General features: G+C 41.2%; 2 protein-coding genes and 3 non-coding genes across 5 annotated transcripts in view; all 5 read left to right on the forward strand.

Annotated features, from left to right (window-relative positions):
- Positions 1-1,337, forward strand: part of LOC134326407 (tripartite motif-containing protein 16-like) — an 11,746-nt gene extending 10,409 nt beyond the window's left edge. Inside the window, exons 4-6 of the mRNA XM_063008561.1 lie at positions 1-148; positions 422-481; positions 753-1,337. The exon at positions 1-148 is cut by the window's left edge and continues 12 nt beyond it. Of these exons, the coding sequence (XP_062864631.1) occupies positions 1-148; positions 422-481; positions 753-1,279 (735 nt within the window). The 3' untranslated portion in view covers positions 1,280-1,337. The remainder of the gene's footprint in view (positions 149-421; positions 482-752) is intronic.
- An 11,129-nt stretch (positions 1,338-12,466) lies between these two features.
- LOC134326262 (tripartite motif-containing protein 16-like) lies at positions 12,467-19,562 on the forward strand. Its single transcript, XM_063008431.1, has 7 exons — positions 12,467-13,045; positions 13,161-13,256; positions 15,323-15,556; positions 15,745-15,904; positions 16,108-16,136; positions 16,221-16,248; positions 19,036-19,562. Exons 1-7 carry the CDS (start codon positions 12,467-12,469, stop codon positions 19,560-19,562), a joined length of 1,653 nt encoding a protein of 550 aa, XP_062864501.1.
- A 3,778-nt stretch (positions 19,563-23,340) lies between these two features.
- Positions 23,341-23,412, forward strand: trnaq-cug (transfer RNA glutamine (anticodon CUG)). The gene has a single exon. It is a non-coding gene; the product is annotated as a tRNA-Gln (tRNA).
- A 326-nt stretch (positions 23,413-23,738) lies between these two features.
- On the forward strand, positions 23,739-23,810 carry trnaq-uug (transfer RNA glutamine (anticodon UUG)). The gene has a single exon. It is a non-coding gene; the product is annotated as a tRNA-Gln (tRNA).
- Positions 23,811-35,070: 11,260 nt separating this feature from the next.
- trnai-aau (transfer RNA isoleucine (anticodon AAU)) lies at positions 35,071-35,144 on the forward strand. The gene has a single exon. It is a non-coding gene; the product is annotated as a tRNA-Ile (tRNA).
- Positions 35,145-72,089: the final 36,945 nt, after the last annotated feature.

The following is a 72,089-nucleotide window of genomic DNA, read 5'->3' on the forward strand; positions in this document are numbered from 1 at the left end:
CTCTCGGCTCCTGCTGCATCTGCAGAATCAGCCGCCATCACAATCAGTCCTTTCCTCTCATTTGATGATGTTACAAAGTCTGTATCTCAGCTGAAAGAGAAAGTAGAAGAATTCTGGGAAGATCAGTGTGAGAAGATACCAGATGAATGTGAGTTCAAGCCCTCAGTGTTCCATTGTCTCCAAAATCAAACATCAAACAAAACAATCAAATCCACCAACATGAACATTTTACATCTAATAACTTCATTCATTTACTCATTAACCCAGTACTGGTCATGGTCACAGTGAGTCCAGGGTTAAGTGAAATACACTTACACTTGGTCAGTTACTCGGACTTAAGATCAATTTAGACAAACACTGGGAGAACATGTCAAATATTTATTTACTGTGATTAGTGATTGTACTGTTACTCTTTCTGCAGTGAAGAAAGTCCGGATTACTTCACCTCCTGAAGTTAAAATCAGAGAAGATTTTCTACAATGTAAGTTTCTCACAAGCACACAAACATACACAGTGCAGTGAAAAAGTATTTGCACCCCCAGTACACACGTGTTTTGTATAGCATTTGTGTGTGTTTGAGGAGTATTTGTGTGTATGCATAGTGTCTGTGTGTATTTGTGCAGTGTTTGTGTGTGTTTGTCTAGTGTCACACTCTCAGATGCACACACTGTACACACACACACACACACACACTGTACACACACTCTCTCTTTCTTCTTTGTTAATTGGTTTATTTTGTTTTTCCTCTCCAGATTCTTGTCAGTTCACACTGGATCCAAACACAGTAAATAAAAACCTCCGTCTGTCTGAGGAGAACAAAGTGGTGACCTGGAGTAAAACATTACAGTCGTATCCTGATCATCCAGATAGATTTGATAGTTTCCCCCAGGTTGTGTGTAGAGAGAGTGTGAGTGGACGCTGTTACTGGGAGGTTGGGTGGAGTGGGAATAATGGGGTTTATATAACAGTGTTATATAAAAGCATCAGCAGGAAGGGAGATGGTGATGAGTGTGTGTTTGGACGTAATAATCAGTCCTGGAGTTTGTGCTGTTCTCCATCCACGTGTTTCTTCTGGCACAATAAGAAAGAGACTAAAATTCCCATAATGCCGAGTTCCTCTAGAATAGGAGTGTATGTTGATTATGAAGCAGGAACTCTGTCCTTCTACAGCATCTCTGATACAATGAAGCTCCTCCACAGAGTTCAGACCACGTTCACTCAGCCCCTCTACCCGGGGTTTGCAGTTTGTTATGGATCAAAAGTGAAACTGTCAGATTGAACAAATTAAATGTAAAATTTACATGAAAGTGTAACATTAAACTGTTTGAGTGATTTTAGAATCTGTGAGGCAGTGATACAATTATGAAGATTTTCTTTTTAATAAGGAAACATTTCAAGACATTTCAAAAATATATAAAACACAATAAATACAGTGCTGTGAAAAAGTATTTACCCCCTTTCCTGATTTCTTCTTTTCTTAAATATTTGTCATCTAAATGGAATCAGATATTTAAGCTAAATTAAATAAAAGACAAACTGAATATAAAATTTTTTTTGTACATTACAAAATGGTAAATTTAAGTATATTATAGTCTATTATAAGAAAAATCTTGTTATAAAAATGATGATTTTCCTTCTGAACCACAGGTTGGTCATTTCAGCAGTAGCAAGCACTAATGACCAGTAATAACTGAGACACATTTGGTGTTCCTAGGCTGTTTAGTACATTAAGCCACATGTGGTGTTTTAGACTCTCCTGGAGAAGCTAATTCTCACCTGATTTCTCCTGAGCTGTAAAACACAAGTTTAAAAGTGAAACCAGCACATGGTCAGGAATAATACAGCAGAACTTAGATACATGTGGATGGTTTCAGAGGGGATTAGATTCTTTCACAGAAATAGTTATTTGTATTGTGGTATGTTCGTTCAGCCTTCATCAGTTTATCTCTGCTCATTCTCATTCTCTGCTCACTTATCCACCATGTTGCCTCCACGATGAGCGTGTATAGAGAGAGAGATTTGATTTTTAAAATGACATTTTTTTACAACGTGCAAATATACAAATTACTTTTTAATTACAATTTTTGTACAGGAAACAAAAATAACAGTAACATTAAAAAGTGAAGTGCAATTTATTCTCAATGAAACTGCATAATGCTTTTCTACTGCACCATGTTCTTACATTATTTAATGTCATGCATCATTTTATAAAAACGATAATGTATCAATATTTTACACTTAACCAGAGCATAAAATAAAACTACTGCATCATGTCCAGGTTGTTTTTCTATCTTGTTTTTCCTGCTGCTATAAATGCTCATTTTGGTTTGATCTAGAATAAAATTTAGTAGAATCAGTAAAATCTGTATGATGTGGTAATATGAGATCTTCTAACCATGTTGAAAAAAAAAATTATTACCTTATCATATTACTTTTTTACAATTCTCTAGTGAAGTAAAAAGTACCACAAGACGTGCAGTAAAACTGTTAGTGATTATATCATGACCAAGGTCGAATTTTAAATCTGAGAGTATGATTTACAAATCCGTGGGTACAGTTTTGCTAAATTGAGGGTACAGTTTACTAAACCATGGGTTCGAATTTTGCTCTTCACATTTTTTTGTTAGTGACCCCTGAAAGGTTTAGTACAAGAGCTCATGTTACTGTATCATATTATTTTTTTACAATTCTCCAACAGTGCCACAAGATGGCGACATCACACAGATTTTTTGGAACATGGTCACACGCTCTTATTACCATGTTATGTTACATTTTTTAAACAATTCTGTAAAAAGTGTGTGCAAATCACTTTTTAAACTTTATTCTTTGCACAAACTCTCTATCCTCTAGCCTACAAACATCAGAGACACAAATTGAAAGCTTTGTGGAAAATAGTTTATAAAATGACAGTAAAAGCTCTAAGTATGTGAACACTTTCTGTCAGTTTAGCTTTATAATGATCAGGTTTAATGTGCTTTACATGCTTATGAATCTGAACTTTAAAGAATTGTAATTCATATCGTCAACAAAGAACAAACACAAATGCATCGGACATGAAGGTTGTGCTACTTTATATAGACATTATAGACTGAAAAACGATGTTAATAACAGATCTTTAGAGTGACTCTGAGAGTGTAACAGCAAATAAACCAGATCATGAACCTGTCAAAACTCCTGAAGCACTGTCCTGATGGTAACATGTCTGTAGCTACAGACAGTAATATCATTGTAAAACACACTCAGATAGGATGAATAGGGTTAGTGTAGAATTATGTACAAAGATCTACAGAGAATAGATGAACTGGCTGGTTAGCTCAGTTGGTTAGAGTGTGGTGCTAATAACGTCGCGGGTTCGATCCCCGTACGGGCCACACCCTCTTTTGGACTTAAACTAACAAACAAGTGAACCTTCTCTAACTACCAGGTCCTATTAACGTTGTCTCTGACAAGTGTGAGATCTTTTTACTGCCCCTCTCATTCAAGTCGGAAACATGCCATTATTTCAATTTTTTACAATGTAAGTTCATACCTTCAGGTTCATGTTATTTAAGGTCTGTGTTTTGTTCATTCATATGAATGCTGTGTACTTCAGTGTCAGTGGAAGTAGTTTTATAGCTTTATAAAAACATTGTACTTACTTACTTACTATTTCCATTCTCGCAGGAGTGTGGGTTTACCTTCCACTTCAATAGTGAGGCATGTCCAGCCCTGCTACACAAACTGTCATTTTTGTCCCTGTTAAAAACTTTATTACAGGTTTAAAGTTGCATAAAACAAATGTTTAAACAAATAATATAAAACCAAAGTACAAAATAAACATTTCACTTATTTTAATTTATTTTTGTTTCTAGCATCATTAGATGGCGACGATGTCTGTACAACATTTTCTACAAACTTCACTTTAAAAGTCAGTTGAATGTGTTTTACTGTAGTAAGAATGAAAGTATAAGCTGATCTTTGTCTCATTGTGTAGCTTTGATGAAGAAAAAGCCGCTGGGTCAGTGTGTAACAGGAGGTTTGGAGTGAAGGTGGGTGTGTGTGGATAAAAGCTTCTAGCACCTGGTATTCCCAGGCGGTCTCCCATCCAAGTACTATCCAGGCCCGAGCCTGCTTAGCTTCCCAGATCAGGTGTTCTCAGGGAGGTGTGGCCGTAAACGAGAGACACTGTAACCAAGCTGCTTCTTATAGACGTCCGTCGTTCAGCCTTTCACTCCGCTGTGTGTCGTCTTTTACTTTCTCTGTTCTACACGCAGCTTTTCAAATAAAAGATCCTGAAAAAGTGACAAAACACACAGAGAACCACACACTGCTCAGCTGCTGCTGCTGATCCTCTTTCACCTGCATTTAGTACAAAAACACCACAACAAATCATCTGTATTCAACCTTTTCTCTGCAGCAGCACTGTGATTAACAAAGGAGTTTAGCTACCACTAATTTGGTCTATAGATAAACACAAAAAACAAAGACTCATGATGATAGAACAATGCAACACTGTTCAGTCCACAGCCCTCCATTCACACCTTCTCATGTACATTCTTATTTGCTAAGTGGAAATCGTCCAATGACTAGAATTTTGGAGTGTAGACCTAGAAGTGTTCAAGTAAGAGGCGATTCATTTATGAAAACTTAGCATTCATAATATGAAGAATTTATGCAAACCATAAAGACCAGGGTAAAATTCTTCCACTTGAAAGTAAAAGTTGTTCTGTGTTTATTAAAGTAGATTAAACTTGAATAATGAATAAAACAGATTCAATTCTGAGGTTGGTACATTACACCACATTATATTTAATGATAAATAATCATATTCACACCATCATGTACGTTTGATAATTGAAGTAGAACAGCTCTAGTGGATATTAGTAGAAAAGAAAACTGTAAGAGAAAAAAATAACACATAGCTTTTTCTGTACATGCAGTAGTGGAGTATCATTTTATTTTCTCCTGTGAATGCGCTGGTGTTTTTCAAGACGACTTCAGTCACAAAAATGTAACTTCTGTGTGACCGTACTGGCGTCTATTAAAAATGCTGCTTCCAGTAAAACTTCATATGCACTATAAGCAGCAATATGGGTCATCCTCTTATGTGAATGTGCTGGTGTGGTGTACTTAAAGAATATTCCTTTCACTAAAGTTCTATTCACGGAAACAGCACTTGTAGCTGTTACTGAGAAGCTTCATGCAGCCAAAGCAGCCAAACTGTCATCGGTCCTCATTCTTCTTGAACTCTCTGCAGCCTTTGACACAGTGAATCACAGCATTCTCTTGTCCACTCTCTCCAACCTTGGAGTAACAGGTTCAGCATGGCAATGGATGGCCTCCTACCTCGAAGGGCGCTCCTACCAAGTGTCATGGAGGGGATCCATAACTCCCCCATGCACTCTCTCAACCGGTGTTCTTCAGGGCTCTGTACTTGGCCCACTTTTTTTCTCAATCTACACCCGCTCTCTGGGTAAGGTCATAGCCTCCCATGGCTTCTCCTACCACTCCTATGCAGATGACACTCAGCTAGTTTTGTCATTTCCTTCTTCAGACACACAAGTCTCAGCTCGACATCTCAGCATGTTTGCGAGATATCTCACAATGGATGTCAGCTCATCATCTACAACTTAATCCCAGCAAGACAGAGATGTTGCTCATTCCCGGAGATCAGTCTCCAACCCAGGACCTAGTCATTTCTGTGGATGACTCCCAGATCAGACCATCTGATAAGGTAAGAAGTCTTGGTGTTGTCCTAGATAACCAACTGACCGTCTCTCCTCATATAGCCAACATGACAAGATCGTGCCGGTACCTCCTGTATAACATCAGGAAGATTCAACCATTTCTCTCCAGGGAAGCTACTCAGATTCTGGTCCAGTCACTTGTAATCTCATGGTTGGACTACTGCAACTCCCTCCTGGCAGGAGCTCCCATGTCCACTATTAAACCCTTGCAGCTCATTCAAAATGCAGCTGCCCCAACTGGTTTTTAATCAGCCCAAACACTGCCACATCACCCCACTGCTGCGTTCTCTTCACTGGCTTCCTGTAGCTGCACGCATTCAGTTTAAAACACTGATGCTCGCCTACAAAGCCAGAAATGGACCAGCCCCAAGCTACCTTCATGGTCTAATCAAACCCTGCTCTGTACCACGCAACCTCCGAGCCACTAATCTCGCTCGACTTGAGCCTCCACCCAGGACTAAAGGAAGACAAGCATCAAGGCTCTTCTCTGTTCTAGCACCCAAGTGGTGGAATGAACTTCCTCTGTCTGTCCGAACATCTGAGTCTCTTGCTGTCTTTAAAAAACTATTAAAAACCTTCATCACCTCTTTACTAAGCACTTAAGCTGACTTGTACTTATTTACTAACATTTTTTTCCATTTCCAAAAAAAAAAAAAAAAAAAAAACTTTGGTTCTAACAGGTTTCAGCAGATTTGTGTGCTTCGACTGTTGTTTACTAAAACTTGAGAAACGAAATGTTTACTATGGAAGCACTTCTGTAAGTCGCTGTGGATAAGAGCGTCTGCTAAATGCAGAAAATGTAAATGTATTCAGACAGTGAACTGTGATACGACCTCTCTCCTGTGTAAATGAGCTGGTGTTGTTGGAGAACCTAATATGCAATAAAATACTTCCCACACTCTTAACAGTGATGCAGTTTTTCTATGTGAATACGCTGATGCTGTTTAAGATTCTTTTCATGAGCAAAAATCTTTCCACACTCTAAGCAGTGATACGGCTTCTCTACTGTGTGAATACGCTGGTGTACTTTAATACCCCTTTTCCACCAAAAAAAACCATGGTTCTTGAAACGGTTCTGTTAAGGTTTCTCTGAACTTTGGTGTTCTGTAGAGAACCGACCCGCGTTTCAACCAGTTTTTAAGAACTAAGCAGCGTCATTAATGGTGGGCGTTACTTAACAAAAGTAAAGAGCAGTAATATCATGGTGGAGCATGTAGATTATGTGCGAGCATTTGTGCTGCTGTTACAGATGTTAATTTTTATGTAAAAAGCAGAGATCTAACAATCGGTGATAAGAAGACGTGACATGTTTGTCTCAGTTGTTGTTTTCTTTAGTTAATTAGTGTGAGAAGCGTTTTGCGCTTCGGTTTCACCGCGGCTCTCGGCACAGATAGCTGATTTGCTCAGCGCTCGGCTTGAGCGGTGAAACACTAAAGTTCCGCAACACGAACATCAATCTGTGTGAAATAAACATCAAATCCACTCTAAAATACAACATGCATGGATTTACACGTGTGGTGTTTATGCAGCTCGGGGAGTTGAAAAAGCTTCACGCTTTATTTTTCACATTAAGCGTTTTCCGTTCTCTCCGGGTCACTTTTATCACGTAACATCACACAATTCAACTTTTTAAAGGCGCTTTGAAAATATAAGCGGCAAACTGGCTCAAAATATAATCAGGTGAAGTTTAAAAGATAAAAATGCAGCATTAAGCTCCATACGAGACACCAGCGGATGCCATTGTTGTTGTCGCTATGCTGTACAACATGACACGCCCACAGGTGACGTCACGGTTCGGGCTGAAAAACCAAGTATTCTTTGGTGCCAGATTGGCCCGCTAGTTCACTGTCTGGAACCTCTTTTTTCCAGTGGAAACAGGCAGAACCGGTTCAAAGTCAAGTTCGGGAACCGGAACAGGCTCCATGCCACGTTGGTGAAAAAGGGGTAAGTGAGCTCCAGAATGAACGACGGGTTCTTAAGCGTTAAGACCTGCCTCTGCTCCCGGATCACCCGTGAGGATTGGCTGATGGAACCTACGACGCTGCCGAAGTGCTGCAATCCCATTTGCTGAAGTCCGCCAAGCCTCAGAGCGGAACAGCGATCCATTGGCGGATCCTATTTAGAGAGTAAGAGTGGAAGGGCACAGTAACACACAGCATAATAATAATAATTATAATAATTATTATTATTATTATTATTAATAACAATAATGGACAAACCAAAATATTTTTTTTATTAAAAAATACAGAAATACAATAAAACCAGAAAGCAGCTACACACATTCACAGGTCAAAGGTCTTTTGAGGAAAAAAAAAAGGCAAGACCTAAAACAATATTGAATACTATTTGAACTGTACCTTAGACTACGTGTTTCTATAATAAAAACTGCCATATCAGGAATACTTCAGAAAACCATTGTCAGTAAACATACTGTAGTTCATCGCTGCATCAAGCAGAAAGGCCCACATTTACAGTTCCAATCAACTGGAACTTTAACAAACTTGCCTTGACAAGGATCCAAGATTGTTTTGCCCTCACACACAATGCAGTAGATGGTAATTCTGAAAAAACCTTCAAGGATCACGGTTGGAGGGTTACAAAGAAATGCATCATTTTAATGGACTTTGCTGGATGTAACTGACTGCATGCTGGGAGTTTTTTGTAAATTGTGGTAAATATATGTCCTTATTCTAAATTTGATTACTGCAACATGTTCCCAAAAAGTTGGGACTTGGGAATGTCTTATAACTAGGGCTGGACGATATGGCTAAAATTTATATCACGATATAACTCCTAATTTCGGTCGATACGATATAATTCCGATATCGATATGAATAATACAAATGTCAGAAAAACTGCCACCAAAATTGGATGGTGGTACCTGCAAACCTCTTTTCTGGTTTCTGGCAAGAAATACAAGCGGAATACACCACTGAATTAGTCCTTCCTCTCTTATCAGCTATTTCATCTGCTTCTTTTTCAACTGTGGACAGTGGCCGGAGCCAGACAATTTTCATAGGGGTGGCCAGACTGAGACCACTGCTCACACAGGGGTGGCACAGAAACTGTCTGATACCTTTTTTTTATGTGGCAAGTTGCTGTGGATCTAGTAGTGTTTTGGTCACTCACTCATTTACCTATACAGGCAGTAAGTGTCATGTAGAATTACATCAAGCCTAGCATAATAAGCTTTTTATTTTTTTTCATTTTCCCTGACAAGTAAAAAACTAAAATATAGCCTATAACCTTCACATTACGAGGAAGAATTTCAAAGATATTCCTTTGCAATACTTTATCATTTGACTGCAAACTTGTGTGTACTGGTGAGACTCATCTGAACCCCAGAACATGCTAGCGTGAATGCATGGAAAACAAATTTTAATTTTCCTTTCAACAATATAATACAGACTGACCAACACTATTAAGCCAAATCAGCATTGAAAATTGACTTTACTTTTAATAGCCTTCCACAATGCTGGAGCTTCTTAAAACTGAATATTTTCTTTTAAATGGAAGTGAAAAAAAAAAGCCCAATTTAGAGGAAAACCACCCAATCTGGCAACACTCAGGGCTCTAGACTAACTTTTTGCACTGGTTGCACTGGTGTGCCTAACTTTTTTTCTTAGGTGCACCAGCACAAAAGTTAGGTGCACCCAAATTTTCAACCGCATCACAATTAACACCTGTTTTACAGGTTCTCTTTTTTTAATACTGACTTTGATTGATATTGATTAACTAACAATCTGGTCAACATAAAGTTCTTTATTTGAAGCACAATTCTACACGAAAGGTAACTTACTGAAAAAGTGTTGGTGTTTAAAGTGCTTCACTGAGCAAAAATTTTAAAAAGTAAATCTAAATTAAAAGTGCAAGTGTTTTAAGGGCTTCAAACTGAACATCTCATTTAATGATAAGAATATTATATATGGTTAATGCAGTAACGAGACGCATATTATTGACATAGGCTACATGACATGACATTATTACATTTTGAGTCAGTTTGCTGCTGATATTTTTAAAGTGCCTTAAAAAAAGATGAATTGTGTGATATGACGTGGTAAAAGTGACCCGGACAGAACTAACAATGCTTAACGTGAAATATAACCAGCACACGTGAAGTAAATCCAGCTAAACACAGTTACATGTGGAGCTGTTAGACTGGGTTTGATGGTTATTTCACACAGATGTTTGTTTGTATAATGGAACTTTAATGATGTTTTATCTCTCGAGTCGAGCGCTGAGCAAATCGGTTATTTATGTCGAGAGTCGCGGTGAAAGCGTAGCGCAAAACTCTTTTCACGTCAATAAACTAAAGAAAACAACAACTGAGACAAACACGTCACGTCTTCTAATCACCGATATTTGATTGATGTTTTTACATTAAAACGAACATCTGTAACAGCAGCACAGATGCTCACACATATTCTACACACTCCGCCATGATATTTCGCTGTGTAACGCCCGCCGATGATGACGCTGGTCCCGCCCTTCACTATCTCTGATTGGTTTAGACATATAGATATGATTAGATATGGGCCTGTGTGTCTGTTGGTGCACCGGAGACTTTCAGAGTCACAGAGACTTTTTTTCCCCTCGAACGGCTGGTCGCAGATTGACTGTGGATGCTCGTTCACTCACAGCTGTTGAACTCATTTAGCCGCTAATATCCACCGTGTTGTAGTGGAGTGTAATCAGAGCAGTAACTGTGGCGCACGTCATCATGCACTTACATAAGCATATCGATCGAATTTGTTTAAAAATCATATCACCGTTATTGAAACATTTTCTATCGCGATATATATCGATATCGAATTATTGTCCAGCACTACTTATAACGTCATTTTTTAATGATTTTGGAACAGACGACACCAACTATAGTGATTGTGAACGTGGATTTTCTCCTCTATTATTAAACACCACTGGTTTAAGGGATGATCTGGTTTAGCTTATTGGTTTTGTGTGTATAAGAGATGAATATTTTATTGATGGGGTAATTACAATGTGTTTATGATTGTGAGTGTTATTACATCCTAAATTCTGATACTGTTGGCATGTCTTTGTAAAACAGTTTATGACTGAACCCTCATCCTCACATTCTGTAAGGTGCTGGGGATGTACACAGTGGGGGGTAAAGGGTTTTGTACTATTGTACAAAGGTTGGGGTTACTGTGTTTTATGATCATGGTTGATAGTTTATGTTTTTTGTTTTGTTGTTTCCTTTTTCTTACAGCATCAACAGTTCTCCTTAATATATAAATACTGAAGCAATGAGGAGTTCCAGTGGTTACTAGGAGATCCAATCATCCTTTACTACACACGGTTATTAAGACTGAACAACATTCTGCAAAACTCGACTGCCTTTCTAAACCAGCCTAAACCAAACCATCAGGAATTTGTTGTTAGGAGCTTCATAATAGCATAATATTACCTATTATTTATTATTTATACATTATTTATTAATTTATTTTGGTTTCAATACATCACATCAAACAACATACATTCAGTGTTAACAAGTAAAGAAGGACCCACCGTGACCCTGACCAGGTGCTAAAAATAAAAAAAACCTTACGCTGTTGTTCTCTCTCTCTCTCTCTCTCTCTCTCTCTCTCTCTCTCTCACTCCTTTAGTTCAGCAGAAGTGAAACTGATCTGATCCTGTTCTGTTCAAGTGTGGATCTGTTCCGTGTCTGTGTTTGTAGTTTTGTTGATAATTGAAGTTGATGAACGCAGGTGAGTTTATACATTTCCACACTTCTGTACATTACTGTGTATTGTTACTTTATGTAGTTCAGATTGTTGATTTGATTTAAACACACTTGTTTTGAACAGAACACTCACGAACTAAACCAGGAAGTCTTCGACATTCACCTGACATTCGAGTTTCTTTCGGCTCGTTCTCGGCTAATAAACATCCAAAAATGAGTGAAACTGCATTAACTGATTCTGCAGTAAACAAGGAATAATATAATATATAACAATCAAATATGTTTAAAATGTTTTTTCTGTAAATGTTTATTTTCTGTTATTTTGTAAATGTGAGGTTCATTTGCGTTGAAATGCTAAGGAAGTGCTAAGGGAGCGTCTACAAAGTGCATGAAGCCGAGGTGTAGTTATTACCCAGTGGCATGTACCATTCAATACAACTGTATACAGTCCTACAGTATGGGTACAGTCAAAATATATAGTGTCAACAATTCTAAAAACAATCATTTTAATATAATAAATGATGCAATAGTTACCTAGTGACATGTACCACACACTACACTTACATTACAGAAACAAACCCTACAGTATGGGTACAGTAATAAAGAATTAAAAGTAAAAAAATAACATTTATTTTCACATAACCAAGCATGTAGTAGTTAACTAGTCACTTGTACTAGTTACTACAACCACATTATGAAATTCATACAGCATGGGTACAGTAACGAATCATAAAATGTACTACAGTAACAGTACAGTAATTATAAAATATAGAAGATTAACAACAATTAAGAAACACAAATTTTTGTATGACGAAGGTTGTAAGTTGTTAACTAGTCGCATGCACTAGTTACTACAACCACAATACAAATTAAAAGTCCCACAGTATGGGTAAAATAGGTAATCAAACATTTTTAAACATTAACAAAATTCGAGAAACGTCAACATGAACATAACGCTCACGAACTAAACCAGGAAGTCTGAGCTGCTGTAAATAACTTGCTGTGTTTACTGGTGTTTCTGTTTACTTGTAGAAAAATGGCCGAGTCCAAAATTTCAGTAACTCGGGACGAGTTCAGCTGTTCGGTCTGTCTGGAAACACTGAAGGATCCAGTAACTGCATCATGTGGACACAGTTTCTGTATGGTGTGTATTAATAGCTGCTGGGATCAGGAGGATGATAAGGGAACATACAGCTGTCCACAGTGTAGACGAACTCTCACTCCAAGACCTGTTGTGAGTAAAAACATTATTCTGGCAAACGTTGTAGGGAACCTGAACAAGAGAGAAGACCAAGTTCCACTTCCTTCTGGACCTGAAGATGTGGATTGTGATTTCTGCACTGGGAAAAAATACAAAGCAGTAAAATCCTGTCTGGTGTGTTTTGTCTCTTTCTGTGAAACTCACCTTCAGCCTCATTATCAAATTCCTGCTTATAAGAATCACAAGCTGGTTGAAGCCTCCAGACGACTCCAGGATCAGATCTGCTCTCAGCATAATAAACTGCTAGAGGTTTACTGTCGTACTGATCAGCAGTGCATCTGCGTGCTGTGTACCATGGATGATCATAAAGGACATGATACAATATCAGCTGCAGCAGAAAGAACTGAGAAACAGGTAAAAATATTATACAGCTCTCTTTAACAAGTAACAACTCATTAGCATTTACACTGATGTTGTTTGTGGTGCTCGTACACAATACCAGTAAATCCTGAATTGTTATTCTGTGTAGAAGCAGCTGCTGGAGATCCAGAGAAAATTCCAGGAGAAAATCCAGAACAGAGAGAAGAAACTTTGTGAGCTGATAAACGCTGTGGAGTCTCACAAGGTAAGTTTTGTAAACAAAAAGCTCTCAGGATCAGTCCGACTCTCCTCCATTAAACCAATCTCTATTAAGAATGAGATATTTTATATCTCAGGTAACTTTGCAAGTGATTTTTGTTCATGAATTAAAAAAATTTGCCTGGCTATTTGGTGATTGATTCTTTACATATACATTTACCGCATTTTGCAGACGCCTTTATCCAAAGCAACTTACATTACAGTTACAGGATACAGTCTTAGCAATTAAGGGTTAAAGGCCTTGCTCAAGGGCCCAACAGCAGCAGCCTGGCTGTGGTGGGGCTTGAACCAGCGACCTTCTGGTTATTAGTCCAGTACATTACCACTAGGCTACTGCTTGCCCAAGTAGAAACTCACTAAAGTAGAAACCCATGATTGACCAGGTTCTTTTTCCTTATTACACATACTGGCATGGCTTGTTTGGGTGGATGTACAACCACACCGCTGACTGCACCACCATGCCACCCAACGGCAGAAAACTACTTTAAATATTATAAATAATTACATTAACATCAATCGATCATTTGGCGCAGTCTGATGGCTCGGAGTCGACATAATTGTGCGTCTTAAGCATTGATGAATGAGCAAAGCTGCGTACACACAGCGGGCAGAAATACGGTTTCTCTCCGGTGTGAACATGCTGGTTAACTCTGAACGCCCTCCTGTCAGCGAAACCCCCTTCCACACAGCAAGCACCAGTATGGCTTCTCCCATGTGTGAATGCGCTGGTGAGTTTTGAGGTGGTTGTTAAAGCTCTTCCCACAGTGTAAGCAGAAATACGGTTTCTCTCCGGTGTGAATGCGCTTGTGGGTCTTGAGGGTGCTCAGCTGAATAAAATTCTTCCCGCACTGCGTGCACTGGTACGGCTTCTCTCCGGTGTGAATGCACTGGTGCGTTCTGAGAGCGCTCAGCTGAATGAATCTCTTGCCGCACTGTGCGCACTGGTAAGGCTCCTCTACGGTGTGAATGCGCAGGTGTAGCTTGAGGGCGCTCTGCCGGTTAAAAGTCTTCTGACACTGTAGGCACTGGAATGGTCTCTCTCCGATGTGAATGAGCCGGTGCCTTTTAAGAGCACTCTGACAGCTGAAGCTTCCACAGTCCGGGCAGTAATCCACCTGTCTCTGCTTCTGCCTGTGAGAGACATTCATGTTGAGATTATCAGAGGACGTTTGCTGACCACTGCAGTTCCTCTCGTATTTAGTCTCTCCGAACGTCTCGTGTTCGTCACGGTGGCGGCTTTGGACGTACTTGTGCAGGTGATTTGCACAAGTAAATGGACACGTGGAGCAAAGGAAGGTGTTGATTATTTCTTCATCTTCCTCCTCTTTTAGCTGTTACAGAAATTAATAGAGTATCAGGAAACAGCAGCCAGGCCAGGACTGGGAGATGCTTTACAACAATTCTGAGGTTGTGCTAATAATTACAGGGTGATAAGATCAGATTAGGACTTTGACTGGGCCACCCAAGAAGATTATTGATTGTGGCTTTGGATCAAGATGCTTAAACAGAAATTACTGTATAAGATCTCTGGTAAAGACTTGAGAAGATCACTGACTTGAATTTCCCAGTCCTGGCCAGGCTGCTGTTTCCTGATACTCAAAAGAATTTCTGTAAAAGTATGCTACCACCAGCACATTGTACAGTATATATGGTGCTTTTAGGGTTTATTAGATTTAATCCACACATATAATTTTGAATTAAGGACATACAGAAGCAGGTGTGTTGTATCGAAGATCTGTGAGGAAATATAACATGCTGATAAATGCAGTAAAAACTAAAGTGATGATGAACACTGAAGAAGTGCTGAAGTTCAAGGTGGAAGGTAGAAGACTAGAACTCTTTCTTATATTTGGGAAGTAGAGTATCAAATACTGCATCATGTGGACATGATGATGATGGTAACATTTACAAGGGTATGAAAAATCAAGCCATTTAGCACCATCACCAAACTATGAGTGATAAGTCTTAGTCTGGCCAGTAGCTACATTTGAATGTGCAGGATGGACAAATATCAGAGTGAGAAACGTTTCCTCTTTCTGAATCTTCTAACAGTGTTCTGCACAGACAGCAATGGAGAACATTGAGAGGATCTGTACTGAACTAATTTACTCAATTAACAGAAGATGCTCTGAGCTAAAAGATCTGATCAGAGATCAAAAGACAGCAGAAGTAAGTCGAGCTGAAAAAGTCCTGAAACAGGTGGAGCAGCAGATTGTAGAGCTGAAGAGGAAAGATGCTGAACTGGAACAGCTTTCACATACAGAGGATCCCGTCCATTTCCTCCAGGTAACAGCACTAAAAATAAGTATATTATTGCTGCACCAGTCCAAGTAATAAATTACAGCGGTACCTTGTAACTTGATGTCCCCTAAACTCAAAATCTTTAAAACTTGATGCTTCATGTCTGTCGTCCATCATTTGTGATTCATCATCATCTTGTTGTTTCTCTGTGAACATTATCTGTCTGGATGTAGAATTTTCAGTCTCTCTCGGCTCCTGTTGGATCTGCAGAATCAGCCGCTATCACAATCAGTCCTTTCCTCTCATTTGATGATGTTACAAAGTCTGTATCTCAGCTGAGAGAGAAAGTAGAAGAATTCTGGAAAGATCAGTGTGAAAAGATACCAGATGAAGGTGAGTTCAAGCCCTCAGTGTTCCATTGTCTCCAAAATGCTTTGGTACTCAAACATTAAACAAAACAATCAAATCTACCAACATAAACATTTTACATCTAGCAACATCATTCATTTACTCATTAACCCAGTACTGGTCATGGTCACAGTGAGTCCAGGGTTGAATAAAATACACTCACACTTGGTCAGTTACTCAGACTTAAGGTAACTATAGACAAACACTGGGAGAACATGTCAAATATGTATTTACTGTGATTAGTGATTGTACTGTTACTCTTTCTGCAGTGAAGAAAGTCCGGATTACTTTACCTCCTGAACCTGAAATCAGAGAAGATTTTCTACAATGTAAGTTTCTCACAAGCACACAAACATACACAGTGCAGTGAAAAGGTATTTGTACCCCCCAGTTATCTGTATTTTTTACATATTTGTCACACTTCAGAGGTCATGAAGTTATAACAAGTAAAACAATCATTTAAACTGCTGTCTGTATATTTTTGATCCAGGAGATTTTAAGAGTCTCAATCATTCAGTCACAGAAACCATTGAAACACACACACACACACACACACACACACACACACTAACATACACCAACACACACAAACACACAAACATTTACACAGACACAGTTACAGAGACACACCCACTCACACGCATGCTTACACACTCTTACACACATTCACACGCATGTGCACACACACTTACACACTGAAACACAATTCAAAGAGCACAAAATTAGCATGACTGTGTGTTTGTTTTTTGTTGGATTGTGTGTTGCTGGTGTGTGTCTGTGTACTGTTTGAGAATGTGTAGTGTTTGTGGGGTGTCTCTGTAGGTACGTGTTGTGTTTAGGTGTGTTTGTGGGGTGTTTATGTATGTTTGTGCTGTGTTCATGTGTTTGAGTAGTATTTGTGTGTGTGTAGTGTATGTGTGTGTTTGTGCAGTGTGTGTGTAATGTACAGTGTATCACAAAAGTGAGTACACCCCTCACATTTCTGCAGATATTTAAGTATATCTTTTCATGGGACAACACTGACAAAATGACACTTTGACACAATGAAAAGTAGTCTGTGTGCAGCTTATATAACAGTGTAAATTTATTCTTCCCTCAAAATAACTCAATATACAGCCATTAATGTCTAAACCACCGGCAACAAAAGTGAGTACACCCCTAAGAGACTACACTCCTAAATGTCCAAATTGAGCACTGCTTGTCATTTTCCCTCCAAAATGTCATGTGATTTGTTAGTGTTACTAGGTCTCAGGTGTGCATAGGGAGCAGGTGTGTTCAATTTAGTAGTACAGCTCTCACACTCTCTCATACTGGTCACTGAAAGTTCCAACATGGCACCTCATGGCAAAGAACTCTCTGAGGATCTTAAAAGACGAATTTTTGCGCTACATGAAGATGGCCAAGGCTACAGGAAGATTGCCAACACCCTGAAACTGAGCTGCAGCACAGTGGCCAAGATCATCCAGCGTTTTAAAAGAGCAGGGTCCACTCAGAACAGACCTCGCGTTGGTCGTCCAAAGAAGCTGAGTGCACGTGCTCAGCGTCACATCCAACTGCTGTCTTTGAAAGATAGGCGCAGGAGTGCTGTCAGCATTGCTGCAGAGATTGAAAAGGTGGGGGGTCAGCCTGTCAGTGCTCAGACCATACGCCGCACACTACATCAAATTGGTCTGCATGGCTGTCACCCCAGAAGGAAGCCTCTTCTGAAGTCTCTACACAAGAAAGCCCACAAACAGTTTGCTGAAGACATGTCAACAAAGGACATGGATTACTGGAACCTTGTCCTATGGTCTGATGAGACCAAGATTAATTTGTTTGGTTCAGATGGTCTCAAGCATGTGTGGCGGCAATCAAGTGAGGAGTACAAAGATAAGTGTGTCATGCCTACAGTCAAGCATGGTGGTGGGAATGCCATGGTCTGGGGCTGCATGAGTGCAGCAGGTGTTGGGGAGTTACATTTCATTGAGGGACACATGAACTCCAATATGTACTGTGAAATACTGAAGCAGAGCATGATCCCCTCCCTCCGGAAACTGGGTCGCAGGGCAGTGTTCCAGCATGATAATGACCCCAAACACACCTCTAAGACGACCACTGCTTTATTGAAGAGGCTGAGGGTAAAGGTGATGGACTGGCCAAGCATGTCTACAGACCTAAACCCAATGGAACATCTTTGGGGCATCCTCAAGCGGAAGGTGGAGGAGCGCAAAGTCTCGAATATCCGCCAGCTCCGTGATGTCGTCATGGAGGAGTGGAAAAGCATTCCAGTGGCAACCTGTGAAGCTCTGGTAAACTCCATGCCCAGGAGAGTTAAGGCAGTTCTGGGAAATAATGGTGGCCACACAAAATATTGACACTTCAGGAACTTTCACTAAGGGGTGTACTCACTTTTGTTGCCGGTGGTTTAGACATTAATGGCTGTATATTGAGTTATTTTGAGGGAAGAATAAATTTACACTGTTATATAAGCTGCACACAGACTACTTTTCATTGTGTCAAAGTGTCATTTTGTCAGTGTTGTCCCATGAAAAGATATACTTAAATATCTGCAGAAATGTGAGGGGTGTACTCACTTTTGTGATACACTGTATGTGTGTGTTTGTGTGTATGTTTAGTGTTTGTAATGTATGTGTGATTGTGTAGAGTCTGTATGTGTAGGGTTTGTATGGGTTTGTGTGTGTTTGAGTAATACTTATGTGTATGTGTAGTGTGTGTGTATTTGTGCAATGTTTGTGTAATGTATGTGTGTGGTTGTGTAGTGTTTGTGTGTGTTTGAGTAGTACTTATGTGGTGTCTGTGTATTTCTGCAATGTTTGTGTAGTGTGTGTTTGTTGTGTTCATGTGTGTTTGAGTAGTATTTGTGCATGTGTAGTGTCTGTGTATTTGTGCAGTGTTTGTGTAAGGAATGTGTGTGTTTGTTTAGTGTCACACTCTCTCACACACACACTTAGACATACACACACCACTGTACACACACACACACAGACAATTTACACACAAACTGTACACACACACTACACACACACTACACACACACTGTATACACACAGACAATTTACACACACTGTACACTCTCTCTTCTATGTTAATTGGTTTATTTTGTGTTTCCTCTCCAGATTTTTGTCGGTTCACACTGGATCCAAACACAGTAAATAAAAACCTCTGTCTGTCTGAGGAGAACAAAGTGGTGACCCGCAGTGAAACATTACAGTCGTATCCTGATCATCCAGATAGATTTGACCAATTCCAGGTTGTGTGTAGAGAAAGTGTGAGTGGACGCTGTTACTGGGAGGTTGAGCTGAGTGGGATTAATTGTATAGCAGTGTCATATAAAAGCATTAGCAGGAAGGGAGGTGGTGATGAGTGTGTGTTTGGACGGAATGATCAGTCCTGGAGTTTGTTCTGTTTTCCATTCAGATTTTTATTCAGGCACAATAACAAAGAGACTAAAATTCCCATAATGCCGAGTTCCTCTAGAATAGGAGTGTATGTGGATTATGAAGCAGGAACTCTGTCCTTCTACAGCGTCTTTGATACAATGAAGCTCCTTCACAGAGTTCAGACCACGTTCACTCAGCTCCTCTACCCGGGGTTTAGTGTTGGTTTAGAATCAAAAGTGAAACTGTCAGATTTAACAAATTAAATGTAAGTGAAATGTGTAAAGTGAACATGTAACAATTAACTGTTTAAGTGATTTTAGAATCTGTGAGGCAGTGATACATTTATGAAGATTTTCTTTTTCAATTCATTAACCATTTATTCAGTGCTGTGAAAAAGGTATTTACCCCCTTTCCTGATTTCTTCTTTTCTTAAATATGTATTATCTAAATGAATTCAGATATTAAAACTAAATTAAACAAAAGACAAACTAAATATTATATATTTATATATATATATACAGTACAGGCCAAAAGTTTGGACACACCTTCTCATTCCTGTGGTTTTTCTTAATTTTTTTTAAATTTTCTACATTGTAGATTAATACTAAAGACATCCAAACTATGAAGGAACACATATGGAATTATGTAGTAAACAAAAAAGTGTTAAACAAACCAGAATATGTTTTATATTTTAGATTCTTCAAAGTAGCCATATTTTGCTTTAATGACAGATTTGCACACTCTTTGAAATTTTCTCAACCAGCTTTATTAGGTTTCCACTTGGAATGGTTTTCAATGAATGTTTGTGCCTTGTCTAGAGTGAATTTTTGGAATTTGTTGCTTTTTTAATGTGTTTGAGACCATCAGTTGGGTTGTGCAGAGGTAGAGTTGGTAAAATATAAAACATATTCTGGTTTGTTTAACACTTTTTGGTTCACTACATAATTCTTCATAGTTTGGATGTCTTCAGTATTAATCTACAATGTAGAAAATAAAAATAATCAAGAAAAAACATTGAAGAGAAGGTGTGTCCAAACTTTTGGCTGGTGTGTCCAAACTTTTGGCCTGTACTGTATATATTATATTATATATATATATTTAATAAAAACATAAAAGAGAAAATGTGTGTACATTACAAAATGGTAAATGTGATTCTCCTCTGTAAATCCCCTGTTCTCTTGGCTAAAGGTGGTTTATAGAGTGTTTCTCCATTCTGGTCTCTTATCTTCTCCAAGTTTGAGAAAGGTTCTCCATGGTGTGTTTACCTTGTTGTCTAAAGATCTTCGGTTTAAAACTTTTACACACACTTGATATATACTGAACAAAAATATAAACGCAACAATTTTGTTTTTGCTCCCATTTTTCATGAGATGAACTCAAAGATTTAAGACTTTGTCTATGGACACAAAAGGCCTTTTTCTCTCAAATATTGTTCACAAACTTGTCTAAATCTGTGTTAGTGAGCATTTCTCCTTTGCCGAGATAATCCATCCACCTCACAGGTGTGGCATATCAAGATGCTGATTAGACAGCAGGAATATTGCACAGGTGTGCCTTAGGCTGGCCACAATAAAAGGCCACTCTAAAATGTGCAGTTTTACTGTATTGGGGGATCTGGGGGGGTCAGAAAACCATTGTTGTGCTGTTCATCCACGACCATCACCTCATGTTGCAGCCTAAGCACCTGTGCAATAACCATGCTGTCTAATCAGCATCTTGATATGCCACACCTGTGAGGTAGATGGATTATCTCGGCAAAGGAGACTTAAGTGCTCACTAACACAGATTTAGACAAATTTGTGAACAATATTTGAGAGAAAAAGGCCTTTTGTGTACATAGACAAAGTCTTAGATCTTTGAGTTCAGCTCATGAAAAATGGGAGCAAAAACAAAAGTGTTGCGTTTATATTTTTGTTCATATCTATTAGGGCTGTCACGCGATTACAATTTTTAATCAATATTAATCGCGATTAAAGAACAAAATTAATCGCAAACTAATAACTAAGTACAATTTGAACAGTTATGCAAATTTTTTTATTGCAAGAACATGTTTACCAATAAAAACATTTATAAAATTATGACAAAATTATTAAATGTAAATTATTTTTAGAAAGCCATCCAATGCCTATATAGAGTTGTTAACAGCTACCATCTTTCAGTCAGTTTTTTAAAATTATCTGTTCACATTATCTGGTAAAAGTGAGGATCTTTTTCTGTTCATAACCCTGCCACTGAGAACAGGCGCTCATATTATGAACCATTTCTAGATGCAACACCAGTGGCATAACTAAAAACTCAAGGGCCCCAGTGCAAAAAAAATGTTGGGCCCCCTCAACAAATTGCATATGTTTTTGTCCGTAGTTTTTTTCTGCCATTGTAATTCACACTAGAACTATTTATCCTTAAAAAGGGCTGTTCTAAGAAAAAGAATGTTGTTTTCTAATGTTTCACCTGTCATGTAATGTGAATACAAATATATTGTCTGGCCCTTTAAGAATGTTAAGTGTGCTATGCTAGGGCATAGGGAGCAAGTGTGTAGGGAAGATATCAGAATTGACCGTCTCCGGCTGTGTTTATTTTGTTCTGCTTCATGCACTTTTAAGGAACTCAAATTACCACAGAGACACATATTTACATGGCACAAACAGCCCAATAAAATTAGTTTGATTAAAATCTCGATTAATTTTTTTAATCGCGATTAAAATTTTAACGAGTTAATCGCATTAATTAACGACAACCCCTAAATATACCTAAACTAACAATCTGTACTTTAAACTCAGCTAGGACATGCAGTGTTTAAGATATTTCATATACTTACATTGGTATGAGGAGATCAGTTCAGATGATTGAACAGGAAGTTGAAGCTGAATATGAAAGAGGGACAGGTATAAGTACAGAAGGTAAAATAGTTGTATTATCAAATGATATAATTACAAATTACTGTTTAAAAAGTACACAGTGGCATCAGGCCACATGTTTACCTCATGTTTGACATCTGTACTATTTGATTATTTAATTGATAGTGAAGTCACTTACCTGAGGAAAGTGAAAATTTAGATGACTTATGAAGATAGTTATGATATTGCAGTTGTAATTGTATATGTCATAATTATTTATGTGTACTGTAGGGGAAAAACAGATATTGAATACATTGAATTCATTTATTTTTAAAAAATTTCAGCAGTCAATTAACAATTACTAATCAATAAAACAATCACAGTTTAATATAATTAAAGTAAATGTGTAAAATATTCTGAACCAAATAAATAAGAGCAAAAGATACAATGTATTGATATTACTGTAATGTATGTATAGTATTTAATCTAACACATCAACTAACACACTATAACACTATCATATAAATATGCCATAGATTGCACAAGAAATGAAATCAAACCTTTCACTTGAAACTAAAAAATACTACAATTCAAAAATAAAATATGGAGACTTAGTAAGTTAATTCACTTTAACTCAGAATTAACGAAAACTCGAGATTTTCCTTTCCAGAAACCGAGATTAACTGGTCTAATTATTAATCTTTGTGCTCAATTCTTCATTAAATAACATTTCTTTTTATGGTGTAATGGTTAGCACTCTGGACTCTGAATCCAGCGATCTGAGTTCAGATCTCGGTGGAACCTGCCTTCATTTAGGTAAAAACACTGTTATCAATGCTGAGAAGACAATAGTGTTTCACATATGACTGCTCTATGCCGAATTAGAACACAAAGTGGCAAGTCATTGTTTACAGCGCCATCTACCGACCAACTGCGTCCTGAACTTAGTGCAATTTTCCGTGAGTTGAACGTTTTGTTGTGATTTTGATACTTGGGTGGCAATGTTTAACTAAAATAACTTTTATTTAGTTTTTAAAACTTCTAAATTACCTCAGTTTTTTCAACTGATTTCAATTAATTATATCAATCACGTAAGTTTAAATATAAATAACTTGAGATGTAAAAGTAAAGTCTAAAGTTGTATATTTTTGCTTTATTTACTCAGCAAATGTCGAATCATTACGTTTAGTTTTTGTGGTGTCAGGGTTCCATGGTGTAATGGTTAGCACTCTGGACTCTGAATCCAGTGATCCGAGTTCAAATCTCGGTGGGACCTTACTGCTTTTATTTGGGGCCCGGTGTGAGGTCCAAGATTGAGAAACATTAGCAGTTTCAGGATGGTAGCATTCAGCTCATGTGCAGTACAACAGAGCATCGCAATTGCTTGTGCTAGTTTAGAGTCACCTTAAATGACATGTTAATTTCCATCCATTCATCCAGCTTGAATATCATAATAGCACTAGTAGTGTTATAGTGTTCCACATGTGACTGCTCCATCCCATAATATAATCGCAAATGATTGTTTACAGCGACATCTAACAGCCAACTTGCTCTTAAATGACTAATTATTCATTTTTGGGCTTAAATAAGACCTCACTGTGTGGTTCCATGGTGTAATGGTTAGCACTCTGGCCTTTGAATCCATTGATCCGAGTTCAAATCTCGGTGGAACCTGGCTTTATTTAGGTAAAAACCCTGTTATCAATGCTGAGTAGAGAATAGTGTTCCACATGTGACTGCTCTATGCCCAATTGTAATACCAAAAGGCAAATCATTGTTTACAGCGCCATCTACCAGCCAACTGGGTCCTAAACTTAGCTTTAGAGGTTTAGAAACGTTAGCAGTATCAGGATGGTAGACGTTCAGTGCATGTGCAAGTACAACAGAGCGCTTGTGGGGTGTAGACCACGATTACTTGTGCTAGTTGTGTCGACCAGGCAGATCACCATTCAGGAAGGTATATCAGTGCCAAAATACGAGCCAGTTTGTTCAGTAAAACTTTATAAGCCAACAGCAGCAAATAAACTTTAGAGTCACCTTAGATTACATGTTAACTTCCATCTATCCATCCATAAATACCATAAACACTACGTACAAAACATGTGGAGCTATTCTTACTATAGTAAAACACACTGAATGTTATAAGGAGAAGCGGAGGACCCAAGAATGCAGAGAAATATATATATTTATTTGTTATAAACAATATATATTTTATAAAACACAAAATTGGAAAAGGATAACAAAAAACAAATCGGGAGAACCCCGATTGAAGCCGCAGGCGCCGCAGGCAACTGAAAAAGACAAAAATGAAAAATATATAAATAAACACAATACCGCGAGTCACGAACCCGGATCGCCGGCGTGCGAGGCGTTCGTGTACTCACAGAGCTATCTACTAGCTGGAGAAAAAGGGGGAAGTCTCGCGCTTAAAAGGCGCCGAGAACAAACGGTCCCAAAACACGGAGAAGAGAAACCAAAACCGAAACCGGCAAGAGTTTCGGAGTTTCTCGGACCAGCGCTGTCACCAGCTTCGCACCGCTGAGCTGGGAGGAAACCGATCTGCTAAGGGGGAAAAAATAGAGAACACAAAAAGGTTACTGCGCGGATCCGAACCGACGCTGACAGCGCCACAAACAAACGCTTAGCCCACTAGGCTAAGCTGGCACTGAAGGGTCCGCCTAATTTAGCGGATAAGATCTCTTCGCTGTACCGGCGGCTAGGCTAACGTTAGCCACCAGCTAACGGATACAGAGGAGATCTGGCAAAAAGCGAGGAACAGAACAGCAGCGCGAGGACTGCGCGGGGTCGCACCGATCTTTCCCTACCTGGAAAAGAAAACCCTATTTACCTCTGTCTTTCAACATACACACCCGACCATTCTAGTAATGCCCGGGGATACCGAACTGACCCTGAAAAAAGGGGTGCGACTGCACAGCCATGCGTGTGAAAACAAGAGAGAAGGTGCGACGCCTACAGCTATGCGAGGCTCACTTAAATAGCGCGAGTGCAGCTGCAGGTCGTTGCACTAATTAGGCAGCCTCCTATTTAAAGCTTTGCTGTTCTGTGCTCTGTAACACCTGCGACGCTGGGAGCTGGTGGTGCGTTCACCAGACGCCGCAGGTACCCTAACAGAACCCCCTCCTCTAGGGACAGCTCCTGAGGTCCCAAGATCCGCTGCCTGGTTCCGTCGGAACTCGCGGATCAGTTCCGGGTCCAGGATATGACGAGCCGGTACCCACGAACATTCCTCGGGGCCAAAACCCTCCCAATCCACCAGGTATTGGGTGCTACCCTGCACTCTCCTGCTATCCAGGAGGCGGCGCACCGTGAATGCAGGGGCACCCTGGATGATACGAGGGGCGGGAGGTTGGGGAGGGGGTATAGCTCCCTCGCACGCAAATGGGCGAAGTTGGGAGACGTGGAAGGTTGGATGCGCCTTCATCCTGGGAGGTAGCTCCAACCTATATGTCACCGGGTTTATCCGTCTTACCACCTTGAACGGGCCAATATACCTCGGCGCCAGCTTATGAGGGGTACCTTTGACGGGGAGATCCCTCGTCGACAGGAGGACTCGTTGGCCCGGCCGGAACGTAAGAGCCGGCTGCCGTCTGCGGTCAGCATTGCGCTTCATGGTGCGCTGGGAGGCCAGAAGAGCCTCTCTTGCTTTCCGCCAGGCGGCACGGCAGCGACGGATATGTTGCTGCACAGTTGGGACCGCAACCTCTTGTTCCTGATCGGGAAACAGCGGAGGCGGGTATCCAAACTGTGCCTCAAACGGTGACATACCAAGTGCGGCGTGGTGCAGGGTATTGTGGGCAAATTCAGCCCACAACAGTTTATCCGCCCAAGTGGCTGGATTCCCTGCAGTTAAGCACCGAAGCATCTTGCCTAGGTCTTGAATGACCCGCTCTGACTGCCCGTTGGACTCAGGATGGTATCCTGAGGATAAACTAGCCGTCGCCCCGAGGAGTTGACAGAAGGCTCGCCAGCACTGACTCACAAACTGCGGGCCCCGATCCGACACAATGTCGGATGGGACCCCATGTGTTCTCACCACATGTTGCAGTATCGCCTGAGCGGTAGTCATGGCAGACGGGAGCTTGGGCAGCGGAACAAAGAGGCAAGACTTGGTGAACCGGTCAACAATCACCAGTACTACCGTGAATCCCCTGGATCTTGGCAAACCTGTCACAAAATCCAGTGCCAGATGGGACCATGGTCTGGAGGGCACTGGCAATGGATGGAGTAGTCCCCGTGGACGCTCTCTAGTGCTTTTATTTGTAGCACAGACAGCGCAGGTGCGGACAAAGTCCTTCACCTGACTCTCCATCCCCGGCCACCAAAACCTTCGGCGTAGCAACACCAGGGTCTTAAAGACTCCTGGGTGAGCCGCAAATGGGGACGCATGGGCCCATTCAAACACCTGCCGGCGAACTGTTGTTGGAACAAACAGTCGGTCAGGCGGACCTCCACCTGGGTCGGGCTCCACAAACTGAGCGTCCCGGACAACCTTGAATATGCCCCATGTGACCGGGGCAGCAATCTGACTCGCAGGGATGATGGGATCAGGCTCGGTTTCAGGTCTGGTCGGCTCCCACTGCCTGGATAAGGCATCCGGCTTACCGTTTTTCGACCCTGGTCTATAAGACAGAGTGAACTGGAAACGACCAAAAAAAAGGGACCAGCGAGCCTGACGAGAATTCATCCTCTTCGCTTGCTGGATAAACGACAGATTTTTATGGTCTGTCCAGACAAGGAAGGGATGTTTCGCCCCCTCAAGCCAATGTCGCCACTCATCCAGCGCTAGCTTGATGGCCAGAAGCTCCTTGTCTCCTACCGGGTAGTTACACTCGGCAGGAGTTAAACGGTGCGAAAAGAAGGCGCAAGGGTGGAGCTTCTTTTCTGGGCCCACTCTCTGGGAAAGCACTGCCCCAACCCCGACATCAGAGGCGTCCACTTCTACAATGAAAGGTTCCTCTGGATCGGGCAACTGCAACACGGGAGCAGTGGTAAGGAGAGCTTTCAGCCTGTTAAAGGCTTGTTGGGCTTGCACCGTCCATTTAAACGGACCCTTCCCAGTAAGGACCGTTAAAGGAGCGGCGACCGTACTAAAGTTCCGTACGAAACGCCTGAAAAAGTTTGCAAAGCCCAAAAACCTTTGCACCTGGCGTACGGAACAGGGAGTTGGCCAATCCTCCACTGATTTGATTTTAGCCGGATCCATTCGGAGGGCGCCCTGAGAAACAATAAACCCCAAAAATGAAATAGTTGGGGCATGGAAAACGGACTTCTCCAGCTTGACAAACAAATGGTGGTCGAGCAGAAGCTGGAGAATCCGGCGGACATGCCTCACGTGTTCCTCGATGGACCGGCTAAAAATTAGGATATCGTCTAGATAAACGTAGACGTATCTATCAAGGGCCTCTCGCAGAGCCTCATTGATGAAGCGTTGGAAGACTGCAGGGGCATTCATTAACCCAAAGGGCATCACTAGATATTCATAGTGTCCCGTGGGCGTAATGAACGCAGTCTTCCACTCATCCCCTCGCCTGATCCGAATCAGGTTATACGCGCTGCGTAAATCAAGCTTCGAAAAAATGGAAGCTCGCTGAAGGGCTTCGAAAGCCGTGGCCATCAGCGGCAGCGGATACCGATCCTTGATCGTTATGGCGTTCAGACCCCGATAGTCAATGCAAGGGCGCAAGGTCCCGTCCTTCTTCCCAACAAAGAAGAACCCAGCCCCAGCTGGGGAGGACGAAGGACGAATGAAGCCCTGTTGGAGCGCTTCCCTAACGTACTCCTCCATGGCGGTCTTCTCGGGTCCCGACAGGGAGAAAAGACGCCCCCTAGGAGGAGATGTACCGGGGAGCAGATTTATAGCACAATCAAAGGGTCTGTGGGGGGGCAAGTCCCGCGCCCGGGACTTGCTAAAAACCTCATGAAGATCATGGTAAACAGGTGGTACCCGGGCCAGATCAGGGGCTATCGCGTCAGGCGATGGCGATGCCGGCGAGAGGCTAGCTGGCAACAAGCATGCATCCTGGCACCGCGTTCCCCAGGCAAAGATTGACCCAGTTACCCAGTCAATTTGGGGATTGTGCCTCCTAAGCCACGAGTGCCCTAGAACCACCTGGAGCTGAGGGACCTGAGTCACCAAGAAGGTGATCCGCTCCTCGTGGTTCCCCAGACGCATTGTAAGAGGAGGCGTCTGGTGGGTGATGGGACTACCGGCCACCGCTCGGTCGTCCACAGCGTGAACCGTGATGGGTACTCGTAGCGGTCGGAGCTCAATCCCCAACCTGCGCACCAGGCAGCGATCGATGAAACTTTCGACCGCGCCCGAATCAATACAAACCTTGAGCTCCACGTTCCCCGAACCCCAATGCAATGACACGGTAAGAAACAAACCATGATCAGGGATGTTGGATCGGCTCACCCTCGACTCCCTGCCTTGAGAGTGGCCTACTCGTTTAACCGAGCACGGGCCCTCAGGGCGGAGTCGGGAGATGGTGGTGTGGCCGCCCTAGCTGATCCCAATTGCATGGGTTCAGGGTCCTGGTCCCGCAACGGCGGTCGGGGTGCGCCCTGGAACCGTGGTGGATGCAACCCTCGCTCCCGAGCCCGCTGTCGGAGCCTGGTGTCAATGGTGGTTGCAAGGAGGTAAAAGGCCTTAAGCGAAGTGGGGAGCTCACGAGTGGCCAACTCGTCCTTAATTTTTTCCCCCAGCCCGCGATGGAAAATCGCAATTAATGCGCCCTCATCCCACCCACATTCAGCCGCTAGAGTGCGAAACTCTATTACAAAGTCAGCTACCGAGCGCCCCCCTTGGGACAGCTCGAGTAGCCGAGGGCCCGCCTCTCTTCCACCCATAGGGTGGAAAAAAGTGTCCTTAAGAGCCTCCGTGAAGGCGCGCTCTGAAGAACACTCGGGTGCACTCTGCTCCCAGAGGGCAGTGGCCCACTCTAGGGCTTTACCTGTGAGTAGTGAGATTATGAACGCAACTTTGGAGCGCTCAGATGGAAATCTAGAGGGTTGCAATTCGAATGTCAGGGAACATTGCAGGAGGAAACCCCGGCATTTCTTTGCCTCCCCTGAAAAACGTTCAGGGGGTGGGATGGGGGTCTCTACCCCGGCTGATGCCCCAGAATGAACAGGGGCCTGGGTCTGGCTGTTTGAACTGGCGCCCAGCGTAGGCAGCAGCTGGGCGATCTCAGACAAACGCTGAGCCAGCTCATTGAGAGCCAGCTCGTGTCTCCCTAACGTTATCCCCTGGTGACGTAGGACGTCGGATACAGGGGGGATCTCTGCTGGGTCCATGATTGGTCGCACCTTACTGTTATAAGGAGAAGCGGAGGACCCAAGAATGCAGAGAAATATATATATTTATTTGTTATAAACAATATATATTTTATAAAACACAAAATTGGAAAAGGATAACAAAAAACAAATCGGGAGAACCCCGATTGAAGCCGCAGGCGCCGAAGGCAACTGAAAAAGACAAAAATGAAAAACATATAAATAAACACAATACCGCGAGTCACGAACCCGGATCGCCGGCGTGCGAGGCGTTCGTGTACTCACAGAGCTATCTACTAGCTGGAGAAAAAGGGGGAAGTCTCGCGCTTAAAAGGCGCCGAGAACAAACGGTCCCAAAACACGGAGAAGAGAAACCAAAACCGAAACCGGCAAGAGTTTCGGAGTTTCTCGGACCAGCGCTGTCACCAGCTTCGCACCGCTGAGCTGGGAGGAAACCGATCTGCTAAGGGGGAAAAAATAGAGAACACAAAAAGGTTACTGCACGGATCCGAACCGACGCTGACAGCGCCACAAACAAACGCTTAGCCCACTAGGCTAAGCTGGCACTGAAGGGTCCGCCTAATTTAGCGGATAAGATCTCTTCGCTGTACCGGCGGCTAGGCTAACGTTAGCCACCAGCTAACGGATACAGAGGAGATCTGGCAAAAAGCGAGGAACAGAACAGCAGCGCGAGGACTGCGCGGGGTCGCACCGATCTTTCCCTACCTGGAAAAGAAAACCCTATTTACCTCTGTCTTTCAACATACACACCCGACCATTCTAGTAATGCCCGGGGATACCGAACTGACCCTGAAAAAAGGGGTGCGACTGCACAGCCATGCGTGTGAAAACAAGAGAGAAGGTGCGACGCCTACAGCTATGCGAGGCTCACTTAAATAGCGCGAGTGCAGCTGCAGGTCGTTGCACTAATTAGGCAGCCTCCTATTTAAAGCTTTGCTGTTCTGTGCTCTGTAACACCTGCGACGCTGGGAGCTGGTGGTGCGTTCACCAGACGCCGCAGGTACCCTAACACTGAACTGACTTTTAAAGTGAAGTTCAAAATGTTGTACAGAGATCGTTCCCATCTAGTGGTGCTAGATAAATTACAGCTTGTTGCTTGGGTACAGATTTGTGAAATTATTATTAAATTGTTGTTGTTGTGTTTGTTGTTATTATTATGTTGTAGCAGCATCTCTAATACAGTCAAAATTTCTCTCTCCATTACTGTTAGTAAAATATAATTTACAATATTCAGTTTCTAAATACACACACACAAACACACACACACACACACCTTATACACATGTAATACACAGACCTTATACACACATGTAATACACACACACATCAGTACACAATCACACATCATACACGTATATGAGGTGTCAATACCAGGGTGTGTCATGGTATGGATTGTGTCAGTACCAGTACCAGTGTTAACCTTATGGGGTGTGTCAGTACCAGTACGTGTCATGGTATGGGGGTGTGTCAGTACCAGGGTGTCTGTTGGTATGGGGGTGTGTCAGTACCAGGGTGTGTCATGGTATGGGGCTTTGTCAGTACCAGTATCAGGGTGTGTCATGGTATGGGGGTGTGTCAGTACCAGGGTGTGTCATGGTATGGGGGTGTGTCAGTACCAGTACCAGGGTGTGTCATGGTATAGGGGTGTGTCAGTACCAGTATCAGGGTGTGTCATGGTATGGGGGTGTGTCAGTACCAGGGTGTGTCATAGTATGGGGGTGTGTCAGTACCAGGGTGTGTGTTGGTATGGGGGTGTGTCAGTACCAGTACCAGGGTGTGTCATGGTATGGGGGTGTGTCAGTACCAGTACCAGGGTGTGTCATACTAAGGGGGTGTGTCAGTACCAGGGTGTGTCATAGTATGGGGGTGTGTCAGTACCAGGGTGTGTGTTGGTATGGGGGTGTGTCAGTACCAGTACCAGGGTGTGTCATGGTATGGGGGTGTGTCAGTACCAGTACCAGGGTGTGTCATACTAAGGGGGTGTGTCAGTACCAGGGTGTGTCATAGTATGGGGGTGTGATTCACTGGGTAGAATTAACAAACCACTCTGGACAGGTTGCCAGACACATGTAAACAAACACACTTACACCTAGGGTACCCCGTTACCTCCAGGACATGGGGAGAACATGCAAACTCCATCCGGGAATCGAACCCAGGACCCTCCAGAAGCCGTCACACAGTGGAAATTAAGTCAGTATATGTGCAGTCACATGAATCCAGTCATGCCCATATATGGTAAAGGTAAATTCACTCTGCTCCCTCGGAACGCTGTGACATCACAATGTGGACCTGTGCTCTTCAGGAGCAGCATTTTGATTTTCTCCTCATTTACATTTTCAGCATTTAGCAGACGCTCTTATCCAGAGCGACTTACAGAAGTGCTTCCATAGTGAACATTTCATTCCTTAAGTTTAGATAGACAACAGTCGAAGAACACAACTCTGCTAAGACCTGTTAGAACCAAAGTGCCTTTTTTTTTTTTTTTTTTTTTAATGGAAAAGATTGGAATAAAGTGTTAGTAAATAAGTACAAATCAGCCTAAGTGTTTAGTAAAAAGGTGTGTTTTTAATCGTTTTTTAAAGACAGCAAGAGACTCAGCTGTTCGGACAGACAGAGGAAGTTCGTTCCACCATTTGGGCGCTAGAACAGAGAACAGCCTTGATGCTTGTCCTCCTTTAGTCCTGGATGGAGGCTCAAGTCGAGCTAGACTAGAGGCTCGGAGGTTGCGTGGTACAGAGCGGGGTTTGATTAGACCCCGAAGGTAGCTTGGGGCTGGTCCATTTTTGGCTTTGTAGGCGAGCGTCAGTGTTTTAAACTGAATGCGTGCAGCTACAGGAAGCCAGTGAAGAGAACGCAGCAGTGGGGTGATGTGGCAGTGTTTAGGTTGGTTAAAGACCAGACGGGCAGCTGCATTTTGAATGAGCTGTAAGGGTTTAATAGTGGCCATGGGAGCTCCTGCCAGGAGGGAGTTGCAGTAGTCCAACCGAGAGATTACAAGTGATTGCACCAGAATCTGGGTAGCTTCTCTAGAGAGAAATGGCCGAATCTTCCTGATGTTGTACAGGAGGAATCGGCACGATCTCGTCATGTTGGCTATATAAGGAGAGAAGGTCAGCTGGTTATCCAGGACAACACCAAGACTTCTTACCTTATCAGATGGTCTAATCTGGAAGTCATCCAGAGAAATGACTAGGTCCTGGGTTGGAGACAGATCTCCAGGAATGAGCAACATACGATGGCTGCTTCTCTGAGACAGAGGTTTCTGCGTGTGCTGTGTTGCGGGGCGCCTCCCCAGGCGTCCTCCGGGGGCGACCCGGGTCACGGGGGCGGCGCGGAGGCAGAGGAAGCGCTCCTGATGGAGGGGTTTCTGTTTAAGAGGACCAGGAGTGTGTTTAAAACCTGGAACAGGTCTGTACACTGATGCTAAGTGTATATATTAAGAATTATATATATATTATATTTATACACTCAATATTATATATACTGTATATACGATGTGTTTGATCTCTCTGCAGGCGGTGGCTCATCATACAGAACAATCAGCTTCTCTACAAGAAGAGGTTTAAGGTAGGTCACATGACTTTACATGATCTAAATCAGCTCTCTCCTGGACTCTGTGAAATACCCATAATGCACTGCAGTCTCACGCCTCTCATAATTCAGGCGCATCACAGCAGAGGTCGACTTCTCTGCCGGGCTGTGTCCCAAACCGCCCCCGTTGTGTTTAAGTCTGGGACGATTTCACCGGCGTTTATATCATCGACTGTATTAATAAGAAGGTTTTATGTTCTATTCCCCCAGCGTGACTTCACGGTGCTGGCTGAAGACCTGCAGCGCTGTTCGGTCCAGAGCTGCGAGGACACCGGGCGACGCTTTTGCTTCCGGGTGGTCACGCCCACAAGGTAAGTCCAGATCTATAATCATCAGAGACAGACTGACAGACAGACAGATGATCAATAGACAGACAGACAGGTAGATAGACAGATTATTTATCTATCTGTCTATCCATCTGTCTGTCTGAATGTCTGTCTATCTATCTGTTTATCTATCTACTCAACCTGTCTTATCTGTCTGCATCCTATATAATCTGTATCTATCACCGTGTGTGTACAGGAGCTGTACGTTCCAGGCCGACTGTGAGGCAGGTAGACGGGCGTGGATCAGCGCCATTCAGAACCTGACTGAGAGAGAAGGAACAGTCGAGAGCGAGGTGAATTATCATTACCACTATACTCCAGGAGAGGAGGGGTTCAGTTATCGTCTCTGTAACACGAGTTTAATGCGTCTGAATCAGCAGGAATCAGACGGGTACGAGAATGATTCAGAATCAGATTCCTCGAGCGAGCAGACAGACTCCCAGGGACTTGATTTGATTTGATTTTATTGAACCATTTCATATTTTATAAATAGATACAATACCTCCTATAAAAAACTGAAACAGTCAGGGATAACACAAAAAGTCCATAGACTTATTTCCATTGTGGACTCCCAGGGACCACAAGTGTCTTCTGAAGCTCCAGGTAACCTTAACACCGCCACGTTCGAGCCCGACACCATTAAACTCTAGTGACTATATATTTAACCCTTTGGGTTCGTAGGTGGGATCAGTTCTGGAGAAGTCGTCTGTGATGCTCTCGAGAACAAGGGTGAGTATGCCGAACCTTTATGTAGACCCTTATTTTTGGTCCACATGACACATGCAGCATCACTGGTGATACAATGAAAAAGACAATGAATATGTGTGTGTGTGTGTGTGTGTGTGTTTTAGGCAGATGTTTGGAGCTTGGGTGTTGTCGTATATGACATGCTGTGTGGCTACCTCCCGTTCGATGGTGACAACTTTGTGGAGCTCCATGAACAAATCATTGTAAGTCTTGGAACTACAATGAAACACCATTGGCATACAAGTCTTGTTACGTTAATAAATATTTTTGCAATGTAACGTTGGTGTTATGTTTTGTAGAGAACAATTAGGTCAGAAATACTGTAAAACGTGTGTGTGCTGATGTATTCTGATATAAACTATATCCCTCCTTTTTACACTCCACCCCTGCGTTTCCCCTCACACCATATCTTGTGTTCTCATTGGCTGTTCGACAAAACACTCATTGCCAGTCAGCCAACTCAGATCCAGATATCTGACATGCTAGAAATCGCCGAGCAGCTCGGATCGAGTTGTTGAGTAGTTCACACATAGCGATTGAGAACTATGTTTATAAACGTTTCTTATAAGCATTCATATGATTCCCTCAGCACTACTCGTATCTGGTTCAGTCACTGGTTGGTGACATTAAGCTCAGTCAAGAACTTTAAGAAATACATAGTTTATATAGTTCACACATATAAGAACCCACAAAACCTCTTAGATGTGTATTAAGAAAGTCTGAACATAAGAAATGACTAGACAGCGATGTCTGAAGTAGGACTGAGATCTCGGATCATTAAAACAACATGAAACTGCTGCATTTCTGGTGCAATAACAACCACATTCAGTTTAGGAGCCGCTCATTTCTGCAGATCTTCACTGAAAGTGTGCAGAATCTTAAATGGTTTTTGTGCTGCTTGAATGGGGTTAGTGTAGAATTCTGTACAAAGATCTAAAGTAAATAGATGAAGTGGCCGGTTAGCTCAATTGGTTAGAGCGTGGTGCTAATAACGCCAAGGTCGTGGGTTCGATCCCCGTACGGGCCACACCCCCCTTAACGATTAAAGGTAGCATGGTTGAGAGTCAGGTGAGCATGTGCTGTGTATCAGGACTTTCCAACCTGAGTAATTTGATCTCTAAAGGTAATAATATCACCCTGTTCTTCTGCCATCTTCTTTGTGTATAATATAAAACCAAAGTACAAAATAAACTTTTCACTTATTTTAATTATCTCACAAATCACTTTTCAGTTTTAAAGATCAAAGGCAGCAGCCTCTTTTAGATCAGAACAGCTATTAACATTAAATATAAATAAAGAGGAAATCCTGAAGACAGCAATGTAAACATTTCATGTAAATACAAGCTGCAGTAAAGTTACATAGTTGATCCATGGTAAAAAAGAATCTCACAGTTGGATTGTTGTAACAACTCAGCACAATGGTTAAACTGCATCGTGTATTCTCTTCAATATTTACACAGTGCTGGGTTGCCAAATAACGCTTTTTCACCTGCATTCGGCCTTTTCCTTCCTGTCACCAGTGCAGGGGGGTATTCCAGAAAGCGGGTTTAACAAACTTCAAGCTTAACCCTGAACTCCGAGTTGACTTATCTCACCGTGTCATAACCGGAGTTTTCTGTTCCAGAAAAGCGGATCAGGGTTAGATTACTCAACTCTGAGTAGATTGAACCCAGCAGAAGCGCGTTCACGGTTAACTCTAAACAGGCATTCTCAATGGAGTGTCGATAAATGGATTCATCATGGATGTGAATGAAAGAAAAAGTAGTCCATAATATTTTACACCAATAGAACTGTTTATTTTAATGTTTGCATGTGCAGATCATGAAAATGTTTTAAATGTAAAAGTAATACAGCATCGTCCGTAACAAAAGATGTCGCAAATGGCAAAAAAAAAGTTAGTTAAATGTGAGTTAATGCGTGAGTTTATATTCAATAAAAAAAACTTGTTCAAACATAATTCAACATTTAGCAGAAGGATAGGGCAAAATGTTTAATATGTCAGTTTGTCACGATTTTACACGTTTTTTCCCTTTCATTTACTCAATCTAGGTGTAATCCAAGTGGAATCAGATGCACATAGCAGCAGATAAAAATAAAATACAAAAACTGTCTATGTTCATGGCATGTTTATTACATGTAAATCATTAGTTTGTAGTGCATAAACTGTGGAATATTAAGAACTGCATTGGTACAGTCTGAACACTTTTCATTGCCATCTCCCCAGTGATTGGTGGAGTGGTTTTGAGCCTCCTGCAATTGTTAGTGATCTAAATGTCCCTAGATCCTGATGAGTATAAATAATGTTCTTTAATAAAAAAATAAAAACACTGTTGAAGGATGATAGAAAAACCATCTCCTCTGCCTCAAGGTGGGATGATACTGGGAGGCCTATAGAGGTACAGGATATGTTGAACACAGAGCATGGCATTTCATTTGATCTACCATGGTAATGTGTATGACTGTCCTCTAACAGAATGTGATGGGCAGTCCCGAATCAGATGAGGGACCATCCACATCCAAAGCTCAGCTTAGAACAGTAAAAATGTCTTACCAAATATCTGAAATATTGAGAACACAAAAAGCTATGTTTGATCATAACATGCTATTTTTGTCTTTTTCTTTCAAGTTGGGTGTAAATGATCTATACAAGGTCCATCTGGAGAAACAAATTGCAAAGTGTGATCCTCAGGTGGAGCATATAAAACAGACAAGGCTAGAAATTTAGTTGCTTGAATTTAAGATGGGTGTCAGTGCGAAGGGTGTATAAATATAAATGTTCTTACTAAAGAATAAGGACAAGGAAATTAACTCGTGGCACTGTTTTATTTTCAGTGATCATGCACAGAGCCTGACCATTTGGCTTCAATATTTGTGGGTAGCATCACATAAGATCTTGATGGAGAACAGTAAGTTGCAGAATGTGTATTAAATGTTACACTGTTTTATTTAAAACATTTGTTTATTTTTTAAGATAATGGTCACTACCTGTACGTGGAGGGATATTCTGTCTGTTGTTCAGCTAATCCTTTTCATTTTCTGCTGGTGCTTTAATGGGAATGTGGGCTCCATCCATGCAGCCACTAACCCTTGGGAATCCTTAAGATGGTGCAGAGCAATTTTTTTTATTACTTTTCAGTTTTTATCTTTATTATTAAAGACAAACCTGTTATTCTGTGGCATTCATCTTTGATGTTTATTACAGACAAACAAGAGTTTCAATGCTAGGCATACTTTTTGGATGGACCAACATACAAAAAACAGAGAGCAATACATAAAGTCTGCAAAGAAGTGAGGGCTGATTCACAAAGTGTAATATTGCAAATGTGAAAAAAATAATACTTGAATAGACCCATAACAGGGCAGTTGCAACATTCATCGATATGTAGTAAAATCATTCTTTGACATAATTTTTTCAATTTTTCAATAAGACTTTCTTGTGTACAGATAGGGTTTTCATTCATTGTATATATACATATATAGGCCCTGTTTTAAGTAACAATCATGTTTGGGGTTAATTACTACATTTAATTTGAACCACAAATTATTTTAGCTTACTAAACTGTGTGTGTTGTTAGGATTTTCGGAACATAAAAAAAACTATTGTACGGCATTTCCCCACGTGGCTCTTTGTCTGGTAGGTGCATTCAAAATGGCGCCTACCGTGATCCCTTGTTAGGGACCCTCCAGATGTCTGCCGTAGGGGGGGGAGGGGCGGAGCCCTGGGCTTTTTTAGCACATTTCATTGGCTCCACCAGCAGTGAAGGAGGAGGAGCCTAGCTTAGTTTAAAAAAAACGCACGCTCAGACGCAGGGGTCCTTTTTGGCTGGCGATCATCTGGATTGCAGGAGAAAAGGAGCGCCGATCGGCTTAGCTCTGACATATATTCACAGATCATTTATTTCACTTAATAAAGTGTTTTTGAAGAGTACTTTCTGGATTCTCCGACTGCTTCTTCAAGGCCTCTCGACAAAAAGATTCGTCATAACAGATGGTAGCAGAGGATAGTTCGAAGAGGCCTGAAATAGCATCAAATTGATTCAGCTGACTGAGCTAAGACCTGGATTCAGGGAATCTTTTGTACTCACTACAAGGCGCGCCTACACAAGGTAAACAGACGTTCTCTGTATAGATTAGCTGCACTTATTATTTACCGTAGTGAGTGTGAAATTGAATCTCAGAGTCCGTAAGTGTCTGATTAAATTACTAAAGTATCATTAGATAGTTTAAAACTGTGAATATATGCTGGAGCTAAAATGTATGTTTCCTGATTGCTGAGTTTGAACCAGACCGGTCTAAATAAACTGTACAGGGCGCCATTGTGTTCAGCTGGGTCGGAGCTCGCGGACACCATTGGAGTGAAAGGCGAGCCTGTCTGTTTTGGTAGCGGGGCTCGATTAATTTGTTTGTTCTAAATTTCAACGAGCCTGTCTGTTTTGGTAGCGGGGCTCGATTAATTTGTTTGTTCTAAATTTGAACGAGCCTGTCTGTTTTGGTAGCGGGGCTCGATTAATTTGATTGTTCTACATTTTAACGAGCCTGTCTGTTTTGGTAGCGGGGCTCGATTAATTTGTTTGTTCTAAATTTTAACGAGCCTGTCTGTTTTGGTAGCGGGGCTTGAGTAATTTGATTGTTCTAAGTTTTAACGAGCCTGTCTGTTTTGGTAGCGGGGCCCGAGTAATTTGATTATTCTCAATTCTAAATTCGGTTCAAAAATAGTACATCAGGAGTTTTGTTTGTCAGTAAATCTCTGTGTATATTTGTCTGCGAACCGCGGGTGAAACCGTGTTTGTGCTTTGTGTTATTTTTGTCTGACGGCCATCTTGTCTGTGTGTTACCTTTTGTTTGTCGGCCATCTTGCCCACGTGTTGTTTTCTGCCTGTCGGCCATTTTGGCTCTGGATGCGCAGCGTATTTTCTTTTGTTCGTCTGCGCCATTTAAAAAAAAAAATTTTTTTAATTATTTTTCTCCGAATTTTCTCCCCAATTTTTCTCCCAATTTTTAGCGCTTCCAATCTGTCTTCCGCTGCTAACAGGCACACCAGACCTGCATCCAAGGAGAGCACGCCGCTGCCCCACGCCTTCTTTACACGTGTACAGCCCTCCTCTTCTCGTCCGTGCATTCTGCACGGGCGTCTCTTCTGCAAATCAGGGTCCTTACACAGCGCATGAAGACCCACCCACCCACATATAGTCCGGTCCCCCACCCTGCAGGCACTGCCAATTATGCCCGCCAGATGGCGCCCAGCCGACCGGTGGCAACACCGAGCCTCGAACCGGGAGGTTCAGAAACTCGGTGCTGGTGCGTTAGCGGAATATCCCGCTGCGCCACCTGGGCGCCCGTCGGCGCCATTTTGGCTCTGGATGCGCAGCGTGTTTTCTTTTGTTCGTCGGCGCCATTTTGGCTCTGGATGCGCAGCGTGTTTTCTTTTGTTCGTCGGCGCCATTTTGGCTCTGGATGCGCAGCGTGTTATCTTTTGTCCGCCGACCATTTTGGCTCTATGTGCGCAGCTTGCCGTATCTCTTGTCCATCGGCTATTTTGTCTTCGTATGCCTGGGGTGTGTAAGTTGTTGTAGATAATTTTATTATTTAATTTAATTTTATAATCTTAAGATAACTATGAGTTGAGACGAAGTATATGATATGGTACCTTATTAAGTGTGTTTTAAGGTGGGTGGCGTCTGGAAGAATCCATTGACTTGCAAGCCCTGGCATATTGTATCCGAACAATAGGTTTTAATTCTTAAACTAGGAAGGGGGGGCACTTAGAGTAGAATTCATCCATTTGTGAAAAGTATTATCCCTCACAACTGAAAAGAGTAAAACTTTTTCACAAGTAATTAAGGAAAATCTCCTTAATCAGGGTTGTTATAGTGAATAGGGCAGTGATAGTTCAGTGGTTAAGGTACTGGACTAGTAAGCAGAAGGTTGCCGGTTCAAGCCCCGCCACCACCAAGTTGCCACTGTTGGGTCCCTGAGCAAGGCCCTTAACCCTCAATTGCTCATCGTGTTCAGGTCATTGTGTAAGTCGCTTTGGATAAAAGCGTCTGCTAAATGCTGAAAATGTAATGTAAATGAATAAGATTAAAATTATTTGAGAGTAACACAGTGCTTGTTGATTGTGATAAGAGATTTGCTGGGTGTGTTGGTGCATGTATTGTTGAGAGATTGTTCTATTGTTTCTTTGTTCTAATGTGTGGGGGTTGTGAAGTTAGGAACACATGTCTACGTGATCCAAAAGTTTAAGGCCTCTATTGTAGTGTTGATGTTAAACTTTAGAAATACTGTATGAGCTCCCCTCTGTAGTTGATAGTGAATTGGAGGAATCCCACTGGGGACCCTGGACGACCCTCAAGGGGCGGAGCTAAAGTGACATCACGAGTGACTGACATTATCTGCGACTCCCCATTTCTGAGTAAGACCAGTTCTTCCCCAGGTGAATAACTTGGTGTGTGTTGCCTTTTAGCTTGACACTTCATCACACTAGCTTATCCAGTCCATCACACTTGTGTTTGACTTTGACGGCTCAGGTCTTTGATAGCAATATATACAGTAAACTTAACCTAAAATGGGAGATCTAACAGCAAGACAATTGCAGCAGGTAGTTATCAATAGGATCAAAGACACCACACCAGCAAAAGGTAGAGACAAGGAAGGTGAGAAATATAAAAAATTATTTCATAAATGGGTAACTAGGGGATTGTATCCAGTTTCAAGTGAGCCTGTTCCTCCAGCTGCACAGAGATTACAAATCTTGGAACACCAGCAGGGAGAAGTTGGGGCACAGCAGGAGAAATTAGATCGAGGAGGGCTACTGAAGTCTTTAGCCTACAGAAGACAGCTGACAAAGCTGCAGGACCAACTAGTTAGAACTAAGGTGGCTTTGCAACATATGAATGTTGTAATAAGCAAGGCAGATAGAGAAATGAGCAAAGGGCTTGTGACTCCAGACGTTGACGCACCTCAGCCTAAATTACCAGTCCCTGATCCATCAGTTTTGAATTCTGGTGCAGTACCCCTACCTAAGGCCCCTCCTCCATATGAAAATGTAAGTAATATGTTAAAAGTTCTCCAGCAGATGTCGCTAAGGGATGAGGAGCATTCAGATCCTACTAAGCAGGTAACTACACCTAAGGAGTTGCACCACCACAATGACCCTAACATGTGTACACATTCCACTGAACCACCCACCCAGTCTAATACAATACTCAGACATGATGTTGCTCCACCCACACATCACCGTCCGGAAGCCCAAGGGACTACTATGGTAGTGACCGGAGGGCAGTTAAATGTACACTTGGCCATGTTGGACGCAACAAATCCAAATTACAGGTTTGCCGACCCGTTGTCACCTTCTTAGGTCGTTGCATTTCTCCAAAGGGACACACATTGACTTTGAAAGCTGTACAAACTATCCGAGCCTTCCCTAAACCTAAAACAGTCAGCCAGATGTTATCTTTGTTAGGTCTGACAGGCTATAGTAGAAATAACATCCCAAATTACACAGGCCTAACCTCACCACTGAGGTCTGAAGTGACCAGATTGGGTCAACGTAACCTCACTGCTCTAATTGAGTGGAACACCAACCTGGAAGCCAGTTTTGTAGAAGTAAAACAAGCACTAGCACTCGCAGAGCATTTGCAGTCCCCTGACTACACTAAACCTTTTTATCTGGATGTCTCTGAAAAAGAGGGCATTGCAAATGCTGTTCTTTTTCAGAGAGGGGGGAGGAATGAGGAAAGACAAATTCTCCAATACCATAGCTCAAAATTGGATCCTGTAGTACAGGGACAACCACAATGCACTAAACATTTGGCAGCATTAGCCACAGCAGTGGACAAAACAGCCCACATTGTTATGTGTCATCCTTTGGTAATCAACACATCGCATGGGGTGGTAGCATTCTTGACCTCAGCTGCGTTTACACTATCTAATGCTAGGCGTTCAAAGATTAGTGACGCCCTGCTTCAGCCAAGCATCACCTTTGCACCTGCAAAAACTGTTAATATGACCAGCACACTTCCTGGTAGAGTAGACGATGAAGAGGTAGACAATTACATGGAAGCTTTAACTAAGTTTGTTATCAGTATCTCTCCCCAGAAACCGGAAGAAGGAGAGGAACGAGTACCATTGCTGTCTAAGGTGGAACCAGGACAGTGGGTCAGGATCAAGGTACACAAAAGAAAGTGGGATCAGCCGAGGTGGACTGGACCTTGGGAGGTGTCTGAAGCCACTTCACATGCAGTCAGAGTAAGAGGAAAGAAAGGTAACAACTGGTATCATCTGAGCCACTGCGTCCGTGCTGAACCTCCGACCAGAACCCTCGCAGGGACTGGACAGGATCTGCAGGCACCCATCCTTGAGGGTAATTCTTAATTCTGCTTAAGGCGGGTCAGACTAGTAAGAGAAAGGAGAAAAGTGGTAGGCAAACCAAGGTGGTGAGTATAACGCAAATTGAGATTTGGCCTTAGGTACGGGAGTGGCCCAGTAATAACCATGAGGTGGTTAACTTTCAGAGAACTGTGTCACCTGCTGGGACTTTTCGAATCGTGCGACTTTGCGAATATAACTGCTCCAGGGTCGAGATCAAAAAGATCCCTTGAGCAAAACCATAGAATCCCCACCAAGTGCTTCGAGATTGAGATAGATTACAACCGATCCACCAATGTGTTGTTTGATGTGTGCAGAGTAGTGGATTGTGGTGAAGAAAATAGGTGGAGGGGTCATCATATTTATGGCTGCGCCTCCTATCCCTCACCAGAACCCTACTGTCCCACTTGGGGATCAGTGTGCACTCATTCGAACCCAAATTATAAATTTCATTATGACCCGACGGTCCGTTCATCAAGGGGGCATGCATTAGGTTTGGACGACAAGCCCCAAGCCTATCTCGGCACAAAACTTCAGTTGCGAGGAAAGACAGTTCTCCTAACCCTACCCAAGCTGTCTAGCTATGGGTGGGGTCCCCAACTTAATTACTATTTTACCTTAGGAGTAGATGTACAAGGCAAGGACCCATTGGCCATAGTGTGTGTAAAACCAAAGACAACCATAGTTACGAACAACATAACTGGCAAGATAGAGGAATTAGGGGAAAGTAGTCAGAAGTCACAGCCGGTTGCCATAGCGACAACGGAAATAATGGCCTGGCGCGATCAGTTAGCGGTGAAAACTGGGTATGAGGAGCCTAATATGTGGTTAGAATGGGTCAGATTTACAGTAAAGAGCATAGATGTTAAAGATTGTTTTGTATGCGCAGCTGCAAAACCTAATTTGGCCACTCATCCAGTAATTTCAGGAAATTGGACATGCCTACTCTCATTGTTCAATGAGATTGAGCCAGTGGGGTGTGGGAACTTATCCATGTCCCACCCATTAACTCAGGAACCAACCCCAACTAACATCAAAGCCTATAAAGGCAATTACACCTGTTTCAGGAGCAACAAACCAGGACCGATAAACAGGGGACATTTTTCAGAAGGATGGTGTAAGGAAACCATTATCCTGGATAGTGATGGGAATTATACAGGCAGCCAGCTGAATGCACAAAAATTCAGTAGGGCAGATTTAGTATGGTTGTGTGGAGATATGAGAATCCGGCGAAGGTTGCATGGGAATTGGTCTGGGGAGTGTGCGTTGGTCTTTCTGATTATGCCTTTCAGGATTTACAAGCAGCACGGAGTGGAGGATGCTGCGGACGTCCTGACCAATCACCACAGCCATCGAAGAGACACCCGAGAGGTCAAACCTGGCGGATCCTTCGACAAGACTGTGTGGATTGATGGTATAGGGGTCCCAAGGGGGGTCCCAGATGAATTTAAGGCTAGGAACCAGATTGCTGCAGGGTTTGAAAGTGCACTCTTTTGGTGGGTAACTATCAATAAGAATGTAGACTGGATAAACTATCTCTATTACAATCAGCAGAGATTTGTTAATTTCAGTGTTCAGGCCATTGAGGGACTGAGAGACCAGCTAGACCAGACTTCACTTATGACCATACAGAATAGAATGGCATTAGACATGTTGTTAGCAGAGAAAGGTGGAGTTTGCCAGATTGTGGGTTCATCGTGTTGCACCTTCATCCCTAATAATACTGCACCCGATGGTAGTGTGACACGAGCTTTGGAAGGATTGAGGGCTTTGTCACGAGAATGGAAGGAAAATTCAGGGATAGACAATGAATGGGTCAAGTGGCTAGAAAAGATGTTTGGACCATGGAAGGGAGTTATTACGAGTTTGGTGATGTCAGTGTGTGTGGGATTGGCAATTTTAGTGGTATGTTGTTGTTGTGGTGTCCCGTGTATCAGGGTATTAATAGAGAAATTTGTAGTAGAAGTAGTGAGTAGAGGAAGTAGAGGGGGGCAGGATCCACCAGTTATCCAGATGGTGTTGGCAGACTTGTCTAAGTATCATATAGATGATGAGGTGGAGGATACCCTTGAAGGTGGGCCGGAAGACCCACTTCGAGCAGCATAAGTGCTACTAACTCTGCTTAATTAAAGGTAAAACCGACCAGACAAGAGGAGAGAGGACCAGCACTACTGATCATACACCGTGATGAAGGAAGGAGACTTGGAAGGACTGGCAGAGGCAGACTCTGTGGGGACTGGAAGACCCACTCCAAGGGACAGAAGTGCCACCAACTGGACCTGCCTACAGGGAACAAAACACAGCAGAAAGCCCGACAAAACCGACTATGTGGAAGAAGAGTCCAGTGGAGTCAACGGAACGGAACAAGAAGATGGGGAAGGATTTAGTTAGACTAGGAGAGAAAAAACATAAACATATAGTTCGCAGACACATAGACCATCTTTGAAAACACTAGTTAAGTGCAACACACATAGTTTAGCTACAAAACGCAAGGGGTTAGTTCAGGATTGTTTACGATGTATATATGATGTTTTCACATTTTGCAATGTGGGTACAGAAAAGTGGGTTTTAAGAAAAAAGGTGGTTTTAGTAAAAGACAACTAAAAGAGTTAAAATTAAGTTAGAATAGAAGGAATGTGCAAGTAGGGAAGAGAGAAGATCGTATAACGAGAAGTGAAAATGAGAAGAAGGAACAGAGAAAGTGTAGGGACAAACTTAACCAAGTTGTGTGCTAAGTAAAAGTTACAGGTTAAACCTCATCTGGACTCCTGCCCTGCCAGAAGGAGAACAACAAAGAACCAGGAACCAACAGCAGAGGGAGGAAATACAGGAGAAGCCATGAAGTCAGCACCCCAGCATTCTATCCTGAGGTGCCACAGAACCAAACTTCACCTACCCGTTACCACTCAGAGATCAAAGGGGCTGTTATCATCACAAGCAACACGTTCTGGCCTGCAGTTTTGGAAGCAGATGACAAACTCAGCAGTGGGGGCAGACAAAACGGGGAAGGTGAATGTGATTCTTCAATTGCTGGAGATGGAGTTTTGGTCCAGTTTTCGTGATTTTGATCAACAGACTATGGACTATTGCTGATATCAGGGATGAAATGACACATCTAACCAGCCTGAGGAAAAGTATCCCCAGAATAATGAAGATGATGAGTGACGTAGACTGGGGTATGACGATGATGGAGCATACAGAGATGTGGACAAAAGACTACTGGGAAGAATATTCTCTGTGTTTCATCGGATAAATGTTTGTGCCGCTGCGGAAACAGGCAAGACCGACAGGGGAGAATCCATGAGACAGTAGAAGCCATGCAGAGAAACAGGAGCTATGGGCCCCTTCTGAATATCTGCAGCTCCGTCCGGTGGAGGGCAACCTGAACGGACTTCCTGTAGAAGCTACGCACCCATTGTTTTTATTTTTCTTCTCGCTTTTGATTTCCTATTTTTAAATTGCTTTATTTTGTTTTCCTATTCTTATTTTATTTTATTTATTATTTTTTGTTTGTTTGTTTGGTTTAGGGGTAGGAGCTGTTGCGATAGGTACGGTTCCTTTAATTTGACTGGCAGCCTTTTTATTTTTAGATACCTTTTATTGTAAGAATTCAGCCCAGTGGCCATGTAAGTCAGAAGGGGTTAAATTGGGGGGTTGCTGACGGCTGTCCTTTTCTCCTGGAATCTAGAAACACCTAACCTAAAGTTAAAAGTTAATGTGAAAGCATTAAGATGCTTTCAAGGGGGAATTGTTAGGATTTTCGGAACATAAAAAAAACGTAAATTCAATGTGAGAAGTTGTACGGCATTTCCCCACGTGGCTCTTTGTCTGGTAGGTGCATTCAAAATGGCGCCTACCGTGATCCCTTGTTAGGGACCCTCCAGATGTCTGCCGTAGGGGGGGAGGGGCGGAGCCCTGGGCTTTTTTAGCACATTTCATTGGCTCCACCAGCAGTGAAGGAGGAGGAGCCTAGCTTAGTTTAAAAAAAACGCGCGCTCAGACGCAGGGGTCCTTTTTGGCTGGCGATCATCTGGATTGCAGGAGAAAAGGAGCGCCGATCGGCTTAGCTCTGACATATATTCACAGATCATTTCTTTCACTTAATAAAGTGTACTTTAAAGAGTACTTTCTGGATTCCCCGACTGCTTCTTCAGGGCCTCTCGACAAAAAGATTCGTCATAAGATTCGAGTGTTAAAGGCAGGGCCGGCGCTAGGGGGGGGCTGAGGGGGGCATTGCCCCCCCAAATTGTGTCTTTGCCCCCCCCCCAAGCACAATGCAAGCAACGGCTATTTTTAAAATTATCTCTGAACCAATCACAAAAATGCATTTTGTTTTACAGTGTGAAGATATTTCCTTGCTTATTCCTGATTGGCTCTTTGAGTCATATAAAAATCGGCAGACTGCCCCAAACAGTTCAGTTCGGCAGTATATGTTCTGTTAGTGTGAGCGAGAGGCAGGTATACTGGTAAACACTCTTCTGAGTTTAAACTGACTTCCACATGGTAATATTTGCTTAACTGTGGTTTTTCGTTGCTTTAATGTTACTTACCTCTTACATAGGTGTTGCTTAAATTATTTTATTAGCCGTTAGCGGTTAGGCTAATGAACTAATGGCAATTTAATTAAGGGGGCATATTAAAATGAAATACAATTAGATCATCTTTTTTCTCCATTTACATAATCAACATGTATTTTTTAATCATTGGGTTTTAAGTTTAAGTTCGAAAACATGCATTTTTATTTCTTTACCTCATACATCACTTTAAGCCAGTATCAATAGCTTGGCTGTCATCATTCATGCACAAATCAAGCCTTGAATATATTTCTGGCTTCAAAAACATGACTATCAACATGCCCCCTCATTAGGTTTTACTGCCCCCCCAAGCAAAGCAGTCCAAAACCAGGGCTGGTTAAAGGTATTCTATATTAATCTATAACATTCCATTCATAATGTTATAATTAATGCTACAACAAGCCTTTTTATTAATATTGTGATTAATAATGTTGCAACTGCCCCTTGTTGCAACCGTCCCCACTCTCCCCGAATTGACTGACTGATAAAAACGGAAAGGTTCGCAGAGAAATTAATCGGGAAATTACTAATCTGAGTTTAATGACTCGTTTCCGATTAATTAGCGCGTCGGGATCCACTGGATCCTGGAGGAAAGAACACGCCAGGTTTACATAAGAAAAGTGTGAGTAACCCCGGGTTAGGTTTAAGTTAACCTGCCAGCGAGCAGGTTAGCTTCAGAGCATAAGTTGCTATAGTAACTGACACAGGCTCTCTTTAATCTCGGTTTCTGGAACGGAAAACCCTGAGTTTTCCTTAATTCTGAGTTAACTTACCCGGTTTAATCACTTAACCCGCTTTCTGGAATACCCCCCAGAGCCTTACTGATCATATTTATCTGTTTATACAGGTATGTGGTTTCCCCAGTGCTTTTTGTTATTGTTTCAATCATTCATTAACTAAAATATGGTGTTTTATTTACTTTATTTACATACAGAGCTGGTTATGGTAATGTTATGGTTAGTATTAGTATATTTTATTTTATTTCCATGTATAATATGTTTGATTTACCTTTGTATAAAAGTAAGTACATGTATAATCATTAGCAACCTCAGTCTGCGGGATGCAAACTGAGAGGAGGAGGGGGCTGATGTCCTGAATGTGTACATGGGAGAGTTTTGTTTATACTTGAACTACACATTTCTGCAAGGTGTCCAGAGCCTTACTGATCATATTTATCTGTTTGTACAGAGCACCGGCCAAATAAAAGACATTAGCCAGCAGTGGTCGTGGTCGTGGTCCTTCTTTATGCACCACAGCACTCAAAGAACACAACGCAGAGTAGACATATAGTGGCAGGTGTGCAGCAAAGGACAGTGTTAAGAACATTGAACTTGAGACACCCGCTACATGTGTTTACATCACTTCATGTATCTATACGTGTCTAACATACGATTCTATTATATTAATATTTATAAGCATGCACACACACACATACACACACATGCTTCCACATTCACATGTTTTGCTGTATGTGTTATGTAGATAATATTTAGGTGATTTGATGTATTTTTATGTTGTTGAGCTTTGAATTTTATTTTTGCTTCACTGCATGTATGGTGCATCATTAAACTGTTATACATTATTTATTCTATTTTGTATTAGATGAGATGGTTTGTATCTGTACTGACCCGCGATTCATTTTTAAATGACAGCTAACGATTGTGATCCGACTCTTTTAAGTAGTTTGTATAACATATAAAATGTTGACTTCATTAAAAAGAATCGACTGCTTCAGCTTCCAACTGCTCATTGCTGAGTACTATCAACTTAGTGAATCGACTCTTTCAAGTCTATTATTGTCGTTCGACTTAAAGAACCGGAATAAAGAATCGACTCATTTGATTCATTTGAACGCGCAGACTCACTCGCTCTCCCGCTGTGAGCTTCTCAAAATGAACTGCGTCTTTCTGTACATGAGGAAGAAATCTATGGAGAGATCTCAAATAACATGAACCACACGAAGATCTGAGTGTGTAGAATAAAAGTATTAGGAAAGTATGAGGTTAAAAGCATCCGCTTTTATTTATTCTTAAAAGAAAAATACATGAACCTCAGTCATCTCACACGAAGATCTGTTCTGCTCAACAACAGCAAAGCTCTCCATCGTTTCTGTGTGGCAGCTCCATAACTGAAGGGCTGTCAGTGTACTGTAGAATCGGGTATGTGGGTATATGCCCTGACTTTGGCCATCGGCCGGTTAGCTCAGTTGGTTAGAGCGTGGTGCTAATAACGCCAAGGTTGCGGGTTTGATCCCTGTACAGGCCACACCCACTTTTGGACTTAAACTAACAAACAAGTAATCCTTCTCTAACTAGCAGGTCCTATTGACCTGGGCTTCAGACATTGTCTCTGACAAGTGTGAGATCTGTGTACTTTGGTCAGTGGAAGTAGTTTTATAGCTTTATAAAAACATTTTACTTACGTGTCCAGCCCTGCTACACAAATTGTCATTTTTGTCCCTGTTAAAAACTTTAGCTTAGTTAAAGCAAATAAAGACACATTTAAAATGTTCATCTTTCATTACAGGTTTGAAGTTGCATAAAACAAATGTTTGCACAAATAATATAAAACCAAAGTACAAAATAAACATTTCACTTGTTTTAATTATCTCTCAAATCACTTCTCAGTTTTAAAGGTCAAAGGCAGCAGCATCTTTTAGATCAGAACAGCTATTAACATTAAATATCACTAAAGAGGAAATCCTGAAGACAGCAATGTAAACCTTTCATTTAAATACAAGCTGCAGTAAAGTTACATAGTTGATCCATGATAAAAAAGAACCTCACAACTCAGCACAATGGTTAAATTGCACAACCCAACAAGTTAAAATAACCCATCATGTGTTCGGTCCAATATTTACACAGTTCTGGGTTGCCAAATAACACATTTTCACCTGCATTCAGCCTTTTCTTTCCTGTATACCAAAAACAGTCGCCAGTGCAGGTCTACAACACGTTACAAAAACACTTGGGACAGAAGAGCCATAAACACTCTCTAATTTTTATATACAGTATTATAAAATCTGTACACAAGCAACAAGCTGTAATTTATTTCTAGCACCACTAGATGGAGACGATGTCTGTATAACATTTTAAACTTCACTTAAAGTCAGTTTAATGTGTTTTACTGTAGTAAGAATGAAATTTATCAGCTTATCTTTAACCAAAACCAGACCATCAGGAATTTGTTGTTAGAAACTGGAAAAGAGGGAACAGTCTATGTTATCTAAGGCATTTATTTATTTATTTTGGATTTATTACAACATCACATCGGCAAGAAAAGTGTTTTGTAAGGTGTTACAGGCAGCAATGACGACTTTTCTGGTACATAGGAAAGAACAAATAAATATTATATAAAATTTCAACAAAAATCATCAAATAACTCAAAGGTAAGGTAAAGGTCTCCTTGCACTGCATTTATTATTAGCTAAACTGAAAACAAGCCAAATTAAAATCTTTTTCGTTTTACTGACTTTTACAGTGGAGTTTATAATCATGTGGAATTCATCATCCTCATCTAGTGGTGCAAGAGATACATTACATCTTGTTGAATAGGTACCGATTTGTGACTTTATTATTAGTAATGTATATTTTATTCTTTTTAATAGTATTTGCTTTATTTTATTAGCATTTTTCATACTGTCCCAACTTTTTCTGATTTGGGGTTGTAATAGACTTGAGAAGAAAGAAGTTTAAGGTGAAAATGATCACATTTACCATTTTCTAATGTACATAAATGTTCTCTCTTATGTTTTTAAATATTCAGTTTGATTTTATTTCACTTAGTTTTAACATCTGAACCCATTTAGATGATAAATATTTAAGAAAAGAAGAAATCAGGAAAGGGGGTAAATACTTTTTCACAGCACTGAATAAATGGTGGTTAATAAATTGAAAAAGAAAAACTTCATAAATGTATCACTGCCTCACAGATTCTAAAATCACTCAAACAGTTTAATGTTACACTTTCATGTAAATTTTACATTTAATTTGTTCAATCTGACAGTTTCACTTCTGATCCTGAATAAACCCAAAACCCCGGGTAGAGGAGCTGAGTGAACGTGGTCTGAACTCTGTGGAGGAGCTTCATTGTATCAGAGACGCTGTAGAAAGACAGAGTTCCTGCTTCATAATCCACATACACTCCTATTCTAGAGGAACTCGGCATTATGGGAATTTCAGTCTCTTTCTTATTGTGTATGAATAAAAATCCAGATGGAGAACAGAACAAACTCCAGGACTGATCATTACGTCCAAACACACACTCAACACCATGTTCCTTCCTGCTGATGCTTTTATATGACACTGCTATATCAACCCCATAATTCCCACTCCACTCAACCTCCCAGTAACAGCGTCCACTCACACTCTCTCTACACACAACCTGAGAGTGATAATCAAATCTATCTGGATGATCAGGATACGACTGTAATGTTCCACTGCAGGTCACCACTTTGTTCTCCTCAGACAGATGGAGGATTTTATTTACTGTGTTTGGATCCAGTGTGAACCGACAAACATCTGGAGAAGAAACACAAAATAAACCAATTAACATAGAAGAGAGAGAGAGAGAGTGTGCAGTGTGTGTGCAGTGTGTGTGTGTGTGTGTAGTGTGTGTGTACAGTGTGTGTGCGTGTACAGTGTGTGAACAGTGTGTGAGCAGTGTGTGAACAGTGTGTGTGTGTGTGACACTGGAAAAACAGACAAATGCTACAAACACACACAAACACACACATACACACCCTACACATACACAAACACACACATACACACAGACACTACACAAACACACACCCTACACATACACACAAACACTACACAATCACACAAACACACACATAAACACACTACACAAACACTACACAATCACACAAACACACACATAAACACACTACACAGACACTACACAATCACACAAACACACCCTACACATACACACAAACACTACACAAACACACCCTACACATACACACAGACACTACACAATCACACACATACACACCCTACACATAAACACAAACACTAAACAATCACACAAACACACACATACACACCCTACACATACACACAGACCCTACACAATCACACAAACACACACATACACACCCTACACATACACAGAGACACTACACAAACACACACATACAAACCCTACACATACACTACACAATCACACAAACACACACATACACACCCTACACATACACTACACAATCACACATACAAACGCTGCAAATACACACAAACCCTACACATACACACATACACTACACAATCACATACACACCCTACACATACACAAACACACACATACACACAGACACTACACAAACACACATACACACCCTACACATACACACAGACACTACACAAACACACACATGCACACAGACTACACAAACACACACATACACACCCTACACATACACACAGACACTACACAAACACACACATACACACCCTACACATACACACAAACACTACACAAACACACACATGCACACAGACTACACAAACACACACATACACACCCTACACATACACACAGACACTACACAAACACACACATACACACCCTACACATACACACAAACACTACACAAACACACACATACACACAGACACTACACAATTACACACACATACAGTGGGGCCAAAATGTAGTCAGCCACTGATTGTGCAAGTTCTTCTACTTAGAAAGATGAAAGAGGTCTGTAATTTTTATCATAGGTACACTTCAACTATGAGAGACAAAATGAGAAAAAAAAATCCAGGAAATCACGTTGTAGAATTTTTAAAGAATTTATTTGTAAATTATGGTGGAAAATAAGTATTTGGTCAATAACAAACAAGCAAGATTTCTGGCTCTCACAGACCTGTAACTTCTTCTTTAAGAAGCTCTTCTGTCCTCCACTCGTTACCTGTATTAATGGCACCTGTTTGACATCGCTATCTGTATAAAAGACACCTGTCCACAGCCTCAAACAGTCAACCATGGCCAAGACCAAAGAGCTGTCGAAGGACACCAGGAAGAAAATTGTAGACCTGCACCAGGCTGGGAAGAGTGAATCTACAATAGGCAAGCAGGTTGGTGTGAATAAATCAACTGTGGGAGCAATTGTAAGAAAATGGAAGACATACAAGACCATTGATAATCTCCCTCGATCCCGTGGGGTTAAAATGATCATGAGAACGGTGAGCAAAAATCCCAGAACTACACGGAGGGACCTGATGAATGACCTGCAGAGAGCTGGGACCAAAGTAACAAAGGCTACCATCAGTAACACACTACGCCGAGAGGGACTCAAATCCTGCAGTGCCAGCCAGTACATGTCCAGGCCCGTCTGAAGTTTGCCAGAGAGCATATGGATGATCCAGAAGAGGATTGGGAGAATATCATGTGGTCAGATGAAACCAAAATGGAACTTTTTGGTAAAAACTCAACTCGTCATGTTTGGGGAAGAAGAATGCTGAGTAAACACCATACCTACTGTGAAGCATGGGGGTGGAAACATCATGCTTTGGGGCTGTTTTTCTGCAAAGGGGACAGGACGACTGATCCGTGTTAAGGGAAGAATGAACGGGGCCATGTATCGTGAGATTTTAAGCCAAAACCTCCTTCCATCAGTGAAAGCATTGAAGATGAAATGTGGCTGGGTCTTCCAGCATGACAATGATCCCAAACACACCGCTCGAGCAACGAAGGAGTGGTTCCATAAAAAGCATTTCAAGGTCCTGGAGTGGCCTAGCCAGTCTCCAGACCTCAACCCCATAGAAAATTTGTGGAGTCCGTGTTGCCCAGCGACAGCCCCAAAACATCACTGCTCTAGAGGAGATCTGCATGGAGGAATGGGCCAAAATACCAGCTACAGTGTGTGCAAACCTGGTGAAGACTTACAGGAAACGTTTCACCTCTGTCATTGCCAACAAAGATTATGTTACAAAGTATTGAGTTGAACTTTTGTTATTGACCAAATACTTATTTTCCACCATAATTTACAAATAAATTTAAGTTTTACAGTGTGATTTTCTGGATTTTTTTTTTCTCATTTTGTCTCTCATAGTTGAAGTGTATAAAATACCTATAAACCAGTCACTAGGGAACACAAGCCAGTGTATCTTTTGTGCTGGTCCCAAGCCCGGGTAAATGGTGAGGGTTGTGTCAGGAAGGGCATCCGACGTAAAACACTTTGCCAAAACTAACATGCGAGTTTATCTTAGAGATACCATACCGGATCGGTCGAGGCCCGGGTTAACGACCGCCACTGGTGCTGTTGACAAACAGGGTGCCGGTGGACATTGTGCTACTGTTAGTCGAAGACTGTGAGGAGGGAAACGTGTCAGGAGACAGAAAGAGAGGAGGAAAGTCAAGAGTGTAGGACTGAGGGTGGCAACTCTAAATGTGGGGACAATGACAGGTAAAGGTAAAGAGCTGGCTGACATGATGCAGAGAAGGAAGGTAGATGTTTTATGTGTTCAAGAGACCAAGTGGAAGGGCAGCAAGGCTTACAGCATTGGAGCAGGGTTTAAACTGTTTTACCATGGTGTGGATAGAAAGAGAAATGGAGTAGGTCTTGAAAGAGGAGTTAGCAAAGAATGTAGTAGAGGTGAAAAGAGTGTCAGATAGGGTGATGGGTCTGAAGGTAGAGGTAGAAGGTCTGATGTTGAATGTTGTCAGTGGGTACGCTCCACAGGTTGGTTGTGAGGAAGAGGAAAAAGAGAAGTTCTGGAAGGATCTAGATGAAGTGATAGAGAGTATTCCCAGGGAGGAGAGAGTATTCCCAGGGAGGAGAGAGTGGTGATAGGAGCAGACCTAAATGGACATGTTGGTGAAGGAAACAGAGGAGATGAGGAAGTGATGGGTAGGTTTGGTGTCAAGGAAAGGAACCAGGAAGGACAGATGGTGGTGGCTTTTGCCAAGAGGATGGAAATGGCTGTAGTCAACACTTATTTCCAAAAACGGGAGGAACATAGAGTGACCTATAAGAGTGGAGGAAGGAGTTCACAAGTAGACTACATTCTGTGTAGAAGAGGAAACCTGACGGAGATTGGCGACTGAAAGGTTGTGGCAGGGGAGAGCGTGGCCAGACAGCATCGGATGGTGGTGTGTAGAATGACTGTTGTTGTGAAGAAGAGAAAAAAGTGTCATATCAGAGAAGAAGACCAAATGGTGGAAGCTGAGGAAGAAAGAATGTAGTGAAGAGTTCAGAGAGGAGCTGTTAAAGGCTCTGGGTGGTAAGAAAGAGCTTTCAGATGACTGGGCTACTACAGCAACAGTGATTAGAGAGACAGGTAGGAAAGTACTTGGTGTGGCATCTGGACAGAGAAAAGATGATAAGGAAACCTGGTGGTGGAATATTGAAGTGCAGGAAGCGATTCAAAGGAAGAGGTTAGCCAAAAAGAAATGGGACATTGACAGGACTGACGAAAGTAGACAGGAATATAAGGAGATGAAACGTAAGGCAAAAAGAGAGGTAGCAAAGGCAAAGCAGAAGGCGTATGAGGAGTTGTATGAGAGGTTGGACACTAAGGAAGGTGGATCAGGAAGTAGGAAAGATCAATGAGAATGAAGTTCGGAAAGCTTTGAAGAGGATGAAGAAAGGGAAGGCAGTTGGATGACATGCCAGTGGATGTATGGAAATGTCTAGGTGAGATGGCAGTGAGGTTTTTGACTCAATTATTTAATGGCATTGTTGAGAGTGAGAAAATGCCAGAGGAATGGAGGAGAAGTGTGCTGGTGCCCATTTTTAAGAACAAGGGTGATGTACAGAGTTGTAACAACTACAGGGGAATTAAGTTGATGAGCCACACAATGAAGATCTGGGAAAGAGTTGTGGAAGCTAGACTTAGACAAGAGGTAACTATTTGTGAGCAGCAGTATGGTTTCATGCCAAGAAAGAGTACCACAGATGCCATCTTTGCTTTGAGGATGCTGATGGAGAAGTATAGAGAGGGTCAGAAAGAACTTCATTGTGTCTTTGTTGATTTAGAAAAAGCGTATGACAGAATGCCAAGGGAGGAGCTGTGGTGTTGTATGAGGAAATCTGGAGTAGTGGAGAAGTATGTCAGACTGGTACAGGACATGTATGAGGACAGCAGGACAGTGGTGAGATGTGCTGTAGGAGTGACAGATAGCTTCAAGGTGGAGGTGGGACTACATCAAGGATCGGCTCTGAGCCCCTTCTTGTTTGCTTTGGTGATGGACTTTTTTTTTTGGACAGAGATAGACAGAGACAGACAGAGAGAAACTGGCAGTGATCGATCACTTCAGAGCTCAGAGACTTCTTACTTCTTTTCTAAATAAATAATTATATCATAGTAGCTAATTCCGTGATTCCTGGTCTGCATTCAATAAAAGATTTCATCGAGATTCTAACACACGTTACTGTACCGCGTTCCCCCCAACACTGTAGCTGAGAGATCCAGGGCTAATGGAGTTGTTTTACTGCTAAGCTGCTGTTCAACTCCAGTCCAGTTGGTGGCGCTGGTGCGTCTTAAGTTGTTCTGCCAACCGCCATTAAACATCATAAGAAGAACAAGAAGCTGCTGTGTTTGTACTGTAGAGTCTCATCTGTAAGTAAAATATGTATTTAATTATAACCCTTATATTTAATTATAACCACATTCTAATTAATAATAAAACTAGAGTTCATAATAAAACATCACTGTGAGGATTTGAGGAGCTTTAACTCCAGTTTTATTTAAACACACAAACTATTAGCTGCTCCGCTAACTGTTAGCATCACACATGATTCAGTACTGATGAACCGATTCATTGAACCGATGAATCAGTGGATTGTAACGGATTCAGAGTTTATTCATTATTAAATGTAACATTTTGATATAAACGCGTCACATTTTCAGCTTTGTTTACAGTGTTTAATGTTTGATAGAAACAGCGAGTTCTTGTAGCTTTGTTTACAGGTTGTTTTACAGGTTTATAGTAAAAGTTAAAAGTACCCAGACAGCACAATACGTAGGTGAAGCATCGGTAAAACACCGCCGTGAAGGAAATTCATCGCGTTCTATTTTTAGACGTAGGATATTGGGAGGCAAAACGTGGAAGTGTCGCTTTTTGCTTTCCTATGCAACGTGCATCGGCTGAAGATCGGAACATCGCGTTTTCAGCTCCACTGTCGCATCAGGGTCACATGGAGCCGTGGTCAGAGAAGCCCGCTTGGGACTGAAAGATCACCGCTTCTAGTCATCAGACTGTATCAACGATTTTAAAGGAGCAGAGATGTACATGCAGGAAAAGTAAAGCCAAATATTACCCATAAGAAAAAGATTTTTCACTGATACTATCGTCAACAATAAATATAAACTCAAGACACACGAAATTCACTGTTGGTTTTGGACAGAAAATGAAATTGCTATATTAGATTTATATGCACTGCCCCCTGGTTCCATGAACTATAGCTACTGTATAGAAATCTGAATCTGTAACTGGTCATATTGTGTACACTGCCAACCCTGGTTACTATAACAACCACTGTATCAGAGAATGTAATGTGGCCTTTCATTAAAAAAAGAAATCAATGTCAGGTGTAAAATGATAACCAGACAGTAGCAACATTTACAGTCACAAACAAATCAGGTTGGTTTACTGCAATGGTAGTTTGAAATGCAGTGGCATTAATAAAAATATTGTTTCAACAAGAACACAAAAAGCTCAATAAGAGCATTTTCCACACCTTTAACTGTATAAATATGTAATTTTTAAGATATAAAATATTCTTTGCCAGCCCATTACAGCTTCACATAGTGCCCAGCTCACTCTCTTCCTGCCAGCAGCAACAGAATTTCTGTTATCCATCAATGAACATTTAAAGTAAATGTATCCTACACCTAACACCAAAGATTGCTGTGGCCATTTATGATCTGATAAGCAAAACATAATTTATCATGTAATGTTGAGCATTTAGCAGTTTGCAATAAAATAAATCCTTCAGCTAATAATTAAGGTTGCTGTGGCTGTTTATGATCCAATCAGCAACACTTGCTTCATTTGTACATTAGGCCTATTAATGCTGGCAAATTTTCTCTTCTGATTTACAAAAAATGAATTTGTAGAAATGCTTCAGCTGATGCCAAGTAGCCTTTATTACATGGAAACTTGCAGAAAATATAAAAATATTATAAGGTCAACATCATACAACAGATAAAAATTGAGTTTAATGTGCATATAACAATATAGAACATGATGTAACCTTAAAAATAGTGAGCCTGCATGAGATTACAGCCACCTGTAATATAGTTTCAGTTCAGAGTTGACTGAATAAAATATTTATCGATTTAAACACATTTACGAATGATGGTAGAACCAATCATGTTAAAATACAACATAAATTGAACTTGAGTTGCATATGTTCAATTCCCAGGATCCATGGCTGAAGTGCCATGGGCACCGGGGATGGCTGCCCGACACACTGGGTGTGTGTTGACTGGTGCACTGGTGTGTGCGTGTTCACTGCCACAGATGGGTTAAATGCGGAAGACATTATTTTATAGTCAATGCGAAATCTGACCGGGAGCCAGTGCACTGTGCATAAGACAGGGGTGATGTGTTCATATTTTCTGGTTCTAGTAAGGATTCTGGCTGCTGCATTCTGGACTAACTGCAGTTTGTTTACACACCTACTGGAACAACCAGACAAAAGGGATTACAATAATCCAACCTAGAGGTAACAAAAGCATGGACAAGTATTTCTGCGTCATGTAGTGACATCATAGCTTAGCAAGGTTTCTAAGATGACAGAAGGCTATCCTGGTGGTGATAGCTACATGAGCTTCAAAAGAAAAACTGGAATTAATAATCACACCAAGGTCTATAACAGCTGTACATGGTGTAACTGAAATACCATCCAGAGTTACTATGTAATCAGAAAGTTTACTTCTAGCTGCCTGTGGTCCTAATATTTTTTATTATATAATTTAGTAAAAGAAAATTGTTCAACATCCAGAGTCTAAACTGGTGTCTCTTATCTGGATGTGCTTAAGTCAAGCAGTACAAGCAGGGAGACACAACCCTGATCAGAGGCCAGTAACAAGTCATTCACAACTTTAACACACAGGCCTAAACCCTGACTGACAAATGTTATTTCTATGCAGGTATGAACATAGCTGCTGTGCTACAACCTTTTCTAGGATTTTGCAGATGAAGGGGAGGGTTGATATCGGTCTGTAATTAGACAACTGGCAGGGGTCTAGGTTAGGTTTTTTGCCAGAGGTTTGATAACTGCTTTAAATGATTTAGGGACATAGCCAGTACTAAGAGATGAATTTATCTTTTTTAAAAGAGTTGTATCTGTTTTAGGAAAGTTGTGGGTACGGGATCTAGTATACATTTTGATCAAGAAATTAGTGAAATTAACTTGGTCTCACGGAGAGGGTTAAAAGACTCTAAACGCTGATCTGATGTAACTATACTGACATCTAGTTGGTTTGTCATCAGATTGCTCAGGTTTAGATTAATAGTATTAATTTTGTGCCATATGTTTTCAACTTCATCACTGAAAAAATTCATACAGTTGTCGCTGCTAAATACTGATGGTGTGGATGCTTCTGTAGTGGTGGTCTTCCTAGTTAGTTTTGCTACAGTATTAAATGTAGGATTAGTTTTGTTTTCTTCTAGCGAGGAGAAATATTTTGCTCTAGCAGCACTAAGAGCTTTTCTATAATTTAGGAGACTCTCCTTCCATGCGGTTTGGAACACAACCTGGTTAGTTTGACTCTGTTCTAAGACAGTCATTCTGCTGTTCACTCAAGGGGAGGCTGCTACAGGAAGCCAGGGAAGGGTACACAGGAGGGAAGTGATGTGTTTGAACTTTTGAAGGTTGAAGACAACTTAAGCTGCTGCTCCATAAGATGATGTCCGTTGTACATGCTGAGATTCGAGCCAAAACCTGTGTCAAAAGGAAGAAAAGAAAGAATAAGTTGAGTGTTGTTAAGCAAAACAATGGTAGACAAAGCCAAGTGAAGAAAACATCACCAAATTAGGTTATGACGAACACTGCCATATTGTTATTGCTGTACTGTCCTGCTGCAGTGGCATCAGATCTGTTTTTTTTTTTACAAAATATATACACAACAAATGAGTGTTTCAGCTAAAATAGCTCAATAGATCAAGTTACAGAAGACAGCATATTTGCTGTACACATTACATAATAACCAAACATTAAGGGGTTTAGTTCCTTAAACATCACATGTACTGCATGCAGCACCTCAGATTGATCTTTCAGGCAGTCCTTTACGCCAAACTTGTTTTTAGTAGGGTTGAACTAATAGAAAAACTAAAATTAGGGCAATAATCTTTGAAAAGCAATACAGCAGTGTATTCTGATAGTCAGTCAGACATTTTCTCATCTGCTTAGTCCGTCAGAGTGGTGGTTTGTCCGGAGCCCACCCGGAATCACTCAGCACAAAGCAGGAATACATATACCACATACCACACACACACACACACACCGAGGGGCAATTACGTGTATCCAATAAGCCTACCCTTTGTGTTTTTCAGGAGCAGGGAGGGAACCAGAGCACCTGGCGAAAACCCACACAGACACAGGGAGAAGCTCCAAACTCCTCACAGACAGATGCTGAAGCAAGACTCGCCTGTATAGTTTTTCAATTCTAGCAATATCTTTAAGTCATATATTTGACACATAAAACATTAAGTCTGGTAATACCTATAAACTGTGATTGCCTGTCATTATTTTCACATTTGTTTAATTCTGTTTTGTGAAAATAATAAATATTAAAATATAAAATATCACTCCAACGGGTCACATTTTTTACCCCAGTGGTGGAGCATGGAGTGATGCACATTTAAAGGGTAAAATATTTAAAGCATAAGACTGAATATCTGTGCATTAACACATCTTAGTGAATTATCCCATACTAAACTAGTCAATTTAGGGAACATTAACAAATAAGGCTAGTATACTGAATAAAGTATGCAACACATTAACCACAAACAGCCTATTTATTATGCTGTAGGCATTGTGATTCTCTTGACTATCACCTTATGTTGCAACTCATCTGATTTTAAATTAATAACAAAGGAAAAAGAAAAAGTTAGTGAGACTGAAAATACAAGGCGAGTTAAACGTCTTAAACAATTGATCATAATAGGCTTTATGGGAAGCTCATGCTCAGTACAAAAATATTGTACTACCGTATAAAAGTAAAATTTAAAAAATAAAAAAGTTACTCTTTTACTATATTAAATGTAAGTTATACTTAAGCAATCTTGATGGTGTATATTAATAACCTACTGTAGGAGCACTGGGTGCTGCATGGTGAAGGAGCAGTGATGCCACAGTGATGCTACAGACTGCCAAGTGGACCATGGCTAGATTAAAATTCAACATTTGCTGTGGCTGCAATTTCATTCAAGGTCAACACCCATTCCATTTCAAGTTATGTCAATCCATTTACCTTCAGTTTTAGAAAACCAAAAACCTCTGTGAACACACCAGGCCCAGTTCTAACACCCTGCATCCATCTTTGCAGGGCTCTTATTCTTGGTAGAGGAACCCTGCACTACCTGCAGGTTCTTGTAACCTGTTGGACCAGCAGCAAAGTGATTGATCTATTTCGTCCCTTTTGTGTTTAGTCTGACTAATGCCTCAATTTAGTCATTTTGAAAAAGTGGTCTTTAAATGATTTGCCCCCAATTCACTTTGTTTGAGAGCAGCATTATCGTTCTTTATTATTTTAGTGCTGCTTTTGCTTTTTTTCTTGTCTATATTTTTTTAACAGATCCCAATGACCTTTCCCTATTCCTTACTTTAAATAAATCAAACTTTAAGCTTCCCAGTGCTGTGGTTTTTGTTTGTAAAAAGTGCAAATGCAGTGTTTGAATAGGATTACCTCATTTTTGTTGGTGTAATCTCTGGTAATGTTAAGATGTGTGTCAGTCACTCTGAGCGACAGGAGCATCTCCAGGCAGCACAACAAACCATGGTGGAGACTATATGCAGGACAACGCAGAGGAAAGAGCACAGACAAACTGTTTAAGTTCATGAGACATTCATTTAATGAATTTATGATGAATGGTAAATAAGTGCATAGTAAAAACAAGGACAAGGCACATGTGTGTGTGTGCACAGATATATAAATGTGTTTTAATGTGTCATGTCCTGTCTAGACATGAGGCGTTTGAATGTTTCCCTTTTAATAGCAGATTTCTGCACCTGCAAGTCAATTTTGGCTTCTTCTCCTTCTGTTGTATTTAAAAGTCAAAGTTTACACTAGTCAGTAAGTTAAGATTACACAGACCCTCAGTTAAATATATCAATAAAAATTAGGATATGACTTCTTTTGACAACCATACCAAGTTTAAGAACATAAAGGTGCACTCACACTAGGCGCTGTTGCCTTGTACAATACCAGAGAATGATTGTACTCCCTTTTCCCCTGTGCACACTGCTATGTTCTGGGCCCGAGCACACTTGTGTCTTCACTATGCAACTGTTTTGTTGGAGAAAGGTATGTTTGCTACGACAGCATATTAGGGCCACTGCTAAATACATGAATAAATACATACATTCATACATGGATAAATGCTCTTTAACCAAGGTAACTCTTTTCTTTAAAAAAATGCATACTGATGTAACTATGTAAACATGTTGATGTGCTATATAAATATTGTTAATCAATGTATTTATTAACTATTGATTACCAAAACTCACTGTTTTGTCTGTGTATAGAGTCCACATGAATCTATTGACCACCAAGCGTACTGAACTGCCTTCGATGCGTCTCACTCAACACATCTATGCTTGCAGGCTTGTCACGTGTCACTTTGTTCCCTAATTTTGGTTCAACTGCAAATACATATGACCAGTATAAAAGCAAACCAGGACCCAATGTATTTGTTTCGTGTTAAATATAGCGTCATCCCCTGTAGCAAGTAAAAGTTTCTCCTCCTGATCAAATGCAATGAAGCATACCTTGGTCTAGCTGCTCTAAATCCTACATATACACCTAATAGGGACAAAAGTATTTGGACACCTACATATTACACCTTCAGGAGAATTCATGACATCCCACTGTGAAGGCTTTCTACAAGATTTGAGTGTGTCTGTGGGAATTATTGTCCATTCATCCATAAGAGCATTTGTGAGGTCAGGAAGTGATGGACAAGAAGTCATGGCTCACAATCTCCATTCTCCATTTCCCCCCAAAGGTGTTCGATGGGGTTGTGGTCAGAGCTCTGTGTGGACCGATCACGTTCTTCCAGACCAAACTCACCCAACCATGCCTTTATGAACCTTTCTTTGTACACTGGGACACAGTCATGTACAAACAGAAAAGAGCCTTCTCCAAACAGTTCCCACAAAGTTGAAACCAAATAACTGTCCAAAATGACTTGGTGTAATGAAGAAGAAGATAGAAGATATACTTTATTTGTCATGTACAGTGTATCACAAAAGTGAGTACACCCCTCACATTTCTGCAGATATTTAAGTATATCTTTTCATGGGACAACACTGACAAAACGACACTTTGACACAATGAAAAGTAGTCTGTGTGCAGCTTATATAACAGTGTAAATTTATTCTTCCCTTAAAATAACTCAATATACAGCCATTAATGTCTAAACCACCGGCAACAAAAGTGAGTACACCCCTAAGAGACTACACCCCTAAATGTCCAAATTGAGCACTGCTTGTCATTTTCCCTCCAAAATGTCATGTGATTTGTTAGTGTTACTAGGTCTCAGGTGTGCATAGGGAGCAGGTGTGTTCAATTTAGTAGTACAGCTCTCACACTCTCTCATACTGGTCACTGAAAGTTCCAACATGGCACCTCATGGCAAAGAACTCTCTGAGGATCTTAAAAGATGAATTGTTGCGCTACATGAAGATGGCCAAGGCTACAAGAAGATTGCCAACACCCTGAAACTGAGCTGCAGCACAGTGGCCAAGATCATCCAGCGTTTTAAAAGAGCAGGGTCCACTCAGAACAGACCTCGCGTTGGTCGTCCAAAGAAGCTGAGTGCACGTGCTCAGCGTCACATCCAACTGCTGTCTTTGAAAGATAGGCGCAGGAGTGCTGTCAGCATTGCTGCAGAGATTGAAAAGGTGGGGGGTCAGCCTGTCAGTGCTCAGACCATACGCCGCACACTACATCAAATTGGTCTGCATGGCTGTCACCCCAGAAGGAAGCCTCTTCTGAAGTCTCTACACAAGAAAGCCCGCAAACAGTTTGCTGAAGACATGTCAACAAAGGACATGGATTACTGGAACCATGTCCTATGGTCTGATGAGACCAAGATTAATTTGTTTGGTTCAGATGGTCTCAAGCATGTGTGGTGGCAATCAGGTGAGGAGTACAAAGATAAGTGTGTCATGCCTACAGTCAAGCATGGTGGTGGGAATGCCATGGTCTGGGGCTGCATGAGTGCAGCAGGTGTTGAGGAGTTACATTTCATTGAGGGACACATTAACTCCAATATGTACTGTGAAATACTGAAGCAGAGCATGATCCCCTCTCTCCGGAAACTGGGTCGCAGGGCAGTGTTCCAGCATGATAATGACCCCAAACACACCTCTAAGACGACCACTGCTTTATTGAAGAGGCTGAGGGTAAAGGTGATGGACTGGCCAAGCATGTCTCCAGACCTAAACCCAATAGAACATCTTTGGGGCATCCTCAAGCGGAAGGTGGAGGAGCGCAAAGTCTCGAATATCCGCCAGCTCCGTGATGTCGTCATGGAGGAGTGGAAAAGCATTCCAGTGGCAACCTGTGAAGCTCTGGTAAACTCCATGCCCAGGAGAGTTAAGGCAGTTCTGGGAAATAATGGTGGCCACACAAAATATTGACACTTCAGGAACTTTCACTAAGGGGTGTACTCACTTTTGTTGCCGGTGGTTTAGACATTAATGGCTGTATATTGAGTTATTTTGAGGGAAGAATAAATTTACACTGTTATATAAGCTGCACACAGACTACTTTTCATTGTGTCAAAGTGTCATTTTGTCAGTGTTGTCCCATGAAAAGATATACTTAAATATCTGCAGAAATGTGAGGGGTGTACTCACTTTTGTGATACACTGTATATATATACAGATGTACAGTACAATGAAATTCTTTCTTCGCATATCCCAGCTTGTTTTGAAGCTGGGGTCAGAGCGCAGGGTCAGCCATCGTACGGCGCCCCTGGAGCAGACAGGGTTAAGGGCCTTGCTCAAGGACCCAACAGTGGCTACATAGCAGAGGCTGGATTTGAACCGCCAATCTTCCAGTTGATAGCCCAAAGCTCTACCCACTAGGCTACCACTGTCCCTAAGCATTAAGAATTCTCATTCCCAGGCCTAGACCAAGCCCTGAAAAACCCCATAACATTATCCCTCCTCCACCAAACTGGGTTGACACTGTGCACTCATTCTCCTGGCATTCACTAGGTGTTTGATTTTATATACCTGTGGCAATGGGACTGAACAAACCCCCTAAATTTAGTGATTAAGAAGTGTGTCCCAATACTTTAGTCCATATAGTGTATAAAATCAAGCACTTAGTGAATGCCCATACAGAGCTCTGACCTCAACCCCCTCAAACACTGCTGGGATAAACTAGAATGAAGATTGTGAGCCAGGTCCTCTCATCCAACATCACTGTCTGATCTCACAGATGCTATATGAACTGATACATTTCCCACAGACACACTCTTGTAGAAAGCCTTCCCAGAAGAATGGGAGCTGTTATAGCTGCAGAGGGGAACAGACTATATATAAATGTCTATGGATTTAGAATGGGGTGTTATAAAAGAATACTTTTGTCCATACAGTGTAGCTGATTATATTTACTAGACTGAACACCCTGAGGAGGGCGGCGGGAAAGTGTGAAAGTGACTGCACGCGCTAGCAGTCTCGCGCAGTTTGAGGGTATAAAAAGCCGTTTTTAACCCTCAGTTCGTTATTTCTGGCTTTAAGGAGTTTACCAGAGCAGAGTTTAGAGGTAAGAAATAAATACAATAAAACACAAGATATGAAAAATTAATATGTTATAATGGATGACAAAACAATATAATATACCGGTATATTAATCAGAATAAAATAAATCTTTTTAGATTAACCAGGTTAACTTGAGTTAGCTTTGAGGCTAACACAGATGGATTGTTGTGGTAAATAAAATACCAAACAATATTTTTCATTTTCAGTTTGAGAGGAACAACATTATTAAACGTTTAATATTTTATTAATTCTCGAAATATATAATTCAGAGGAGTCGATTCCTCTACACCGATCGCCAGAGGAGTCGATTCCTCTACGCCGATTACTGTTGTTATTGTAAAGTGTAACGGAATCGTGGATTCCGCTTTGGTCCGCGATGCGTGGTGCCGTGGTTAACATTGAGTCGACTCAGAGTCGTGATTTATTAGTTGACCATCGAGCACCAACAAAACGGAACACTGTAAATTCTCTTAAGCTCCAAGATGTTCAGTAGTAAAACATTAGGCACAGTTTAAACACACACTTTAAACTAAATGTCCAACGTGTCTGACTCCAACAGGCTAAACAGCTGGGCTGCTCACGTTCAGCACAATATCACTGACATATACTGGACAATTACCATTTAAACAAGAACTTAACACATGACCGACATTTCTTAAAGCTTAATTACGTGCCACTACTGATAACAGAGGAGGAAAAATCCACGAGCATCCCCCGTTCTGCTCCCACACGTGGACTAACTGTTTACAGCTCACTGCAGACAAGAAGCGCCTACTTTCAGAGAAAGATCTGACTGACATCCAGAACCACCAATCACCAAATTACGCCGATCGGACCAGCGAGCTGAGGGCGGGACTAAATTGATGTCCCATATGCAAATTAAATATGTAAATAATATAAAATGTTCGAATATTTTTTTACATTTTAATATATATTGTATTTTGTGATTTAATTAAAAGGGTAAAAAAAATTGAGATGCAATATTGTTATGTGCAGTGCGCTCTGGCCAGGGATTCGCTTACAACTCTGGGTCAGAAGAAGTGATTGACACTTCTGCAAACCAATAGCAGGGACTTGGAGGAAGCCAAAGAGAGGCGATTAGCCAAGATCACTCACACTTAGTGAGCTTTGGTGAGGAAGAGCGCGTCAATCAGTAACAGATGCGCTGGAGCTTAGAAAACATGCGCGCCTATATCTGAAGAAGCGCTGTGGAATCCCACCTGGGCAAAACCTCTTACAATAAATCTACGTTTACTTGTTCATCACAGATAAAACAAATAAAATCTTTATGTTTTGTTAGAGACTATTTAAAATGTTTTGGGAACACATTGCACATTCAGAAAATGCTCCAGAATAATTTAATGGATTGGCCCAAGTGAATAAAATAATTATGACTAGTATGTTATCCACAACAGTTAAATACACATTGTCCACCCTAAATATAAGACACGTCTTTCTTTTTCTCACTTTTTAGGGGGGCTACAGGTCTAACCACACCCACGTCTGCCATCAATCCCATTACAACAAACAAAACTTACAAACTGAAGAAGTTTATTGAAATAGTGTTTTAGGGTCAGTTAGGGTCAAAATAAAAGATATCAAGAAAGACATAATATTTTGTGATTAAGCTCTACTTCAAGATTATCAAAAATATTTAATACTAAAGTCATATTTATGATGGTGACCAAAAAATGTAAAGTTTAAAATCGTAATGAGATCAAAGTCATAATTATTTTGAGATTAAAGTTGTAATAGTTTAAGAATAAATGTGTAATATTTAGAGCATCATTGGACTACCAGAATCCAAATTCTAACCGTAAAAACACATGACCATCTTTAGGGCTGCATTGGGGTTTTCTGATAATATTACTAACACTTTCCTCGGTCAGGTTTGTGATTAAACATCAGTAAATGATGTGTAATTTATTTTAGAATCCAGTTCTTTTGCGGATTCAATACCTGAGCCTTTTAGTAGAATGTTTCCGTGTGCCTCACACACTACCATAAAATGCTGTTGGGTAGTCCACAGTGATTTCACATTCTCAAAATTTTAAGTTTAATCTTAAAATAATTATTTTAATCTTGAAATATTATGACTCTGTTCTTGAAATACTTGAGTTATAACTTAAATAGTGAAGTTCTACAATTATGTTCTACAGTAACGGAGCATGACATAAGTAATACTATAGTTTTTGTTATAATTAATATATTTCTCTTAAAACAGATTTCCAATTCTGTGATTATCCTGTGAAGTTTTTCATCTGCATCCAGTAAGTAACCATTGTGAAGATGGAACAGAAGACTGTTTAAAACATTTATTTTATGTTTCATGTTTGGTCTTTTTAAATTCTCAGTATGGCTTTCACAACACCCTCATATTGGACAATAAGAAGAAAATCCAAAGCCAGAGTTAATGAACAATTAATTTCTGTCTACGTAAATGAACTGGGCTGTGGGAGTCCATATCAAAGGCAGGAACAAAATACTGAGGAAATTGAAGACTGTTTGTCCAATGAGGACAACAAGGAATTTTTTGATGCCTTTGAACTCACAGAAACAGAATCAGACACAGACTCAGATTCAGAAGTCCAAGCCTCTCTGCATAGTAGACTGGCATCATGGGCTGTTGAGCAAAATGTTACACATTCTGCTTTAAACAGTCTCCTAAAGATCCTGGCAGATTACCACCCAAAACTCCCTCATGATGCAAGAACATTGCTTGGAACTGTTCGTTCTACAAAAATGACCTGCAAAGATATTGCTGGGAGACAGTATTACCATTTTGGTGTGCTTGAAGCTATTACACATCTCTTAGAAGAACACAAGCATGTCATAAAAGAAACACACCTTCTGAACCTCCAGGTCAATATTGATGGTTTACCTTTATTCAAGAGTTCCACCACACAGTTTTGGCCAATTCTAGGAATTATTGAAAATCTTCCAAAACATGACCCAGTCATAATAGGTTTGTTTTGTGGCAACCAAAAACCAGGATCCCTGGATGCCTTCCTAGAAGATTTTGTGTCAGACATTTCTAATCTGGAAAAAGGATTTAATTACAAAGGAGATTTCCCTATACTTAAGGCTGTGCACAGTAGTTTGTGATGCTCCGGCATGTGCCTTTGTGAAAAACATAAACGGTCACTCTGGCTATAGTGGCTGTGGGAAATGTACCCAAGAGGGGAAGTATATTGAGAATCGAGTTGTTTTTCCTGAAATTGATGCTTTACTGAGAACAGATGAGTCATTCAGGGCTCAAATAGATGAAGAACATCATCATGGTCCCACACCACTGCAAAGAACATCACTGAAAATGGTAACAGGCTTTCCATTAGACTATATGCACCTTGTGTGCCTTGGTGTTATGCGCAGGCTCCTTTTGTTGTGGCTACGGGGTCCTTTGTCCTGCAGACTGCCTGCCTCTACTGTTGACAACCTTTCAAGCAGACTTCAGCAAATCCGTAAAAATGTTCCCTTGGAATTCTCGCGACAACCAAGGTCTGTAAGAGAGTTAGACAGGTGGAAAGCTACTGAGTTCCGGCAGTTTTTGTTGTACAGTGGGCCTGTTCTTTTAAATAGCACACTCATTACAACAGCATACCAAAACTTTCTTCTACTTTTTGTGGGAGTGTTCATTTTATCCAGCAAACAGCTACTCCGAGACCATCTTGAGTATGCTAATGACATTTTGGTTTTATTTGTGAAACACTTTCAAGAGCTCTATGGGGAAAAGTTCATGTCTTACAATGTACACAACCTTGTTCACTTGGCACAAGATGTAAAAATACATGGTGCACTCGATAATTTCAGTGCATTTAAATTTGAATCTTTCCTTCACCAGATTAAAAAGCTAATTAGAAAACCTGGCTTCCCACTCAGTCAGGTCATTAGAAGACTGTCAGAGAGGCCCAAAAAACTGAATCGAAATAGGAAAAGAATGGGATTATACAAAGTTCATGCATGTGGTCCACTTCCCAGGTCCATCCAAACAGCCAGTCAGTATCGCGAACTGAGGACACAGAGTTTCTCATTGAGATTAGATGAAGCCAACAGCTTTATTTACATCAACAACAAAGTTGCCAGAGTGAAAAATATTTTCTCCCATGGAAATGAGGTCTACATTGCATACTGCTGTTTTCTCGAACAGGAATCATTCTTCGAATACCCTCTTTCCTCAGCCACACTTGGCATCTACTTAATAGACAAGGTCTCAGGGGCCACTGAATATTGCACATTTTCAGAAGTTCAATCAACAGAAGGCCATATAAGATGAAATTTGTATCTTTTCCCCTTCTGCATACCAGTTCATGAGAAATCTGCTACCAGAACCTCCCTTTTCATCCCCACTGAGTTTTTTTACATTTTCTTCTTCATAATCAAGTTTTTTTTTTTTTATAGTTTTCATGACATATGAGTAGCATGATAGATCCCTGTATTATAGGAATGTACCTACTGGTTGAATTTGTGGATGAGGGAACAACAAGCCCGGTGGCAGCAGAGTGGTACCATGAGGGCATATCATGGTGGCCTCCATACACAGTCAAAGCCAAACTTCTAAAAAGTATCCGAGGCAGTGAGGTCCCAAATGTGAGCAGAGGATGGACACAGCACCAAGCTCGTATCCTTTACAGCTCAGGTAATCTAAAATGTATAAGAATATTGATTAGATAAACATTATCTATATTATGTACATTATACAGTACAGACCAAAAGTTTGGACACACCCTTCTCATTCAAAGAGTTCATGACTTATTTTCATGACTATGAAAATTGTAGATTCACACTGAAGGCATCAAAACTATGAATTAACACATGTGGAATTTTATACTTAACAAAAAAGTGTGAAACAACTGAAAATATGTTTTATATTCTCGGTTCTTCAAAATTACTGCTTCGCACACTCTTGGCATTCTCTTGATGAGCTTTAAGAGGTAGTCACCTGAAATGGTTTTCACTTCTCAGGTGTCCCCTGTCAGGTTTAATAAGTGGGATTTCTTGCCTTATAAATGGGGTTGGGACCATCAGTTGTGTTGTGCAGAAGTCAGGTGGATACACAGCTGATAGTCCTACTGAATAGACTGTTAGAATTTGTATTATGGCAAGAAAAAAAGCAGCTAAGTAAAGAAAAATGAGTGGCCATCATTACTTTAAGAACTGAAGATCAGTCAAATCTTGTGAAAAGTGAAAGTGAAAGTGTCCCCAAGTGCAGTCGCAAAAACCATCAAGCGCTACAAAGAAACTGGCTTACATGAGGACCGCCCCAGGAAAGGAAGACCAAGAGTCACCTCTGCTGCGGAGGATAAGCTCATACGAGTCACCAGCCTCAGAAATCGCAGGTTAACAGCAGCTCAGATTAGAGACCAGGTAAATGCCACACAGAGTTGTAGCAGCAGACACATCTCTAGAACAACGGTTAAGAGGAGACTGTGTGCATCAGGCCTTCATGGTAAAATAGCTGTTAGGAAACCTCTGCTAAGGACAGGCAACAAGCAGAAGAGACTTGTTTGGGCTAAAGAACACAAGGAATGGACATTAGACCAGTGAAAATCTGTGCTTTGGTCTGATCAGTCCAAATTTGAGATCTTTGGTTCCAACCACCGTGTCTTTGTGCAGCGCAGAAAAGGTGGACGGATGTACTCTACTGCAAAGCAGTAATCAAAGCAAAAGGTGGCTACTACAATATAAAACATATTTTCAGTTGTTTCACACTTTTGTTAAGTATATAATTCCACATGTGTTAATTCATAGTTTTGATGCCTTCAGTGTGAATCTACCATGTTCATAGTCATGAAAAAAAAGAACAATCTTTGAATGAGAAGGTGTGTCCAAACTTTTGGTCTGTACTGTATGTACAGTCATGTGAAAAAGTAAGTACACCCTCTTTGAATTCTATGGTTTTGTGTATTCAGACATAATAAAAACCATCTATTTCTTATCAGGTCTTAAAATTATATAAATACAGTCTCAGATAAACAATAATGCATAATAAATTACACTCATTCATTCATTTGTATAAAAACACTAGACCAAAATAGAAAAAGCAGTATGTGAAAAAATAAGTACACCCCATGAA

Source organism: Trichomycterus rosablanca, chromosome 14, assembly GCF_030014385.1.
Source record: "Trichomycterus rosablanca isolate fTriRos1 chromosome 14, fTriRos1.hap1, whole genome shotgun sequence".
Lineage (NCBI taxonomy): Eukaryota > Metazoa > Chordata > Actinopteri > Siluriformes > Trichomycteridae > Trichomycterus > Trichomycterus rosablanca.

Excerpts from the sequence above, each read along its gene's own strand:
- LOC134326262 (XM_063008431.1), top strand. The coding sequence starts at position 12,467 with ATGGCCGAGTCCAAAATTTCAGTAACTCGGGACGAGTTCAGCTGTTCG. Across the intron at positions 13,257-15,322 it reads ACGCTGTGGAGTCTCACAAG|TGTTCTGCACAGACAGCAAT; the intron begins GTAAGTTTTGTA and ends ATCTTCTAACAG. Across the intron at positions 15,905-16,107 it reads TGAAAAGATACCAGATGAAG|GTAACTATAGACAAACACTG; the intron begins GTGAGTTCAAGC and ends CTCAGACTTAAG.